At 44.7% G+C, this 62,541-nt stretch overlaps 2 protein-coding genes across 2 annotated transcripts in view; both read right to left on the bottom strand.

Moving 5' to 3' along the window:
- Positions 1–2,045: 2,045 nt before the first annotated feature.
- On the bottom strand, positions 2,046–31,670 carry LOC125462637 (synaptophysin-like protein 2). The gene is made up of 6 exons (XM_048552864.2): positions 31,306–31,670; positions 31,121–31,192; positions 13,261–13,379; positions 10,188–10,389; positions 5,735–5,926; positions 2,046–3,844 (listed from the first exon to the last, which is right to left on the bottom strand). Exons 1-6 carry the CDS (start codon positions 31,324–31,326, stop codon positions 3,719–3,721), a joined length of 732 nt encoding a protein of 243 aa, XP_048408821.1. The 5' UTR covers positions 31,327–31,670; the 3' UTR covers positions 2,046–3,718.
- A 17,819-nt stretch (positions 31,671–49,489) lies between these two features.
- Positions 49,490–62,541, bottom strand: part of LOC125462644 (serine/threonine-protein kinase TBK1-like) — a 35,065-nt gene continuing 22,013 nt past the window's right edge. The window contains exons 12-18 of the mRNA XM_059653299.1: positions 59,377–59,453; positions 58,438–58,477; positions 56,585–56,686; positions 55,453–55,549; positions 53,533–53,639; positions 52,379–52,450; positions 49,490–50,057 (exon numbers count right to left, since the gene is read on the bottom strand). Coding sequence (XP_059509282.1) covers positions 50,027–50,057; positions 52,379–52,450; positions 53,533–53,639; positions 55,453–55,549; positions 56,585–56,686; positions 58,438–58,477; positions 59,377–59,453 — 526 coding nt within the window. The 3' untranslated portion in view covers positions 49,490–50,026. The remainder of the gene's footprint in view (positions 50,058–52,378; positions 52,451–53,532; positions 53,640–55,452; positions 55,550–56,584; positions 56,687–58,437; positions 58,478–59,376; positions 59,454–62,541) is intronic.

The raw sequence follows: 62,541 nt of genomic DNA, 5'->3' as shown, positions 1-62,541 counted from the left end.
GAAAATGATGGGCTGGACACTCTCCCTACTTTAAGTCTTCAACGCTGACATTACTGCAAGGGGCTTGGCACCCAATTTAAAAACAAACCTGAAAGGTCACAGATAATAAAATGTGAGGCTGGATGAACACAGCAGGCCAAGCAGCATCTCAGGAGCACCTGCTTGGCCTGCTGTGTTCATCCAGCCTCACATTTTATTATCTTGGAATCTCCAGCATCTGCAGTTCCCATTATCTCTGAAAGGTCACAGACTCTGGATTATTACCTGGGCTAGGTGCAAGGGGACACAGTGTGAATCAGCTACAAGTGATGAATACGGCTCAAAGGCTGGTGGTGGGTCCAGCTCATGGCCCACCGGTATCAGTCCTGAGAAACATGGGATCTATACCATGGGCACACGCTACATCTGAACTGTGCCAGCACCTGTTCTTATGAGCCACATAACTACAGAAAATGGTTTTAAACTGTAAAATGAAGGCGTGTGATAAATGTGGAAATACGTTGTCAAAGTATACAGACAAGGTAAGAGAGGAAAACTGGGGCCAGAGAATGGGAGGAAGGGGAAAATACTCAGGAATATGACTTTGAAGAAAAAGGGGTAGCACTGTTAATCAAAGATGAGAATCGTGCAATTGTGAGGGGATGCCCCTTGTTCAGATGATCAAGATGTGGAAGCGGTTGGTGGGGGGGGGTCTGAAGATAAGGAAGAGAAAAAAGTCACTAATGGGAATGGTCTACAGAACCCCTTCTAGTAACCATACCAGGGGACCAAAGATACAAGAAATATGGAATACTCGTTATAATGTGAATTTGAGGGCTATAGCCATTAACTTGTACAATAGCAATAGGAGGCTTGAGGCGTTGATCGGCCAATTCCTATTCCTTGTTTGGACACATAGAGGAGTCCACAAACTTGGTGACAGATAGGACATGCGTCAGCAGAGGGGACGGGGTTGGGCCGGAGTTTGAACAGTTGCAAGAGGATGGGGTGGAGGAGTTGGTGCCAAGTGGAGAGTTTTTGAGAACGAAACTGAAATAAAGACAGTGGCTCCAGTTTTTTCCAAAATAAATCCAGAGAAAATTCTTGCTTATCTGACACTAGAAATATCTACTCCTGCTGAAACTGTTCTTTGGGATGGAACTTTAAATTAGTTTGAGACATGTTTTGGAGCAATTTGCTCTCACCTTAGCTCTATACTTAGGCCATGACAGCATTCAGGCTCCTTATATCTTTCTTATAAAAAGTGACATCCAGCTCCGGAAAACTTGCTGGGCCATGGCGGGGAGGCAGAATCTGCCCCTCAGCTGGTGACTGGCTTGTCCCAACTGATTGAAAGTTGCTTCAAACTTCATCCACATGCCTCACTCTCCCTGTGCTGGCTCAGACAATATAGGAGCAAGTTACAGCAGATGCTGGAATCTGCACTGAAAATGAAGGAAGAAGTGCTAGAGACGACAGCAGGTCAGGCAGCATCCACAGAGAAAAAGCTAATACCAAGACGAGAGGACTCTTCAGGCAATGGATACAGACATTATATGGCTTTATTTCACTCAAAAAATTTCAAGCCACCGCAGGGTTACATCTCTATATGTTTAAGGTCACAGTCTATCAAAACTGCAGGAAGTTCTTTACTGATATTTAACTACTGATGTCAAGCTCAACACTTATTGCAAAGTGTGTGCGGGCCTCTCCCTCCCCCTTCCTGCTCACAGCTTGGATTCATGTTTTATTTAAAAAAAACACAAGTGTTTTGTAAACCAGCTCAATGTCCAAAATAGGAAACATTTATAGATTCCAAAGCCAGTGTCTGGAGTGAAGCAGCAAGCAGCTAACTGGCTCTTGAGAGAGTGCAAATAAACCTTTTAATTCAAGTGTACCCTCACCCAGTGGGTGCTACACCCTGCCAAAATAGCCCCATTTCCTCACCCTCAGGGCAGACGGTAACAGTGTACCTGAACTCAGGACACAATTGCACCCAGGCAGGTGCTCATGGTCCACACGTGGAACTCCACCCTCCCTCCCACCACCCCCCCCCCCCCCCCCTCCAAGCTTACAATGTTTCAAGGCTCCCGGGTTTAAATGAGGCTGTGTGCTCAGAGCTGTTGTCTGAGCTCTCCCCACTCAGTAGCAATTACTGGAGACAGAGTTCGAGGTTTACACAATTGGACAAAGTGAAGGCTGGATGCTAACAGGTCATTGTAAAATGGAGCACCTCACAGAGCCCAGCCCCCGAACCCGTGCATCCATAAGCTTCGCCTTCCAAAAGGATTTTTCTGCATTGGATAAACCAAAAATCTTCCCTTAGACATCAAAAAAGTAGCACCAGTTGAATCTATCCAGGAACCAGTTTGGAGTGAGGAGGGGGAGGGTTTTACTACATGGAAAGAACCCCTCGCACTTTCACCACTTTTTACTGAGCAAAAGGCATTGTTCAGAGGAAGCTGGTGCCGTGTTTGTCCGGAAATATGGGCAAAAGCCATTCACAGTTCAACTGCATATTGGCAGGAAGCAAATAAGAAAGGCAGGGTTCAGAATCGGAAATGTCTTAACACACGTGAGAGGCTGACAGAAGAACGCACTCGAATGCAAGGCTTCCCAAAGTGACAGGGCCCCACTGGGGCCAGAAACTGAAATCTGAGGCAGTGGCTGGGGAGGGAGACCCCCCCCCCCAAGGGAGCCCCTGTAGAGTTAAGACTGAGTTATGAGAGCTACAGTCTGGGAGAGGGAGGGAGAGACCCCTGCTACCACACTGTACAAGTCTCCCTCCCCTCCCACCAACTCTCAGATCATACCAATGAACTGTGACAATGTCCACACTGCGAACGGCGGGTTTGGTGGGGGTTGGGCGGGGGCAGTGTGAAAGTGACCATGTCACTCAGCACAGCTTTCCCAGGGTGTGCAATGGGCCACAAAGTCTCTGTGAGGTCTGGAAGGCCTCCCTTTCCAGTGTTTACCTGAGCCCCAATCACCCAGAACGTGTAACCAGTGACAAAGTATAGAAGGCTCCCCTCAATAGCCACCATTGTTGTTCTGACCTTACCACAAGTTAAAGCTTATCACAGGATGCAAGCTCACCGTGGGCACAAAATGAACATTAAAAGAAGCAAATAAATCATGTGTGTCAGTGCTGGGTGGGGGGGGGGAGCAGAGAAAGGAGGAGGAGGCTGCTCAAAATCTAAGTACCATTTGTCAGCATTGAGTTTGTGTTCATTCATGGTCACTGACCCATGGGAACCCCCTCCCACTTCCACCCCCTGCAGCTATGTAGTGATTTCCACAGGCACCCCCCAATCTCTGCACGGCCCTAATGGGCACGTTCGACTCGGGGACAATCCAAGCATCAGACTGGATTGTGGATTGGAAGTGTCCAAGTCATTTAGGTCTATCAAGTTAGGCCATCGGAGGGACAGTGTTCTCCCCGGATCTATCCCAGGGCATCAGCAATTGATCAAGATCAACAGGAACAGAATCTGGGGTGGGGGGGTGGGGGAAGATAATCATCAACAGGAATTGGTTGGGGGTGGGGTTTGGAGTTCACAACAGTGATGTGGAACAGTAGGATTAAAAAAAATGTGGCAGAAAGAGAAAGAAAGAGAGAGAGAGAGAGAGAGAGAGAGAGAGAGAGAGAGAGAGAGAGAGAGAGAGAGAGAGAGAGAGAGAGAGAGAGAGAGAGAGAGGGAGTGGGTTGGGGTGAATAGGGAGAGTCAGGCAGATAACTCTAGCGTTCCACATTGGTGCCCTGCTCAGCTACATCCTGTGGGTTGGTGGCTTTGTGCCAAGAAGTTTCCTTAAACGCAAACCAGCTGTTACCCGACCACAAGATGAAGTTCATGAAACCAAATATCTGCAAAAAAAAAAGCAAGAAAATTAACTGGCCATTTTCAAACAAACACTGTGGTCAGTGTAAGCCTCATTTATAACCAGTGCTATCTAGATAACATGGATTATTTACTTCAACAGAAGCAGAATTTGTCAGCAAGGTGTCAAGCTGTCACAATAAAGGGTGAGATTGTAGAGCTGCTGGGGTCTGATGTCCAGAATGACCTACACATGAATTCATCTCTTTAGCAAGGTAACAGTGTATGAGTATAGTCTGTGCGTCATCAAGGGCAGGACCTCCTGCTAGCAGAGATGAAAAGGAGGGAAGGAAGGAGCTCTCATGAAGGTTCAGGAAGTATCAGGAAACTTGGGGTATACAGTAGACAGATGATGGATAACATTAAAATTTGATTTGTATCTATATTGTGTGCGTTAAGAAGGACACAGTTTCAGTTTAGATTAATTCAGAGAATACCAGGTCATCTGGAAATCATGTGCATCAATGAGAACTCAAGGTGAATGGCTCAGTGCTGAGAGAGTACAGCACTATCAGAGGAAGCAGGCTTTCAATGGGATTTTGAAATGGAGGCTCCATTCACCCTCTCCAGTCAGGATAAAAGACCCAATAGAAACATTTAAAGATACTCGAGTGCTCTAGCTAAAATTTATCCCTCAAATCAATATTGTCAAATATTTGTTTCATTACATTTTATGGGACTTTGCTCTGAACAAATTGACTGCCACAGTTTCTACAACTCTGATGAGCCTTCAGGGGAAAAAAACAAGTTCTTCATTTGCTGTAATTCACTTATTGATAACCTGAGGTCACAAGAAGTGTAACCAAAAAAGCAAGTTCCTTTTTTTAACCTAACTGTTTGGAGTTACTAGTTGAGTGAGGCAGTTGGCATTCACTGATGTTAACATTAGCTTATCATGGAATGGCAGCATTGATGGGTCAGATCTAAACAAACACTTACAGAAACAGTTATTAACAGATGGCACAAAATTCTTGAAAAACACAGAGATGAGGGCACTTTTAATGGGTGACAGGACTTCCTGGGAAGTGGTGGATGTGAGTACAATTACAATAGTTAAAAAGACACTGACATACGTACATGCATAGGAAAGGTTCAGAGAGATATGGGCCAGGAGCAGGTGGGGGAGACTAGTTCAGTTTGGGATTATGTTCAGCATGGATTGGCTGAACCAAAGGGTCGGTTTCTGCGCTGGATGATGATAAGTCAGAGTTTCAATTTTGTGAAGAAAGAGGACTCCACAAACATTGATTTCTGTCAGTGAAACATAAACAAAGATTAATCATCTTTCAGCAAGTCAAGTGATTTACCAGTCTGCATTGTTTATTTTGGTTTGATGTAATTATTTCATTTGTAAATATCTCTAAAGCATCCAATTTATCTTGAATGTCATATTCTGACCATGTACAGCATCAGGATAGGCAGAAGAAGGTTGCTTGAAATTCAGCTCATGAAGGTGTAACGAGTGCTCCTGATTAAGGAACAGTGAACGTGCCCAATGGGACCCTCCTGCTGATGTTGTGTCTGTCCACCCAATAGGACCATGTCACTGCCAGTACAAACAGGTACCAGATGAAAACTGGATTGTAACAACCAGTTCAGCAGGTTCCAGAGATTTAATTGGACATTCTGGGCTGATATTTCAGAGCAGTATTGAGGGAGTGCTGCACTGTCAGAATCGCTGCTCTATTGGATGAGATGTTAAACCTAGGCCCCACGTCTATGCTCTTCAACAGCCACAAGTAATTAAAAACACAATAGAGAATGTCCAGAGGACCAGCCAGGGGCGGGGGGTGTAAGACGAGCTTGGTTGTAAAAATATAATTTAGTACCAAGGTCAGACTATTCTCAGGGCCTCAATTCCATAACCCTATACTTACCACTGATGCATTGAGACGTCCCATGGGTGGCACAGCACCTGGTGTACACACAACAGTTTTCCCCTGGCATGCACTGATAGGGTGGATGATAGCAGTTGGCTTTGTTGCATTTTTGACATCAGACAGACCTTGTGCCCAAGCGGAGGACGAGACCAGCCACAGGAAAGCAAAAAGTGCAGTCACTACAAAATCCTGAGAGAGAAGGAGAAATGTCAGTACAAGGAACAAATTCTGATCAAATTGAATCTGCAGATTCCCCAAGTGTTCCCATTCATCCACTGACCCTCAGCCATATTTGATCAGCAGGTATTCAGTTTGACTACAGAGAACACAAATCTCAGATTGGGTAAGTAAGGAGAAATGGTTTCCAATGACAGCAAGATTGGTAAGCAGGGCGGTACAGACTTAAACAGTAACTGGCAGAGGAAGTAAAGTGGAGATTGGTGCATTTTAGAAGTCACTGCCCAAAATAAAAGGAAACAGGTCCCCTTGTGTTATACACTGGAGAACTCAGCACAGCGCCTGCCTGCCCCTCCACATTATCATTACAAAAAGCAGTAACCTGCTTCCCTTTCCATCTCTCAGGAAGTCAGAAGTCACACGACTCAAACAGCAAGGACAAGATGCTGGAAGCCTGAATCAATAAACATGGGTCTGGCCAAACACAGCAGGCCAGGCAGCATCAGAAAACCTGGCAAAGGGTTTCAGCCCAAAACGTTGACTTTCCTGTCCCTCAGATGCTGTCTCACTTGCTGTGTTTATCCACCTCCATGTTTATTAGCACCAACTATAGTCTGACAGGTTTATTTAAAATCACAAGCTTTTAAAGCACTGCTTCCTGGTCAGATGAAGTCACTTTGTATGACTTCTGATTTTGGCCACCCGAGTCCAACATTGGCATCCCCACATCATATCTCAGTAATTCATACATATCCTAACAATAACACCCCTGGATGTGAGTTTGCTCGCTGAGCTGGAAGGTTAGTTTCCAGATGTTTCGTCACCATTCTAGGTAACATCATCAGTGAGCCTCCGACGAAGCTTTGTCGGAGGCTCACTGATGATGTTACCTAGAATGGTGATGAAACGTCTGAAAACTAACCTTCTAGCTCAGTGAGCAAACTCACATCCAGAACCTCAACCTGAGCTACAAATCTTCTCAAAACTCGCTAATAACACCCCGCTCCTGCATGTCGAGTCACTTTGTTTTTAAACATCATGGGGGATCCACCCTCAGAACTAGCTCAATGTCACTGGGCCCTAAACTTGGAGGCTAAGATTCCTCTGTGTCGAATAATCTCAGGATAGTGAGAAAGTTTTGAACAGAGTTTCTTAAGTATAGAGACAACATGGAACACGATGGGGGTGGAGTGCCACCTCACCTCGTGGCCAATATTATTTCTTTCAGACAGTAGTCACCTATTTCTAAATTGTTACAGTTTATGCAACTTGTTCTGTCATTACAATCGTAATGACGTAAATAAAGATTTTAAACAGACTTGTCAACTAAAAAAAACTCAACTTCAAGCCTCTTGCAAACTCCTCATGCCATCCCAGTGATTCTATATTGTACCTATCCACTGCTTCAGTGGTCTTCTGATAGCAGTTTAGCCAAAATGGCACCTTATTTAAAAATTTCAGTTGCAACCGGAGTGAGTTAAACACATTCAGCATTACCTTTCTGAAGAAGGGTCCCGACCTGAAACGTCAGCTTTCCTGCTCCTCCGATGCTGCTCGGCCTGCTGTGTTCACCCGGCTTCTCACTGTGTTATCTCAGCATTACCTCCTTGCTTTTCTTATCTCTGCCTTCTTAAAACCAATACCAAGCCTTCATGCTGACTCATTTTATATGCTCATCCATTAAAATGTTCCATGTGTCTAAACAGCACATTCTCTAGTTTCTACTCCACACTGTTTCAGTTTACTGGGCTTTTCCCTTCCTTCTTGTTGCTTCTGAAATCAACTACTTTACACATCAATGCAGTAAACTATATCTGCCACTGGTGAGCCCATCCATGTGGTTTTCCATTTTCTCCAAACCTCATGACAATTTCTCACAGGCCCTCTACCCCTAATTCCCTACCCCAAGTACAGAGTCATCAGTAAATGGGAGCAGTCATGGGGAGAACGAGGATGATTGTGAAACACTGGACCATTCCAGCCCATTTTAAGCTCAGCTCAAACAAAACAACGCTAATAGTTTTCCATCGTGGGCACCACGCAACATGAATGTCAAACAGGGCTGAACAAAACCATGACCAATAGATCAAATCAGAGATGAAGGGTCTAGGCCCGAAACGTCAGCCTTTGTGCTCCTGAGATGCTGCTTGGCCTGCTGTGTTCATCCAGCCTCTCATTTTATTATCTTGGATTCTCCAGCATCTGCAGTTCCCATTATCTCTGATAGAACAGTGGTACAATTTCACAGACTCTGGTTTAACAAACTCTCGTAACAACCAGGTTAGACAAAATCGTGCAAGGCCAGAATGCACATGATCTTCCCACTAGTCTGTGTGTCTCAGCAACATTGATATGGTAATAAAACAGGTCAAGTATGAGCTGTCTGAGCACTGTTTCCAAAAGCTGTATTGGTCCATTTGATACAATTAAAGACCTACAGATAGAGTTCTGATTCCTACAACCATTCATCCCCAGACATTTCAATTTTCTAACAGGTATTCAAGCTCTGGTTTAGGATTTATCCAATGATGAGGCTTCGAGAAATGCAAATAAAAATCTCTTTCCTGAAAAGTCCAGGGCCACTAGATTAAAACAAGGCAAATGATCCAAATAGGAAAGGGAAATATGACATGGGAACAGGTTCCTGGGCTGCTGGGGCTGGATGGATAGACATCCCGATCCATATGTAGGCCAGGAGTTATAGTTTGCTGTTTCTGATGTCAAATAGTCTCTTAACGAATTAACAGGATCAATAATATTCAATATTTTAACCACAACTCTTAAAACATTACTGACAACAAAACCTTCCAACCCCACCATCCAAGACATTTTTCCATCCCCATCCTTGTCTGCCTTCCGGAGAGACCCCTCTCTCCATGACTCCCTTGTCCGCTCCACACTCCCCTCCAACCCCACCACACCCGGCACCTTCCCCTGCAACCGCAGGAAGTGCTACACTTGCCCCCGACACCTCCTCCCTCACCGCCATCCCAGGCCCCAAGATGACTTTCCATATTAAGCAGAGGTTCACCTGCACATCTGCCAATGTGGTATACTGCATCCACTGTACTCAGTGTGGCTTCCTCTACATTGGGGAAACCAAGCGGAGGATTGGGGACCGCTTTGCAGAACACCTCCGCTCTGTTCGCAATGAACAACTGCACCTCCCAGTTGCAAACCATTTTAAGTTCCCCTTCTATTCCTTAAATGACATGTCTATCCTGGGCCTCCTGCAGTGCCACAATGATGCCACCTGAAGGTTGCAGGAACAGCAACTCATATTCCGCTTGGAAACCCTGCAGCCCAATGGTATCAATGTGGACTTCACAAGCTTCAAAATCTCCCCTCCCCCCACCGCATCCCAGAACCAGCCCAGCTCGTCCCCTCCCCCCCACTGCATCCCAAAACCCACCCAGCTCATCTCCGCCTCCCTAACCTGTTCTTCCTCTCACCTATCCCCTCCTCCCACCTCAAGCCACACCTCCATTTCCCACCTACCAACCTCATCCCGCCTCCTTGACCTGTCCATCCTCCCCGGACTGACCTATCCCCTCTTCTCTCCATCTTCGGTCCGCCCTCCCCTCTCACCCTATTTATTTCAGAACCCTCTCCCCATCCCCCTCTCTGATGAAGGGTCTAGGCCCAAAACGTCAGCTTTTGTGCTCCTGAGATGCAGCTTGGCCTGCTGTGTTCGTCCAGCCTCACACTGTTAACTCTGACAACAAAACCTTATGGGTTTATCCTAAGGATTCTATTTTACCCTTTTTAAAAAATGATTAATAGTTTGAGACTTTTCTTCTCTGCAAATATTCAACGCATACAAGAATCTAATGGAATAATTCCTCATTAATAAATTTTGGCAGGTTGTTTATCTGTCAACTCCCCCTCAAACTCTTCTCCACCTGCTACAAATTATTACTATTTTGTCAATTGAAAGCTGCAGTCTGCACCATTCTGTACCAATGCCCGATTCTAAATCAACTTTTCTTCATTTACACCTGAAGTCTTTAACAATGGATTCAGCTTTTTGTAGCCAAGACCAATGGAATGTTTTTGAATTGATTAAGCTAACCAAGGTTTTCAGGTAAGTTTCAATTCATTAATTCCATCCAAACCTGATTCATAATTCCTTAATGCTCAGAAGCTAAAGGTTCCTGTTTTTACAATACAAGGAGAAATTAGCGGCAATGTAACAATTGCAAACTTTGGGACAGCTTGATTAACCATCTCCTTCCACCAGTTCACATGGACAGCATCAAGTCAAGCCACTTACAGCTATTGGCAGATACTTGTTCTGCTGATAGAGACTCTGATATCCCACATAGATGACCAGAGCGGCTGTACAGTATAGGAACGTAAACACTCCAATTGTAACAAAGAATTCCGGTGGTGAGGAAAAATCTCCAAGGAGATTCAGGGTCTCATAACTAGTATCATTCTTGCAGGTCAGTGCTTTGTAAGTAATCTGGTTTAACCTAGAAGACAAGATCGCAGTGATGTTAGAACAGTGAGGCTAGCATCAGAACTGACTGACTCTCCCTATTGAGAAAAGTAAACAAGTTAAGGCTCTTTTTCTCTAGAGAGAGTGAGGGGAGACTTCATAAATATCATGAAAATGAAGAAAACAGGAGACCAAAATTCAGGGCCAGAAATGGGAGAGAGTCACCAAAATACTCAAACTATTGTTGGGGCACAGAGAGTTGTGAGGACATGTAAAACAATGCCACAGGGAGCAGGTTAAGGTGAAAATATAAGGGAAAGAGGAATAGAATGATATGTTGGAAAAAGAGAGTTGATGGTTACCCAGGTGGAGCCAAATGGCCTCTTGGCACGAATCAATTTTGTGTCATTCGAGATAAAATGCAGATCTGGTGAACAGATAACAGTACCTACCGCCCCCGGTCCTTGCAGGTAAAGTCACCATAGTCCTACTGAACCAGAGGGCTGCTGTCTCATTCGAGAGCAAGAGCAAGACAATGGTTCATGGTTTAACTGGAGGGTTCTCTCACCTCTGGTGAGGGGAGAGGTTGAGGAGGAGTGTCCTTCATGATAATGGAACTGAACCCACTGCTATTAAGAACCAGCTGTTAGTGGAACTAATTGACCCCAGGTCACGAGGTAACTACAAATAAATTCCATAATCACTATAACATGTAACACTAATTCCAAACCATACCAGCTTGGCTCCGTGACAACAATCCCACATAAATTCAAGTCCCACTCCATAGACTTGAGCACAAAGTCCAGGCCGACATTCTTGCAGTGCAGAACTGAGGGAGTGCTGCAGTCTTGGGTCCCATCCATCAAACAACATAATGAACCACTTAGGGTTCTGGATGAGAGTTCTCTCGCTGAGCTGGATGGTTCGTTTTCAGACGTTTCGTTAGATAACATCATCAGTGAGCCTCCGACGAAGCGCCGGTGTTATGTCCCGCTTTCTATTTATCTGGTTAGGTATCCTTGGGTTGGTGATGTCATTTCCTGTTCTTTTTCTCAGGGGATGGTAGATTGATTTGGAGCCAATGTGTTTGTTGATGGAGTTCCGGTTGGAATGCCATGCTTCTAGGAATTCTCGTGCGTGTCTCTGTTTGGCTTGTCCTAGGATGGATGCGTTGTCCCAATGTATGTATGTACGGATACGAGTGATAGTAGGTCATGTCGACATGACCCACTATCACTCGTATCCTTACATACAGATGAGGAAGGACACCACTTTGATTGGGACAACGCATCCATCCTAGGACAAGCCAAACAGAGACACGCACGAGAATTCCTAGAAGCATGGCATTCCAACCGGAACTCCATCAACAAACACATTGGCTCCAAATCAATCTACCATCCCCTGAGAAAAAGAACAGGAAATGACATCACCAACTCAAGGATACCTAACCAGATAAATAGAAAGCAGGACATAACACCGGCGCTTCGTCGGAGGCTCACTGATGATGTTACCTAACGAAACGTCTGAAAACGAACCATCCAGCTCAGTGAGAAAACTCACATCCAGAACCTCAACCTGAGCTACAAATCTTCTCAAAACTCGCTAACCACTTAGGGTGTGTAGTTTTTTCCTCTCATATCCAAACATGCTCTTACATAAGTGAATGCTTCTTTTTCTACCACTACCAAATCACCAGCAAACCACCCATGTTCTCCAGTTGATTAATTTACATGCAAAGCCTATTAAGGGCAAAATGTGTGTTTTATTGATAATACTGGTCGCTCACACATCCCCTCTTCTCCCTCATCCACCATTGCCAACTGGACCTTGAGCTGATTAGACCCAAGCCCCTGGGATTCCCTTGGGAACACTGTATAGGTGATAATCCCTGCAAAAAGAGACTGCCGATGTAGCAAGGCAGGGCAGGAGTGAGATGTTGCATCATAGGATGTGCAGAGACTGGGGATTCTATCACCGAAAGTACAAAGATGTGGGAAAGGCAGGGAATGGCCCAGCGAAAGATGATAGAATGGGGAGGTATGCTGGCTCAGTGGTTAGCACTGCTGCCTCACAGGACCAGGGACCTGGGTTCGATACACACCAGTGCCCAACACTGGAAGAGTTTGCACATTCTCCCCAGGTCTATGTGGGTTTCCTCCAGGTGTTCTGGTTTCCTCCAACAGTCCGAAGATATGCAGGCTAAGTGGATTGTCCATGTTAAATTGCTCATGGTGTCTAGGGATGTGTAGAGTAGGTGGATTAGCCATGGGAAATATGGGGTTACAGGGTTAGGGTAGAAAGGCGATTCTGGGTGGGATGCACTTTGGAGGGCTGCCGTGGACTTGTTGGGCCAAACGTCCTGTTTCCACACTGTGGGGAGTCTATGAGGTTGTTCACTTGCTCACTAAACTGGCTTGTTTTCGTTCAGATGTTTCGCGGCCCTGCTAGGTAACGTCATCAGCAAGGCCTCCGATGAAGTGATGTTATTCTACTCCACTCGGAATTTATACTGTCCAGTCCGTTACAGTGGGTGGTGTCATTTCTGGGTTTGATCTGTATGGCTTTGTATATGGGGTCCAATTCTATACGTTTACTGATGGCATTACGGGTTGAGAACCATGTGTCTAGGAATTCCCGTGCATGTACGTTTGGCTTGGGCTACCACGGTTATATTGCATGGTGATGAAACGTCTGAACGAAAACAAGCCAGCTCAGCAAGCAAGTCAGTAACAAGCAAGTCAACTCACAAACTGGGCTACAGATCTTTGCTCAAAATTAAAAAAAAAAATGAATCTACGACTGTTCGGAGAAAGACAACATGAGGTGAAGGGAGGGATTATGAAGATAGCAATGCAGCAAACTTCAAAGAGATTTGGTTGAACTGCACTGGTCCAGTAGCACTTACCTGAAAGGATAACCAAAATGGACAGAGATCAGATCTTTCTGGCCATCTTGACACTTAACAGAAGCCACACTAGTCCCTGCGTAACCTCCACAGGTGGCAAAGGCAAATATAGCAAAAACCTGCAGACACACAACAAACCGAATAAGGACAGGAATGGCTTAGAATTTACAGAAACATTCAGCCCAGCTACTCTATGCTCCACACGAGAGTCCCCCCTTTTCACAACTTTCTATTCCTAGTGTTTATCCACTTTCACCTTAAAATACATCGACATAAACCGCAACAAGTTCCACATTCTCAATTCTCTGGGTAAAGAGATTCTCCTGAACTTCCCATTGGATTCCACTATTTTTTTGGAAGTGGTCCCTAGTACGGATGTCCCAACAAGTGGAAACATTCTCTAAGGTGACGCCACTAAATGTTTTTTTTAATTTTAAAGGCTTGTATCAGGTTACCCACTTAGAATTCATTTCCTTTCCGTACATCTCTAGGACCTGTCGGTCCAATCCATCCATGCCAACCAGATATCCTATACAAATAGAACACAGAACATTACAGCGCAGTACAGGACCTTCAGCCCTCGATTTTGCGCCGACCTGTGAAACCAATCTGAAGCCCATCTAACCTACACTATTCCATTATTATCCATATGTTTATCCAATGACCATTTAATTGCCCTTAAAGTTGGCAAGTCTACTACTGTTGCAGGCAGGGCATTCCATGCCCTGACTACTCTCTGAGTAAAGAGCCTACCTCTGACATCTGTCCTATATCTATCACCCCTCAATTTAAAGCTACGTCCCATCGTATTAGCCATCACCATCGGAGGAAAAAGACTCTCACTGTTCACCCTGTCTAATCCTCTGATCATCTAGTATGTCTCTATTAGGTCATCTCTTAACCCTCTCTCTAACAAAAACAGCCTCAAGTCCCTCAGCCTTTCCTCGTAAGACCTTCCCCTCCATACCAGGGAACATCCTAGTAAATCTCCTCTGCACCCTTTCCAATGCTTCCACATCCTTCCTGTAATGCAGCGACAAGGACTGTACGCAATACTCCAAGTGTGGCCACACCAGAGTTTTGTGGAGCTGCAACATGACCTCATGGCTCCAGTCCCATTTTCCAGCATTTGGCCCATATCCCTCTAAACCCTTCCTATTTATCTACACATCTAGACGCTGTTTACATGCTGTAATTGTACGAAGCTCCACCATTGCCTCTGGTAGCTCATTCCACACACGCACCATCCTCTGTGTGAAAACTTTACCCCTTTAGGGCCCTATTATATCTTTCCCCTCTCACATGAAACCTATGCCTTCTAGATTAGGACTCCCCTACCCTGGGTTGTCTATTTGCCCTATCAATGCCCCTCATGATTTTATAAACCTCTATAAGTTCACCCCTCAGCCTCCAACGCTCCAGGGAAAATAGCCCCAGACTATTCAGCTTCTCCCTGTAGCTCAAACCCTTCAACCCTGGCAACATCCTTGTAAATCTTTTCTGAACCCTTTCAAGTTTCACAACATCCTTCCTATAGCAGGGAGACCAGAATTGCGTGCAATACCCCAAAAGTGGCCTAACCAATGTCCTGTACAACCCCAACATGACTTCTCACCTCCGATATTCAGTGCACTGACCAAGGCAGGCAAGCGTACCAAACAACATCTTCACTATCCTATCCACCTGCGACTCCACTTTCAAGGAACCATGAAGCTGCACTCAAGGTCCCTTTGTTCAGGAACATTTCCCAGGACCTTACCATTAAGCAGATCAGGGCAGGACTGAAATGTCTTTTCAAAACGCAGCACCTTACATTTATCTAAAATTAAACTCCATTTGCTACTCCTTGGCCCATTGGCCCCTTCTGATCAAGATCCTATTGTACTCTGGGCAGTAACCTTCTTCACTGTCCACTACACCCCCAATTTTAGTGTAATCTGCAAACTTACTAACTTTACCTTCTATATTCACATCCAAATTATCTATATAAAATGACAAAAAGTGGTGGACCCAGCACTGATTCTTACAGCCGGCCACAGGCCTCCAGTCTGAAAAGCAACCCTCCAGCATTGCCCTCTGTCTCTACCTTTGAGACAGTTCTGTATCCAAATGGCTAGTTCTCCCCGTGATCAAACCTTGCTAACCAGTCTACCATGAGGAACCTTGTGGACCATCACCATCCCTTTAAACTGAACAGAGGTCTAGGCTGGTCATTCTTTCCTGAAAGGCTGAGTTTCTAAATTCCTGTCTCATTTTGAAAATGTTTTCTTCAGGACTTTACATTTGTACAATGGGAACCAGATCTATGCACAGTGCTCCAAGCATGGTTGCGGGAGAGCAAAAAAAAGGAGAGGGAGAAAGCGAATTTTAAGTACTTTCCCTGTACACACAGTGCTTACAGTCAATAACACACATTTGAAGGGTAGCTAATGTTGTAACACAGGAAGTACAGCCGCTCGTTTGTGCACAGCAAACTCCCGCAAACAGTAATCCAATAACCAGATATTTTCTTTGGGTGATGCCGATTGAGGAATCAGTGTTGGCTTGTACATCAGAAAGAACACCCTCACTCTTTATCACAATTGTGCCTTGGGGTCTTTTACATTCGCTGACAGAGGCAGGCATTGGGCCTTAGTTTAACCACTCGTCTTAAAAGGAGGGCACCTCCACAATGAAATGCTCCCTCAACATCTCACTGGAGCGTCAGCCTTGAAGTTTTATACTCCAGCTCAGGAGTGGGACTTGAACTTGGTGACTCAGTGTTACCAACTGATCCACCGACTCCCCATAACCAGGATGCATGGAGACGAGAACTGAACAATGATCTTGTCACTTGGAAAATAGATGGCAAATCCACCCCTTTATCAGTGCAGTACACGTTGTGGTCATGTTCACAAGAATATCTGTGATGCCCTTAGGTAGATTCACTGCCACAAAATCTTTCCTACGTGTAATCAGAGATAATGAAACCAAGTGGGAAAGGATGTGTGCACAAAGTGTTCAGCAGAAGAGAGGCGCTCAAACTGGATAAACGGTGAGGACTTATCGTGTAGTATTTAATAGCCATTTACATAACGTCCAAAATATATGATTAGTCTCAAGAAACTATCGGCTCAACTGAAGAGTACATTTATTTGTTAGGTAACAATTTTGTTAATGATGATCCATTTAAGGATGAACAAGCACATGCTCCAGAAATATAGAGCAGCTAATTCTCCCTGGATCAAATGTTTGTGAACCTAAAAACAAGGAGCAGGAGGAGGCCAGTCAACCCCTCAAGTCTTGTCTGCCATTTGATAGGGTTGTGGCTGATCACACCTCTGCCTCAATGCCACTTTCCTGCCCATTTTCCAAAACCCTTCAACTCATTACTAACTAAAACATCTGACTGACTATCTTCTCCTGAAATTTACTCAATGTCCCGGCATCCACCGCTCTTTGAGGGAAGTGAATTCTGCCTCAACTCTGTTTTAAATCCACTATCCCAATCCTAAACTTATGACCTCTTGCTCTAGATTGACCCACAAGGAGAAACATCTCTCTACATTTACCTTGTCGATCCCCTTTAGCATCTTATATTCCTCAATTATATCTCCTCCCGTATTGGCCTAAGCTGCTCCATCTCTAAGACAAAGTCCTCATTGCCAGAATCAGTCTGAAACTACATCCCTCAAATAAAAAGGGGACCAAAACCAAACGCAGTGCTCCAGGTGCAGTCTCACTCGTGCCTTGTACTGTTACAGCAACACTTCCCTAATTTTACGCTTTGTTCCTTTAGCAATAAATACCAAAAATTCCATTTAAAGGGCTGGTTTTCCCCCCAAATGGAAGGTGGGTATAAAGGACAGGCAGCAGACTGGAGCTTGTATTGATCTTAGAAACGCAAGTAAATAAATAATAATTGTTGAAGGTAGACAGATTCCTGGTTTAGTAACTGGACAGTCAGTAATCTAACATCAGGTACATTGATCTGAGCACTTGCAACTGAAAGCCGTTCCTTGGAGACTGGTACTGAAATGGTTAATTCCTCCCCAGAACAGTCCCTGATATCCTGATGGGGAAAGTTCATCCTGTGAGGTCAGTTAACTCTTTCGCATGCTGACTGAAACACTGAATTACAAAGCAATAGGGTCAGTGGGCAGTAAGCAGATGTAGTACAGACCAGGTTATTACTCTGATTCAGTGCCGGCCAGCAAATCTTCCCACAACAAGCAGAGTCACTTTTAAAACGGATAATAACTGTAAAATCATTTACTGGGAAGTGTTTACATGACAACACAACTGGCTCACAGTGCAGACCAGAACCTAAAACGGTGTGTGTGTGTGTCGGAGGAAACAGAGGCAGAGAGAGGTCAAGACAGACCCAGAAGTGTAACAGTCAGACTAACGGAGATCTGTATTTTAAACAAAGTTAAGCTGAAAGAATTCAGTGAGTTTGTTCTTACCCAGGATGAGGAGGGTTAATCCATAGACAAAATAACACTGATTAATGCTTTTCACAGCCCCCTCACGCAGCAAATAAGAAAACACTACAGTGGTGTCTCTCACACAGACTCCAATTTACACAAACCTTTCACACCAGAAAAAACAATGATTCTGGAAAGCCCAAACCATCAACCAGTGACAGCAATTTGTGCGAGAGAACAGTGACAAACATGAGATGATGCATTTTTGTAGGAAGAACGCAGAGAAATACACAGTCTAAAATAAAGGGTACTCTCAAAAGGCTGAGGACAGGCAGAGACCTGGGCATGCAGAAGTCATTAAAGGTGGTAGGTCAGGTGAAGAGAACTGCTAATAAAGCCAACACTATCCTGGGCTTCAGTAATAAAGGCATGATTCCACGGGCAAGGAGGTTACATTGAACCCGGTAAAACACACCAGTTCGATCTCAATTTCAGTATTGCGTACAGTTCTGTATTTTACACCTCAGGAAGGATGTGAACACATTGGACAGAGCACAAAAGACATTTACAAAATTGGAGATAACAAAGTGTGAAGCTGGATGAACACAGCAGGCCAAGCAGCATCAGAGGACCACAAAAGCTGACGTTTCGGGCCTAGACCCTTCATCAAAAAAGGGGGTTGGGGTGAGGGTTCTGAAATAAATAGGGAGAGAGGGGGAGGCTGACCGAACATGGATAGAGAAGATAGGTGGAGAGGAGACAGACAAGTTAAAAGGAGCAGGGATGGAGCCTGAAGAGGTGGTGTAGGTGAGAAGGTAGGGAAGGGATAGGACAGTCCAGGGAGGACGGACAGGTCAAGGGGCGGGATGAGGTTAGAAGGTAGGAAATGGAGGTGCAGCTTGAGGTGGGAGAAGGGGATAGGTGAGAGGAAGAACAGGTTAGGGAGGCGGGGACAAGCTGGACTGGTTTTGGGATGCAGTTGGGGGGGGGGGGGGCGGAGAAAGATGGGGGTGAAGGGGATATTTTGAAGCTTGCGAAATCCACATTGCAGCCCAGTGATATCAGGGTTCCCAAGCGGAATATGAGTTGATGTTCCTGCAACCTTCAGGTGGCATCATTGTGGCACTGCAGAAGGCCCAGAATGGACGTGTCATCGAAGGAATGGGAGGGGGAGTTAAAATGGTTCGTGACTGGGAGGTGCAGTTGTTTATTGTGAACCAAGCGGAGGTGTTCTGCAAAGCAGACCCCAAGCCTCCGCTTGGTTTCCCCCAATGTAGAGGAAGCCACAACAGGTAAGATTGGATCCTGCTAGTAGCCCTCCTTTCCAAAAATAAAGATGTTACATTAGCTATTTTTCAATCTGCTGGGAATCTTCTAGAATCTAAGGAACTGTGGGAGCCTGGGACTAATCGATGCCTCTACTGTCTCTGTAGAAACTTCCTTTAAGGCCCTAGGATTCAGGCTATTTGGTCCTGGGAACCTGGTAATGGAGATTGTTTGATTCATCTCTCCTGTTAGCTCTTGATTTAAGTGTCTTTGGGAAATTTTCTAAGTCTCCAATAGTGAAGTCAGATAAAATACCAGTTTAAGCCTCCGCCATTTCTTCGGTTTTTCATTATCAATTCCCTATCTAGAAAACCAACACTAGCATTAGATAGTAAAATGTGAGGCTGGATAAACACAGCAGGCCAAACAGCATCTCAGGAGCACAAAAGCTGACGTTTCAGGCCTGGAACCTTCATCAGAGAGGGGGATGGGGTGAGGGTTCCGGAATAAATAGGGAGAGAGGGGGAGGCGGACCAAAGATGGAGAGAAAAGAAGATAGGTGGAGAGGAGAGTATAGGTGGGGAGGGGATAGGTCAGTCCAGGGAAGACGGACAGGTCAAGGAGGTGGGATGAGGTTAGTACGTAGGAGATGGAGGTGCAGCTTGGGGTGGGAGGAATGGATGGGTGAGAGGAAGAACAGGTTAGGGAGGCAGAGACAGGCTGGACTGGTTTTCAGATGCAGTGGGTGGAGGGGAAGAGCTGGGCTGGTTGTGTGGTGCAGTGGGGGGAGGGGACGAACTGGGCTGGTTTTGGGATGCGGTGGGGGAAGGGGAGATTTTGAAGCTGGTGAAGTCCACATTGATACCATTGGCTGCAGGGTTCCCAAGCGGAATATGAGTTGCTGTTCCTGCAACCTTCGGGTGGCATCATTGTGGCACTGCAGGAGGCCCATGATGGACATGTCATCTAAAGAACGGGAGGGGGGGGGGGGGGGGGGTTAAAATGGTTCGCGACTGGGAGGTGCAGTTGTTTATTGCGAACCGAGCGGAGGTGTTCTGCAAAGCGGTCCCCAAGCCTCCGCTTGGTTTCCCCAACGTAGAGGAAGCCACACCGGGTACAATGGATACAGTATGCCACATTGGCAGATGTGCAGGTGAACCTCTGCTTAAAATGGAAAGTTATCTTGGGGCCTGGGATGGGGGTGAGGGAGGAGGTGTGGGGGCAAGTGTAGCACTTCCTGCGGTTGCAGGGGAAGGTGCCGGGTGTGGTGAGGTTGGAGGGCAGTGTGGAGCGAACAAGGGAGTCACGGAGAGAGTGGTCTTTTTCCAGGGAAGACAGACAGGTCAAGGAGGTGGGTCCGTCTTCCCTGGAAAAATCCATCTCCTACCTACTAACCTCATCCCACCTCCATGACCTGTCCGTCTTCCCTGGAAAAACTACCTCCCCACCTATCTTCTTTTCTCTCCATCTTTGGTCCGCCTCCCCCTCTCTCCCTATTTGTTCCAGAACCCTCTCCCCATCCCCCTCTCTGATGAAGGGTCTAGGCCCGAAACGTCAGCTTTTGTGCTGCTGAGCCTGCTGTGTTCATCCAGCTCCACACTTTGTTATCTTGGATTCTCCAGCATCTGCAGTTCCCATTATCACTAGGATTAGATAAATCTCTTCCCACTTTGATCGTTGTAGAAACTCTTTCTTGTATTTCCATCTAGCTTTCCCTTATACTCTAATTCCTCCCTTTTGGTCAAAGGAATTTTAACCATTTTTCACTGCTTGATTTTATTGGAAGATACAAGATGCTGAGGAGCCCCCACAGGGTAGATGTTGAAAATGTTTCTATTAGTGGGGCAGTCTCAAACAGGGTAAAAGAGACACTCATTTAACACAGATACAAAAAGGGATTTCTTCTCCCAGAGATGAGTCAATACCTGAATTCTGTACCCCAGGGTGTTGTGGAACCCAAATCATTGAAAGCATTTAAAGAGACGGCAAATAGAATGTTGAAATATCAGGGAGTTGAGGCCAGGAGGAGCTGGCATGAAAGGAGAGGAGGACTGGAGCAGAGCAGCGTGATCTTATTGAATGGTGGGGAAGACTCAAGAGACTGAGTAATCTACTCCCGCCCCTATTATCTTTAAGCTGCCAGTAAACACAGCAGATTAATACCATGATAATAAAACGTGAAGCTGGATGAACACAGCGAACGAAGCAGCATCTCAGGAGCACAAAAGCTGACATCTCGGGCCTAGACCCTTCATATTAATACCATAGCAATTTGTTCCTGCCCTAAATTCCCTACTTAGCCACAGATGGTGTACCCTTCCTAAATTCAATCTTCTGAATTGAATAAATCTTTGCTGAGAATTATTAAATACCTCCTTAAAAAGGTTTGTCACTAACTCTATCGCCCTACTTTACTTCCCCGTAAACTTTAGTTTAGCTCTACCTTACAATTGCCTTTATTCAACTTTAAAGCAGTAGATGTTGACCGACATTTCTCTCCAAGCCAAATATGAAATGAGACCATGCCAAGATTCCTTACCATGTGGTTAGGAATGTGTTTCATCCTATTTTACATAACCAGGATCTAGAAAAGACAAATACATTAGTCAAACACGATTTCTATTTCACAAGGCCAGGTTCATTGTTTGATTACATTGTGGTTTTCTAACCTCTTTAATAATGGCTCTAGAATGTACTGCTCCAGGAAATTGTCCCAATACATTGTGTGAATTAATTTTCCAGCAATCAGGTTTACCCAATCTGTGTGTAGATTAAAATTATTATTGCAGTACCTTTCTCACCCACCCATTTACTCCTTCCTGTAAACACGGATGCTACAGTGTCAGTGTTGTTAGAGACTTGTAAACTGGTCCCACAAGCGACTGCTTACTGTTTCTTACTTCTACCCAAAGTGATTCTGTAACTTCCTCTTTAAACTAAGGTCACCTCTGTACTAACGACACCCTTCATTAACAGAAGCAGGCCCACCTTTTCTTAGTTTCCTCTCTTTTTGAAATATCAGATGCCCTTTAATATTTGGGTTACCCCACACACAGGGAAATTGCTAAACTTTATTTTTATGGAGGTTATAGCAGAGTCACCATAGCTGTGTAAAAAGGAAATGGTGTTTGACTATGATTAGAATTTGAGGAAGTAAAAATCAAAAAGATGAATAAAGAAGAATCTGTAGATATGCTCGGATTTCCAAACAGCATTTATTAAGATGCCATACCAAAGTTACTGCACAAGATGAGAAGGCATTGCATGAAGGTATCATGACAATGTGGATAAAGTCAGAAGTCACACCACACCGGGTGATAGTCCAACAGGTTTATTTGGAATCACAAACTTTCGGAGTACTGCTCCTTCATCAGGCGAAGTGACTGAGAGACTATAACGTGTAGTCGTGTGGCTTCTGACTTTATCCTCCCCAGTTCAACACCAGCATGTCCACATCATGGCAACCTGGATAAAGATTTTGGCAGTTAACAGGAAGCACAGAGTAAGAATGGAAGTATCTTCTGCGAAGTGGAAAGCTGTAACCAGCAGAGTGCCAAAGGATCAGTGCTGGAGCCTCGACTAACTACAACCTATAACTTAGAGGACAGGACCAAATACATGGGAGCTAAATTTGCTGATGAAACAAAAGGTAGGTAAGTAGTAAGTTGTCAAGAGGAGATGCAATGCCTGTAAGGGTATACAGGCAGGTTCAAAGCACAGACAAACATTTGGCAGCTGGACTATAACATGAGAAACTATGAACCTATCCACTTTGGCAGGTAGAACAGAAAAGCAGCATTGTATTTAAATAGGTTCAAAGATAGTAGGAACTGCAGATTTTTATGAAAAGGGTCTAGGCCTGAAACGTCAGCTTTCCTGATCCTCTCATGGTGCTTGGCCTGATGTGTTCATCCAGCTCCACACCTTGTTATCTTGTATTTAAATGGAGCGTGTTTGCAAAGTTCTGGAATGCAGAGCGATCTGGGTGTTCTTGTATGTGAATCACAAAATATTAGCATTCAGGGATAGCAAGTAATTAGGAAGTCAAATGGAATGTTGCCATTTACTGCAACCAGACTGAAAAATAAAAAAGTTTGCAAGTTTTAGTACAGCTGCACAGGGAACTGGTGAGAACAGTTCTGGAAACTGTGTACGGCTTTTCCCTCCTTATTTGAAAGAAGTCTACACAATTTCTTTAGCAGCAGTTCAGGGAACATTCACTTGACTCATTCCTGCAATGAAGGGCCTATCGAACAAGGTAAGACCATAAGGAGTAGGAACAGGAACGGTCAATTAGTTCCTCGTATTTACTCCAACATTCAATACAATCACAGCCAGTCCAACATTCCTTACGTCTACTTATCTGTGTTTTTCCCTGTAACAATTCCCCAACTGATCAGGAAACTGTCTATCTCAGTTTAAATATACATGAGGACTGCCTCCACAGCCCTCGGTGGCAAGGAGTTCCAAAGACTTAACCCTCAGAAGAGCATAGAACAATACAGCGCAGAACAGGCCCTTCGGCCCTCGATGTTGCACCGAGCTGTGAACTAATCTAAGCCCCTCCCCCTACACTATCCCTCCGAGTCTCTGTCTTACTTGGAGACTATGTGTTTTGATCCTCGGCTGTGCCGCTCTCAACCTCTCAGCATTTACCTTGTCAAATCCCTTAAGAATCTTTTATGTTTCAAAGAGATCAACTCTCATTCTAAGCTGCAGTGAATAGAGCCCTAACCCAGTTACCCTTTGTACATAAAACAATCCCTCCATACTGGGGATCATCCTCGTGAACCTTCTCTGAACTGCCTTTAATGTAGTGATATCATTCCTTAAATAACAGAACCAAAACTGCTCACAGTAGTCCAGATATGGTCTCAGCAGTATTTTGTACACTGGCAGTGAGACTTCCCTACTCTTATACTCTCACCCCCTTGATATAAACATCAATATTTGATGAGCTTTCCTGATTAGCTGCCATACCTGTATGATAGCTTCTTGTGTTTTGCACACAAATTCCCCCACGTCCCTTTGTGTTGCAGCTTTCTGCACTTTTTCCTTCCGTTTAAATAATATTATGTTCTTTTGTTCTCCCTTCCAAAATGAACAACTTAACATTTTTCCACATTATACTCCATTTTCCAACCCTTTGTCCACGTTACCTATCAGTATTTCTCTGTAAACAGTTTGTTTCCTTCTCACAACCTGCCTTTCCACCTATTTTTGTATTGTCTGAAAATCTGAGGGAAGATTGAGCAGTTTGCACTTCTGCCAAATTGGAGTTTAGAAGAATGAGGGCTGATTTTATATGATCCGGAGGAGAGTTGATAGGGTGCATACCATGGTGATGTTTCCTCGAGGGGTGAGAGACTCTAACTAGGGAACACAGTTGAAGAATAAAGAGGTCTTCCCTTTAAGATGCAGATAACAGGGTTATTAGTCTGTGGAATTCTGTTCCCCAGAGACTGAGTCAATAGTTCATTGAAGGCTAAGTTGCATAGATTTTTGGTAGGCAAGGGAGTCAAGACAGGAAATTAAATCCGAGACCATAACCAATATTTAAAAAGGCATCTGGATGGATATTTTTCTTTATTCATTCATGGGGCGAGGGCATCATTGGCCAGGCAGCGTTTATTGCCCATCCCTAATTGTTCAGAGTCAACCGCATTACTGTGGGTCTGGAGTCACATGTAGGACAGCAGTTTCCTTCTTCTCTAAAAAGGACAGGAGTGAACCAGTTAGTTTTTTCCCGACAATCAACAATGGATTCTTAATTCTAGATTTTTTTTATTGAATTCAAATTCCACCATCTGCTGTGTCTCTGGATCAACAGTCCAGCAATAATACCACTAGGCCATTGCCTAGGAAGGATTTAAGAGGGATATAGGCGAAATGCTGGCAAGTGGGACTAGATTGAGAATATCTAGTCGGCATGGATGAGTTGGACCGAAGAATCTGGTTCTGTGCTGTGCACCGTTGTAACTAAGTTGTGACTTTTTGAAAGTAAACATTTGTATTTATATAGAGACTGAAATTAGAGTAGTAATGAATTTAATTCATAGTTTGTCTTTTAGGGGTTTCAGGGAAGATCCCAGTTGAAGGAAATGACATTTGTGAATGCACAATCATTTGCTGGAAAGAAACTAGTTATGGCTGCACAATTCTGAGCAAGCGATCTTGGTGTAGGAAGCGTGATAACTCTAGAGTTTTGGTCTTTGTGAGGGTAGTTCTCTGATAAAAATCAATAGTGAGAGGTTGAATATTTTCTCTTTGGTGTCTAAAATTAAATATTTTTTGTCTTGTGTAATATAGTTCATCTTTTTCTTGTTTAATAAAAATTGTTCTGTGTTAACAATATTGCCAAACTTGTGAAAATGTTCAGTAACTGACCTCACAGCTTTTAAAAAAAACCATTTGAGGTTTATCAAGCCAAATTTCAACCCAAGATTTTGCTTTCCCAGTGTCAGCATCTGTTGGAATGTTAACTGTATTAAAAATGTGTCTAACTCAGCATTGAAAATATTCAAAGACCCGGCCTCGACTGCACACAGGGGTAAATAATGCCATTTAACAAGCTGAGTAGAAAGTCCTCATCTCTGTCTTACAAAGTTCCCTTGTTCTCCCTCATTCTGGATTCCTCAACTGGAAACATCCTCTTAGCATCCATCCTGTTAACCCCTCATTCAGAACTGTCTTTTTCAATAAGACCACCTCTCATTCTTCTCAACTCCAGTCAGTACAGGCCAACCCACTCAACCGCCTCCCAAACAACCCTTTCATCCCAGGGATCAGCCTCGTGAACCTCCTCTGAACTGTTTCCAATGTAAGCATTTGTTTTTCTTCTATACTAACACCGATATACAAAACCTTTTGAAGCAAAAAAAAACACATTCTTAAATGGCTCAAAAAGGGGAGGAAGCATAAAGAATGGTTTACACTGGCTGATAAGAAAATTTTTTAACCTGCTTTCCAAATTCTTCTGTAACCTTGCACCTCCTAACTCTAACTCTCACTAATTCCACAACCCTCTGAGATATACAACAGTCAAGAAGATACAACAATGCCTTCTCTCCTTCAGGTGGCTCAGGAAATTTGGGACGCCCACAGGGCCCCTCACCAACTTCTACAGATACATCATAGAAAGCAAACTGCCCGGATGCATATCAGCCTGGTACGGCAACTGCTCTGCCCAGGACTGTCAGAAACTACAGAAGGTGGTGGCACAGCCCAGACCATCACAGAACCAACCTCCCATCCACAGACTCCATTTACATGGCTCGCTGCCGCAGAAAGACAGCCAATATCATCAAAGGCCCATCGCACCCCGGTAATGATCTCCTACAGCCTCTTCCATCAGGCGGAAGCTACAGAGGTTTGAATTAACACACGAGCAGGTTCAGGAACAGCTTCTTCCCGGCTGTTATCAGACTGATGAATGGACTCTCTAGCCTCAAGTAACGCTAAACCTAGTGCATACCCTTTGTGCCTCGGTCTAGGTATTTTTAATCTGTACATTCTTTGCTTACTATGATATGCCTGTACTGCTTGTAAACAAAGCTTTTTACTGTACTTTGGTACACATGACAATAAATCAGCTGTCAGCATTCCTCTACTTCTGGACTCTTGACATTCTCAAACATTGTGATTCCATCATTCATAGATATTTTTCAGCTGTCTGATCTCTAAACCTCTCTGCCTCTTATTCTTTCTCAAAGATATCTCCTTATAAACTCACTGTGATTGAACCTAGTTCATTCTCTCCTGACACAGCTTGGTATCAAGTATTGTATTAAGGCACTCTGAGGCATACCTTGGGATGTACTACCATGTTAAGGGTTCTATATAAATCCAAACGGATGTTTTTTGCAGTTCTGCATAGTGAGATAGGGATTACAAGAGTTGACGGGAAGGTGAGTGTCAAATGAGAAATCAGCAGGTTTCACGTTGCAAACTCTCTTGGCTCAGCCCTCTGCCATGAATATCACTCTGTGCCAGTCTCAGCCCACAACCAAAATCTGCACAAACCTACACTCAGTATTGGACTTCACTCTCAGAATGAACAGGGCTGGGAGATGCAGTTCTTAGTCGATGCTTCACTCTTTGCAGCATCTTAAGTTCTCTATTCATTCACAGGATGAGGGTATCACTGACCAGGCAGCATTTATTACCCATCCCTAGTTGTCCAGAGGGCAGTTAGGAGTCAGCCACATTGCTGTGTGTCTGGAGTCACTTGTAGGCCTGACCAGGTAAGAATGGCAATTTCCTTCCCTAAAGGACATTAGTGAACCAGATGGGTTTCCCAGTTGAATTCGGAGGAAGGGGCATTGGACCTGAAATGTTACCTCTGATTTTTTTTTTCTTCACAGATGCTGCCAGACCTGCTGAGTTTTCCCCGCAACTTCTGTTTTTGTTCCAGGTTTTTCCAATAATCGATAATAGATTCATGGTCGTCACTAGAATCTTAATGCCAGACTTTTTAAAAAAGGTTTAATTCAAATTCCATCATCTGCCGTGGCAGGATTCAAACCCAGTTCCCCAGAACATTGCTTGGGTCTCTGGATTAAAAGTCCTGCTATAACACCACTAAGCTAAACACCTCTATTCTGACTGTCTCAATGTCCTTTTTGCCTTCCTCATCTGCCTGTATAGCACACAAAACAAAAAACTTTTCACTGTATCTCAGTACACGTGACAACAATAAATCAATCATTGGTTATAGTTTGCAGACCAAGAATGTTTTGTAGTACATGGGATTGGGTGGGGGTGTGGAAAACAGATATAGACTCATGTGGGCATTACCAATGCTTGCTTGCCCAGGCACTAAGGTTCATCAGTGATTTTTGGATCCTGGTCATATTGTTCTCTCAATAAACTGAGTGCTTTCCCACCAAGAAGAGTAAATGCAAAAATAAGTTAATCCTCATTTCACATCAGGTTCTTTGCCTATCAATGTAAATTCACTTCTGGTTCCCAATCCTTCTATCAAAAGGTAAAAACTTACCTTTGTTCAAACACATCATGTTTTCAAGTACCTTACCCAAATCTTTACTTACGAAATTCGAATAACTCCATCTCCAAATTACACACCTTACTGAACTCACTCATCCTTAAAATCATTCTCAAGCTTTTCTGATGTCTTCACACCCTCTCTGAAATGTGACATTCAGTACTGGACCTGCGAACATATAAACTGGCCTACTCTCACTCCTCTTCAGCCCCTTGGGACTGCTCTACCATTTGATGAGATCACAGTCGATCTGCCTCATTTTTCCGTCTGCCCCTAACTCCCCTGTCAATCGAAAATCTAAAGTGTTAAAGATATTCAATCACCACCATTCCTCTCAGGAAGATGACCTTCTGGGAAAAACAGTTCCCACCTGCCTCTTGAATGGAAGACTCAAAAGGGAAACATCATCTCAGCATCCAACCTGTCAAGAACCCTTGGGATCTTATATGTTTGAATAAGATCATACAGTCAAAGTTATACAGCACAGAAACAGACCCTTTGGTCCACCTCATCCATACCGACTTGATAGCCTAGATTAATCTAGGCCTATTTTCCAGCATTTGGTCCATATCCCTCCTAAATTCCTCCTACTTATAAACCCATCCAGATGCCTTTTAAATGTTGTAACTGTATCAGCCTCCAACACTTCCTCTGGCAGCTCATTCCATACATGCACCTCCCTGGGTGTGGAAGAAGTTTCTCCCCCATTACCTTAACACAATGCCCCTCTAGTTTCGGACTCTCCCACTGCAGGGAAAAAAACAAGACATTGCCTATTCACTCTATCCAGGCCCCTCAAGACTTTATAAACCTCTGTAAGATCACCCCTCTCCAACACTCAAAGAAAACACAGCCCCAGCTTATTGATCTCAACTTTTTCAACTCTAATTAGATACAAACCCAGTCTGCCCATACTTTCAAAACAAAGAACGAAGAAAATTACAGCACAGGAATAGGCCCTTTGGCCCTCCAAACCTAGGCCGACATGCTGCCCGTGACAACTAAAACCCCCTACCCTTCCAGGGAGCGTATCCCTCTATCCCCATCCTATTCATGTATTTGTCAAGACACCCTTTAAAAGTCACTATAGTATCTGCTTCCAGTACCTCCCCCAGCAGCGAGTTCCAGGAACCCACCACCCTCTATGCAAAAAAAAACTTTCCTCATAAGATAACCCCTCGTCCTGGCATTCAGTCAAGTGAACTGCTCCTAATATGACTACATCCTTTCTTAACAATACTTAAGTCTGAATTGTTGATTTAGAAAGGATTCATCATTGCTTTGTCAATTTTGTATCTGATATACTTCTAAAGCCCAGATTCCATTTCCCCTTTTAATCACTCTCAACCTTTTCAGCTTCAATGATTTGTGATCATACATACACAGGTCACCTTGTTCTGCTCCTTCTTTAGAATAATACTGAAAGGTGAGACAAACTCAGGGAAATAATAGGATCCTGGTGTGAATTTAGACTCCATCAGGTCTGTGGCAGTTCTTACGCTGGAGTACGTTGTGACAATTGCATTTCTTACTCCTTCGTTTTCTTTCACATTATTCTTGCTGAATAATTATCTGGTTGACTTTAAATGATAACTTGCTCTCTGTACAATTCATTGCTCTATCAATCATCAGCACAAAACTAAATGTCCCCATCAGTTTTCCAGTACACAGGCATCTAACCCCATGCTATCCCTGTCCTGTGGGTGTTTAAAAGAGTAGAGAGCTTTTCTCTATATCTAACCCTGTGCTGTACCTTCACTTGATGAATAAGCTGGTGTCCTGTGATTTCTGACTTTGTGCTGTCCCTGTGCTGGGAGTGTTTGTTGGTAAAGTGTAGAGTGAGCTTTACACTTTATCCAACCCCATGCTGTGCCTGTACTGGCAGTGTTTGATGGAGATAGTGTAGAGGCAGTTTCATTTTACTTTTAAAAAGAGCAGGGGGGCTTTGTTGCTAAATCTCTGTTGTCCCTCTTCTGATGGGAAGTTATGGGTGTCATTTCTCAGCTTTTCTTTGGGAGGGGTGGGGAAAGATTACATGATGTGAAGATATTATTGGCTTTAAGAAGTATACTTTATTATATTTCTAAATGAACAAAGGTTGAGACAGCAGGTGGGGTGGGGGTGTACTGGAGTAGTCTGTTCCAAAGCCAAAGCAAAACAACTTGTAAGGCCTTTTTTGTAAAATAAAACTGGAACAATACAAGCAGCGTGAATGGGTGGGGTCAAGCTCCCACAGAACCAGGGCTTTATTGTTCAGTAGCAGTAGCTATTTTTCCTCTCTCCATTACAGAGAGAAGTTGAGGTTCTCTTCCTGCTGCTAAAATTGCACGCAAGGTAATCTATTTTAATGAATTTGCCTTTGCCTACGGTGTGTTTCAGATCAGGGTGTCACTGGCTCGGCCAACGTTTACTGCCCATCCCCCAATTACCAGACCGTTGTTGCCGGTCTGGAGTCACATGTGACCAAATAAGGTAAAAATGGCAGTTTCCTTCCCTGAAAATCATATGTGAACCAAATGGGTTACACCCAATAACGGTCAGCACTAGACTCTCAGTTTTAGATTTTAATTGAATTCTAAACCCACCATCTGCTATAGCAGGGTTTGAATCTGATAACAATGCAGTGATCATTCCATTTGGCCATTGCCTCTCCCTAACACATTTATGTGATGTTAGCATATTGAAACCAGTACTGTTTAGTAATTAAATCATGTATTATTCTGTTAAAGGTTTCCAATAGGCTTAAGTTATTCCAATTTCTTCTGTTGTCTCTTAACTATAGCATATGAATAAAAGTATGTTTTGCTTCTAGCCTGGCAGTTTGACCAATCAAATTCAGTGTGGAATAAAACATACTTAAATAAGAAAACAAAAAAGAGGTACAGGTTATCTTAATGTTGGGCCATAACAACAGGGTAGACAGTTTTTAACTCTCATGGAGTGTGTTTTGTACCTCTGTACCCAAAGGCATCTTCACATAATTTTTTTTTACAAACTGGAGGACAACACCAAACTACACGCCAGTCCGAGCCTCTGCTGCTACAGTCAAACAACACAACAGTAACAGAGCGCGTTCGGCAGAAACATCAATGGTAGAAGGGACAGGAACTACACAGAAACCCAGGCCTCCCGCTAGCTCCCACCCCACACAACAAACTGACAGCAGCAAAAAGCTCATACCCACCCATTGCAACACTTTGATAAATCCCAGCGGCTCTTTCAGGGGATTGATATTCAGTTTAAATGCACGGAATTTCTGAAATTACAAAGAAAAGCCATTTCATTCAACAAACAAAGAAATTCGCGGTAAAAATAAATTTAGGATTTAAAAGAAACCACGTTAAAAACTTTCTGCAGAACGTGTCAGACCTGAAACGGGATCGCTTCCATTCCGCTTGCAAGGGTTAAAGTGATCTCCTTTCTGCTGAGCACTGGGAAAGTTACAGAGCTTCAGAGATACATTCACGGGCTCGCTTTGAAACGGGGAAATAGTTTCCTAAAACTCAGGCAAACAGCAGCATGTGACCAGGGGCCGGTCAAGTAGTTCTCAGCAACCTCCACTCGCGTTAACAACTCCACACCTCAAAGTCAAGCCGGCTCAAAACCTGCGATATCAAACACTGAAAGTGCACAGCAAATAAAACATTCAAAAAATATAGCTCCACCCAGAAACCCAATCTGCGAACATCATGGACACACCTCCCTTTCGTTTGAAAAAGTACCATCATCCTCCCACTACCTCCTCAAACACTAACGTCATCTCCCAGGGATCCCTTAAACAGTATCTTAGAATCTCCACGGTGGGGAATCAGCCCATTTGGCCCATCAAGTTCACACCAACCCTCTGAAAACCGCACTAACTAGACCCACTCCCATTTCTGAAGTCCTGCATCTCCTATGGCTAACCCACCCTAGCCTACCCATCCCAGCACACTACGGATAATTTAGCACAGTCAATCCACCTAACCTGCACATCTTTGGATTGTGGGAGGAAACCGGAGCACTGGAAGAAACCCACACAGGTGCAGGGAGAATGTGCAAACTCCACACAAACAGGTCTCCCAGGAGAAGAATTGAACCCAGGTCCCTGGTGTTGTAAAACTGCAGTGCTAGCCACTGTGGTGCCCATCGACCGTCTATGCACTAACATCATTCTCTTAGGAACTCCTTGTACACACCAACATCGTTCTCTCAGGGACCCTCTGTACTCACCGACATCGTTCTCTCAGGGACCCCCTGTACTCACCGACATCGTTCTCTCAGGGACCCCCTGTACCCACCGACATCGTTCTCTCAGGGACCCCCTGTACACACTGACATCGTTCTGTCAGGGACCCCCTGTACCCACCGACATCGTTCTCTCAGGGACCCCCTGTACACACTGACATCGTTCTCTCAGGGACCCCCTGTACACACTGACATCGTTCTCTCAGGGACCCCCTGTACTCACCGACATCGTTCTCTCAGGGACCCCCTGTACTCACCGACATCGTTCTCTCAGGGACCCCCTGTACACACCGACATCGTTCTGTCAGGGACCCCCTGTACACACCGACATCGTTCTGTCAGGGACCCCCTGTACCCACCGACATCGTTCTCTCAGGGACCCCCTGTACACACCGACATCGTTCTCTCAGGGACCCCCTGTACACACTGACATCGTTCTCTCAGGGACCCCCTGTACCCACCGACATCGTTCTCTCAGGGACCCCCTGTACACACCGACATCGTTCTCTCAGGGACCCCCTGTACACACTGACATAGTTCTCTCAGGGACCCCTGTACACACCGACATCGTGCTCTCAGGGACCCCCTGTACACACTGACATCGTTCTCTCAGGGACCCCCTGTACACACCGACATCGTTCTCTCAGGGACCCCTGTACACACTGACATCGTTCTCTCAGGGACCCCCTGTACCCACTGACATAGTTCTCTCAGGGACCCCTGTACACATCAACACCATTCTAAATTTCCATTCTGCATGGTAAATTGGGACTTTAATTTTTCAATCTCAGCCTGGCTTTTGAAATGCTCTGCAACGTGGGTTCTGTTTTCTCGGCCTGCCAGCTGCTGCAGTGTAAGCACAACCTGAGGGGTTTTGTATTTCTCCATCAGCATGCCCACCAGAGGAAGGTTTTCAGCCTGGTGTCCTCATCACTGACTGCGCTGGGCTCCTCCTGGTATACCCTATCACACTGGATCTGAAACTGTTCCAAATATGCCACATTCACCTGGTCCCTCTGCTCCTGTTCTGCTGCTTTGACTCTCACTTTCTCCAGCTCCATTCCCAGTTTCACCTTCTCCCCATTCTCTCCCTGTCTGCTGATCCTTGCAGCTGCCTATTACTGAGGTTTAAAGTGTAGAACATAGAACATAGAACATAGAAAAGTACAGCACAGTACAGGCCCTTTGGCCCACGATGTTGTGCCGTGGAATAATCCTAATCCAAAAATAAAATAACCTAACCTACATGCCCCTTAATTCACTGCTGTCCATGTGCATGTCCAGCAGTCGCTTAAATGTCACTAATGACTCTGCTTCCACGACTACCACTGGCAAACTATTCCATGCGTTCACAACTCTCTGGGTGAAGAACCTCCCTCTGACGTCTCCTCTATACTTTGCTCTTAACACCTTAAAACTATGACCCCTCGTGGCAGTCAATCCTGCCCTGGGGAAAAGTCTCTGGCTATCGAATCCTGCCCCGGGGAAAAGTCTCTGGCTATCGAATCCTGCCCCGGGGAAAAGTCTCTGGCTATCGAATCCTGCCCCGGGGAAAAGTCTCTGGCTATCGAATCCTGCCCCGGGGAAAAGTCTCTGGCTATCGAATCCTGCCCCGGGGAAAAGTCTCTGGCTATCGAATCCTGCCCTGGGGAAAAGTCTCTGGCTATCGAATCCTGCCCTGGGGAAAAGTCTCTGGCTATCGACAGGCCCCTACCATTTCTGTCCTGTTGATCCCAGACCTGATATTTACTCACTGCAATGGTTGACCCACCTGGGCCGCTATCTATTGAGGTACATTCCTATACCTCCTTCCATTTTGAGCACTATACCACTTCCCCCATTGCTTGCTTGTAATTTAGTCCTCTCTCTGCCTCTCTCTCTCTCCCACTCTCTGCACCCCCCCCCCCCCACCAAAACCCCCCAGCTCCCCTGCTGTCCGTTGGTATCCCTGGCCCTATATTAGCTGCTTTTCACTCCTTTAAGACTCTGAGTCCGTGACCCTTTTCACTATCCCTTACCTTGTGGGTCCCTGACCCTAATCCAGCTTCTCTGTATCCTCATGGGTCCCTGGTTTCTGACTACCTATTGTGTCCTCTGACCCTGTATTTTGCTTCCTTGCCTCTGATTTCTACAGGGCCTGACCCTGTACTGATCTGGCTGTTTGTCCTCCTCATGATACAAGCACTTTGTTTATGGCCAAATCATTGATGAGAAACCTTCACCTGCTTTCACCCACTGCAATCCTGGCAGTCCCATGGGTCAGCTGGTGTCTTAAACCAGGCTCAGGCTGAATGCCCCAGAGTTCAAGCTTAGTGCCCAGAGGGCAATTACAAGTCAACCACATTGCTGAGGGTCTGGAGTCACACGTAGGTCAGACCAGGTAAGAATGGCAGTTTCCTTCCCTAAAGGGCATTAGCAACCCAGATGGGTTTACCCCGACAATTAACAACGGTTTTATGGCCACCATTAGACTCTTTAATTCCAGGTTTTTATTGAAATCAAATTCCCCCATCTGCCATGGCAGGATTCAAACCTGGGTTCCCAGAACATTCCCAGGGTCTCTGGATTAACAGTTCAGCGATAATGTCACTAGGCTGTTGCCTTCCCAAGCTGGATGCTTGAACAGTTTCCGAATTAAAACCACTTTATTTCAGTGTTCTTGTTATTGGGGGGGGGGGGGGGGGGGGGGGCGGGCGAAGGGGCACAGAATTCAGTTTATGGTACAACTCAATTTTATTAACAAAATATTCCTTACTAAAAGTACCAGATGGGCATTTCTCAAACTCCTACAATATTTCCTCATGATCTACCTCTATCCTTCTGATAAAGGATATTACCCGTAGCAATCTGTGTGTTGGGCTGTTGGAATCTCCTTCCTCTCCAACATAAGGCTGGCTCTCTTCCACAAAGACACAAAATTGGGTCTTACAGGCCAGGGTGGATCTTCTCTCTCTATCTATGTCTCTCTGTGTCTCTCTCTCTATCTCTCTCTCTGTGTGTCTCTCTCTCTCTCTCCAGGTAATCAGAATTCCTGGGCCAGCTCAAGTCGTCACTGAGGGCATGGCATCCAGGTGTGTTTTCTTATCCCCTTTCACATTGGACCTTTCAGAATGTTCTGTAGCCTTTACCCAATGAGGCCATGAGCAGAGTTAAAACCATCCTACAGGGCTGTGCCAACCTGCCTCACTTTTTGCCCTGCTGCGAGGTGTAATGTCAAGGTGCCAATAGCTGCTGCCTGCTGTTTACTTTAAGTTGGCCAATTTTCCATCAGGCCTGATTTCTCCAGCTGTGATCAATTTAGAATGTCCAATATTGGGCCCATGGCTCCTTGACCACGCTAATGTCAGCTACCAGACACTCCGATAAACACAAACATCTCTCCCCAGGGACTCCCCCTGTAATCACTAACATTATCAACCAGGGACCCCCCCCTGTAAACACTAACATTATCCCTCAGAGACCCCCTGTAAACACTAACATTATCAACCAGGGACCCCCCTGTAAACACTAATATTATCAATCACGGACCCCCTGTAAACACTAACATTATCCTAGGGAACCCCTGTAAACACTAACATTATCAACCACGGACCCCTGCAAACACTAACATTATTCCAGGGACCCCCTGTAAACACTAACATTATCCCAGGGAACCCCTGTAAACACTAACATTATCAACCACGGACCCCCTACAAACACTAACATTATCCCAGGGACCCCCTGTAAACACTAACATTATCCCAGGGACCCTCCTGTAACACTAACATTATCTGCAGGGCCCCTGCTACACCTACAGAATATTTGTAGCTATCTGTCGCAAATATTGTTACAAGTTGTGAAACCATTTTAAGAATTGTTTTTTATCGACATTAGCAGATTCAAAATGATCCATGGATACACTGATCCACCCCCTGGGACCCTAGTAAATGTGCGCACATTTGTGGAGCCCTTTCAAAAGATTATAATCTGGAAGAGCCCACTATCTGTTACTTTGCAAGGGGTCAGTTAGTTAGTTTTAGAAAGACAGTATCACACAGTCTGCGTGCATAAAATGTTTCCTCCTTGTAGAAAGTGTCTATTATAAATATTGGGGGTCATTGTAAGATGCAGTTTGCAGCCATCACAATCTGCTCCCTAGGCGTATCAGCCCAGTCCTTTCTATGTTTATATTTCCCTCACTGGTTCATCCTGTTTGACTTCTGCAAAGTCTGGAGGGTTGGTCAAAATGCTGTTACCTCATTGGTGAATGAGTCAAAACTTTGAGGTTTACCTGTGTCACTGAACTGGAGTAAAAACAGAGAGAGGCAGTTTCCACATATGAACAACCTCAGTGAATGACAAAATCAGGACACTGTAGAGCCCAGGACATAGTTAGACCCTCAGACTATGCAATATCTCGCAGGTATAAGGCACGTTGAATGTAGTATGACATTTCTATTTACCTCACAGGAAGTGATGAGTGGACTCCCTGTGAGGGTCTGGGCTGGAGCCTCTTCTTTTCACAATTTACATTAATGCCTTAGAGAAGGCACGGTGGTTACATTTGCAGATCAAAGTATATTGTGAGAAAGTCATGAGGAGGTTGCAGATGGATACAGGTAGAGTGATTGACTGTACAGCACGGAGACAGGCCCTTCGGTCCAACTTGTCCATGCTGACTAGATATCCTATATTATTCTAGTCACATTTGCCAGCGTTTGATCCAAACCCCTTTAAACCCTTCTGACTTATGTATCTACCCAGATGCCTTTTACATGTTATAATTATACCAGCCTTCACCACTTCCTCTGGCAGTTCATTCCATACACGCACTATCCCTGAAAAATGTACCCTTTAGGTCCTTTTTAAATCTTTCTACTCTTACCTTAAGCCTATACCCACTAGTTTTGGATTCCCCCACCCTGGCAAAAAAGACCTTGGCTATTTACTCTATTCATGCCCCTCATGATTTCATAATCCTCCATTAGGTCACCCCTCAGCCCCCAATGCTCCAGGGAAAATAGCCCCAGCCTAATGACCTTCTCCCTATAGCTCAGACTCCCAACTCTAGCAAAATCCTTGTAAATCTTTTCTGAACCCTTTCAAGTTTCACAACATCCTTCCTATAGCAGGGAGACCAGAATTGAACACAGTATTGAGGGAGCGGACAAAAATATGAAAGAAGGAGAATAATGTAGGAAAGTGTGAATTTAGGATAAAGGATGTAAAAGCAGAGAATGACTTAAATGGAAATCTCCCGCAGAATTCCGAGGTATAGGGGGTTTTAGCTGTTTTGAGAGCATGAGTCCCAAAACATTGGTATGCAACTACATTAAGTAATGAATGGGATGCTATCTTTTATCGTAATGAGAGTAATTAAAGATAGTTATACTGGACATTGGTGAGTCTACATCTTGAACAGTGTGTGGAGTTTTTGGTTTCCTTACTTAAGGAAGGGTGTAAATATTTTGGAGAGTGTTACAGGAGACTTATTGGATTGATTTCTGAACTGAGTGAGTTGTTTGATGAGGAAAGGTTAGCCAGATTGGCTTGTGTCTATGGGAGCGTAGAGCAGTGACTGACTGAAGTGTGTAAGATCCTGTATGGTCTCGACAGGGTGGATGTGGGAAGGATGTTTCCTCTTGTGGGTTAGTCTAGAACCAGGCGACAATTTTTTTTCGGTCTCCCTTTCAGGACAGAGATGATGAAAAAAAAATTCTCAGAGGATTGTGCAACTTTGGAGCTCATTGCCTCAGAAGGCAGCGGAGGTGGGTCATTGGATATTTTTAAGGCAAATGTAGAAGATTCCAGCTGGACAAGATAATGAAAGGCTATCAGGGACAGATGTGAATGTGGAAGTTAGAACACACACAGATCGTAACCACGATCTTATTCCATGGTAGAGCAGGACACAGGGGCTCTGGCCAAGACCTCCTACCTATTAGACATGGACACTGGCTGAGGCATGTCCAGAGCTATACTCCTGACCCCCATACCTGCCACACTCACAGTAACAACATCTTGCTCCTGATCACTGACCAAACCCAATGTAGTTCATCTCAGGGTGTGACTGCCTCCTGAAACACAGTGTCCAGATAACTCTCCCCATTCCTGATGTGTCACAGTGTTTGCAGCTCACAAGTCCAGCTCATTGGCTCGGAGCTGAAGTTCTGAGAGCAACAAGCACTTGCTGCACATGCGGTTATCATGGATCACCCCAATATCCAACAGCTCCCACATACTACAGCTGCAACCCAGCCAAATCTATTCTAATTAATTCATTAATTTAGATATTAAATATTTTAAAAATGAATTTCCTAAATGCCTCTTCAGCTATAATAGGATTTCCTGATTCAAACCATTTGGTCCATCAAAAGAGATACAGAAGGATGTCAAATGCTCTCTGGCCACAAGGGAGGTGCCAGACAACTGGAGGGCAGATAATGTGCTCCCACTTTTTAAGAAGGGTGGTGGAGACGAGCCAGGAAATTACAGTGCGGCAATGCTCATGTCAGTGCTAGGGAAAATATTGGAGAACTATTGAACAAACAAACCCAAGGGATTTCTTACTTGTACAAGGCTATATTACATATCTTTGAGGCACCGGGAGGGTCCGATAACTGATCAGACCCCCAGTGTACTTTTCGCCTCAAGATCTTAGAAGGTCTTCCCCATTCTTTAGTGCATCCCTAAGCACACAGTCCTGAACCTTACAATGTGCCAGTCTGCAACGCTCAGTCAGGGTCAACTCCTTGTTCTGGAAGACCAACAAGTTTTGGGCAGACCAAAGAGCGTCTTTCACTAATGTGATGGTCCTCCAGGTGCAGCTGATGTTTGTCTCAGTGTGCATCCCAGGGAACAGACTTTGCAGCACAGAGCCCCACATTACGGAGCTGCTCAGGATGAGCCTTAACACAAACCACTGCATCTCTCTCCAGACTTCCTTTTCAAAGACACGTTCCAGAAGGAGATGTGTGACAATCTCTATACCTCACCCCCTCCCAGCAGCTGCTTTGAGGGCAGCGTGTGGTAGTGCAGACAGTCCGGGCGCACATGAAGGATCTGAAGGGCAGTGCACTTTTCACCACCTGCTCAAGCGCTGTCTTGGTGCTTGTTGGAAAGTTCTGGTGATGAGGCATTCTGCCCAATGGCTTTGACAGCCTGGTCAGGGATACACCCCACAAGAACAACCCTGTCCTTTTCCTGAACCATATTCCCAGAACCGTCAGGTAATCTGTCCTGATGGTGAAGGGGTTAAAGGATCAGTCGGCCCAGTTCCCAAAGAACATGGCCTCGGTCTCACCTTGATTTAGCTTGGCTCCCGAGGCCAGTTTGAACTGGTTGCAGATGTTCATGGGTCTGTGCACTGACAGCAGATCCAAGCAAAAAATAGTGACATCGTCCATGTACAGAGAGGCGACGACCTGCAGACCTCCACTGCCTGGAATAGTCACCTCTGTCAGGCTCACATCCTTCCTGATGGACTCAGAAAAGGGCTCTATACAACACACAAACAAGGCAGGAGAAAGTGGGTAGCCCTCCTTGACTCCGAATCTGATCAAGAAGCTTTCTCGTTCCCACCCATTGATTGAGACTGCACTAACGATTTTGGTGTAGAGCGGTCCGATCCAATTGTGGATTCCTTCCCCAAAGCCCAGTTTGGAGAGAACATCCCACATGTAGGTGTGCGATATCCTGTCAAAGGCCTTCTCCTGCTCTGATGGGCGCACCCCCTAGTCCCCAAAAACAGTTAAGTAGCTTCAGGAGAGGAAGAAGAGGGCAGGCAGCACAAATCCTGCCGTCTTTGTGAGATTAGTGTTAATAACACGAGGTACAATTAATGCAAACAGTCGCGGTACTTCCAAAATACATATTGGAGTATAGAAGGACTCTGCGGGATTAATCCCTGACCCTCAATTTAACTGATCCCATGAAATCAAAGTCTGCTCCTGACATTCTGAATGCAGTATTGAGGGTGTGCTGAGCTTTTCAGATATGCTGTCTGTGAAGTTCTACGTTAAATTGTTGGTGTCCCTGATGTATGTAAAATATCTCATGGCTACTATTTACATGGCCAGCAGGGGAATTCTCCCCAGTTCCCTGGTCAAATGTTCATCATTTAACCAGGCCAACCAAACTATTCTTTCTAAGATAATGAAATGTGAGGCTGGATGAACACAGCAGGCCCAGCAGCATCTCAGGAGCACAAAAGCTGACATTTCGGGCCTAGACCCTTCATCAGAGAGGGGGATGGGGAGAGGGTTCCGGAATAAATAGGGAGAGAGGGGGACGCTGGCCGAAGATGGAGAGAAAAGAAGATAGGTGGAGAGGAGAGTATAGGTGGGGAGGTAGGGAGGGGATAGGTCAGTCCAGGGAAGACGGACAGGTCAAGGAGGTGGGATGAGGTTAGTAGGTAGGAGATGGAGGTGCGGCTTGGGGTGGGAGGAAGGGATGGGTGAGAGGAAGAACAGGTTAGGGAGGCAGAGACAGGTTGGGCTGGTTTTGGGATGCAGTGGGTGGAGGGGAAGAGCTGGGCTGGTTGTGTGGTGCAGTGGGGGGAAGGGACGAACTGGGCTGGTTTTGGGATGCGGTGGGGGAAGGGGAGATTTTGAAGCTGGTGAAGTCCACATTGATACCATTGGGCTGCAGGGTTCCCAAGCGGAATATGAGTTGCTGTTCCTGCAACCTTCGGGTGGCATCATTGTGGCACTGCAGGAGGCCCATGATGGACATGTCATCTAAAGAATGGGAGGGGGAGTGGAAATGGTTTGCGACTGGGAGGTGTAGTTGTTTATTGTGAACCGAGCGGAGGTGTTCTGCAAAGCGGTCCCTAAGCCTTCGCTTGATTTCCCCAATGTCGAGGAAGCCGCACCGGGTACAGTGGATGCAGTATACCACATTGGCAGATGTGCAGGTGAACCTCTGCTTAATATGGAAAGTCATCTTGGGGCCTGGGATAGGGGTGAGGGAGGAGGTGTGGGGGCAAGTGTAGCATTTCCTGCGGTTGCAGGTGAAGGTGCCGGGTGTGGTGGGGTTGGAGGGCAGTGTGGAGCGAACAAGGGAGTTACGGAGAGAGTGGTCTCTCCGGAAAGCAGACAGGGGTGGGGATGGAAAAATGTCTTGGGTGGTGGGGTCGGATTGTAGATGGCGGAAGTGTCGGAGGATAATGCGTTGTATCCGGAGGTTGGTGGGGTGGTGTGTGAGAATGAGGGGGATCCTCTTTGGGCGGTTGTGGCGGGGGCGGGGTGTGAGGGATGTGTTGTGGGAAATGCGGGAGACGCAGTCAAGGGCATTCTCAACCACTGTGGCGGGAAAGTTGCGGTCCTTGAAGAACTTGGACATCTGGGATGTGCGGGAGTGGAATCCCTCATCGTGGGAGCAGATGCGGCAGATGCAGAGGAATTGGGAATAGGGGATGGAATTTTCGCAGGAGGGTGGGTGGGAGTAGGTGTATTCTAGGTAGCTGTGGGAGTCGGTGGGCTTGAAATGGACAACAGTTACAAGCTGGTTGCCTGAGATGGAGACTGAGAGGTCCAGGAAGGTGAGGGATGTGTTGGAGATGGCCCAGGTGAACTGAAGGTTGGGGTGGAAGGTGTTGGTGAAGTGGATGAACTGTTCGAGCTCCTCTGGAGAGCAATAGGCGGCACCGATACAGTCATCAATGTAACGGAGGAGGGACTGCTCCACGTAACCTACAAAGAGGCAGGTATAGCTTGGGCCCATGCGGGTGCCCATGGCCACCCCCTTTGTCTGTAGGAAGTGGGAGGAATCGAAAGAGAAGTTGTTGAGGGTGAGAACGAGTTCGGCTAGGCGGATGAGGGTTTCGATGGAGGGGGACTGGTCGGGCCTGCGGGACAGGAAGAAGTGAGGGCCTTGAGGCCATCTGCATGCGGAATACAGGTGTATAGGGACTGGACGTCCATGGTGAAAATGAGGTGTTGGGGGCCAGGGAATTGGAAGTCCTGGAGGAGGTGGTGGGCTTGGGTGGTGTCACGGACGTAGGTAGGGAGTTCCTGGACCAAAGGGGAGAAAATGGAGTCCAGATAGGTGGAGATGAGTTCGGTGGGGCAGGAACAGGCTGAGACAATGGGTCGACCAGGGCAGGCAGGTTTGTGGATTTTGGGAAGGAGATAGAAATGGGCTGTGCGGGGTTGGGGAACAATGAGGTTGGAGGCTGTGGGTGGGAGGTCCCCTGAGGTGTTGAAGTCATGAATGGTGTTGGAGATGATGGTTTGGTGCTCGGGTGTGGGGTCATGATCGAGGGGGCGGTAGGAGGTGGTGTAGGAGAGTTGGCGTTTGGCCTCGGCGATGTAGAGGTCAGTGCGCCATACTACCATTGCGCCACCCTTGTCTGCGGGTTTTATGGTGAGGTTGGGGTTGGAGCGGAGGGCTGCCCGTTCTGCGGGGGAGAGGTTGGAGTGGGTGAGAGGGGTGGAGAGGTTGAGGCGGTTAATGTCTCGACGGCAGTTGGAGATGAAGAGGTCGAGGGAAGGTAGGAGGCCTGAGGGCCGCATCCCAAAACCAGCCCAGTTTGTTCCCTCCCCCCACTGCACCTCACAACCAGCCCAGCTCCTCCCCTCCACCCACTGCATCCCAAAACCAGTCCAACCTGTCTCTGCCTCCCTAACCTGTTATTCCTCTCACCCATCCCTTCCTCCCACCCCAAGCCGCACCTCCATCTCCTACCTACTAACCTCATCCCACCTCCTTGACCTGTCCGTCTTCCCTGGGCTGACCTATCCCCTCCCTACCTCCCCACCTATACTCTCTTCTCCACCTATCTTCTTTTCTCTCCATCTTTGGTCCGTCTCCCCCTCTCTCCCTATTTATTCCAGGACCCTCACCCCATGCCCCTCTCTGATGAAGGGTCCAGGCCTGAAACGTCAGCTTTTGTGCTCCTAAGATGCTGCTGGGCCTGCTGTGTTCATCCAGCCTCACATTTTATCTTGGATTCTCCAGCATCTGCAGTTCCCACTGAAACTATTCTTTCTAGTCATTTATATCAGTTATATTTGCAATGTTGTGTATAATATTGTGTTGGGAGCCTGTTGTATACAAACTGGCCACTATAATTTGGTTTGCAAATAGGAGGCAAAGGGTGATGGTGGAGTGTTGTATTTGTGAATGAGTTGATGACTCGTGGTGTACCACAGGGATAAGTGCTGGGACCCTTACTGTTTGTTATGTACATTCACGACTTGGATGTTTTATTTTAGAAGGTGTAATTAGTAAGTTTGCAGAGGACACGAAAATTGGGGGTGATGTTGATAGTGAGGATAGTTTCAGGCTTCAGTCAGATATAGATCACCTGGTAAATTGGGCAGAGCAATGGCAGAAGGAATTTAATCCTGATAAGGGTGAGGTGGTGCATTTTGGCAAGTTTATTAGGGGAGGGGTTTACACCATGAATGGTATGACCCTGGGGAGTACTGAGGAACAAAGGGACCTTGGTGTACACGTCCATAGCTCCCTGAAGGTGTCAGCACAGGTAGGCAGCGTGGTGAAGAAGGCACACAGGAAGCTTGTCTTCATTAACCAGGCCACAGAATACCGGAGAGAGGAAGTCTGGATACAACTTCATAAAATATTGATTAGGCCACAGGTAGAATAATGCAGTTCTGGTCACCACACTTTCAGAGGGAGCAGAGGAGATTCACCAGGAGGTTGCCTGGAATGGAAAGTCTCAGTTATGAGTGGAGACTGGATAAGCTGGGTTTGATTTTCCTGGTCCAGAGGAGGCTGAGGGGGGATCTGATTGAGGTATGCAAAATTATGGGAGACATAGACAAGGTAGGTCATGAAAATCTCTTCCCCATGCCAGATATGTCTCAGACTAGATGGCATAAATTTAAGGTGAAGAGCAAATGGTTTAGAGGAGACATGAGAAAAGATTTTTCACCCAGAGAAATATGGAAGGTCCTGCCTGAGAGGGTGGTGGAGGCAGGTACTGTGGCAACATTTAGCAAGCGTCTGGATGAGCACTTACAATGCCAGGGCATAGTAGGCTATGGACCGAGTGCAGGTAAATGGGATTAGTGTGGTTTGGAGTTTGTCAATCATTATAGACATGGTGGGCTGAAGGGCCTGTTTCTATGCTGCATGGCTCTACATTACAGCAGTGACTACACTTCAAAAGATTGTTGATTGGAAATCATTTTGACAAATTCAAAATCCTGAGCTAAAGAAACAAAAGGTGAAGTCACTATCATCCTACCATGTCATGAGGGAGAGAAATGACTGGTGGTAGTTTAAGCTGAGGGTTACCATGCTTCAGGTGAGGGAAGAGGTTGAGGTGGTCGCCATGGCTGGTGCAGGAACTGAACCCATGCTGTTGGTGTCACTCTGCACTGCAAACCAGTCTACCGAGCTAACTGACCGCCTTGCATTCCTGAAAGGAGCTATTCAAATGCAAATCTTTCCTTAAAAATGATGAATCAGGTCGATGTCCAAAAATGGATTTCTCACTTGAGGATACATCAAACACCAATAATTCAGATAAGGAATTTAAGAGAAACCTCTTCACCCGTAGAATAGTGAGGATATGGAACTCACTCTCATGTAGAATACTTGAGGTGTTGCTGCATTTGAAGGGAACCTTTGGTAGTGAGCGTATATTGATTAGAGGATGAAGAATGACAGGAACAATGTCAGCAAAACACTGACATTAACCAAAAGGGGAAGGAGGGAAGAAAGTATTGACATAGAAAATCAGCTGCAATTTCATCAAACACTTCAAAAGATAAAGTGGCCAGCTTTTTTTTCTGATCTTTTGGGTGGAATAAGTGGAAGACAATGCTTAGCAACATTTCTGACCTAGGAATGTGGCAGTGTTCCAACTGAGCCTAAATAGAACTGGAGAAACAATACCTCATTTTCCAACTGGTCACAGTACAGCCTCAGGACTCAATCATGAGTTCAACAACTTCAGAATATGCAGTGTCCTCCAATCTGATTACAACTTTCACCCACCCACATCCCTCCAACCCTTCCTTCCCACCTTGTTTCGATGACATGGGTTTTCTCTCAGTAGAACTGACCTATTCTTCATACCTATCATTTGCACCTAGGTTGCATCCATTACCATTAGTATTCTGTTTGTCCTTTGCTCTGGAGACTGTCATCTATTTCAGTGGCTCTTCCTCCCCACCTCCCGATGTCAACAACCTAAAAGCCATTTTCCAGTCCCTTTCAATTCTGAGGAAGGCATATTAGACTTGAAATATTAACTCTGGTGTCTTTCACTTTCCACTGATGCTGTTAAGTTGCTCCAGCACATTTCTGTGTTAATTTCAGATCCTCAGCATCTGCAATTTTTGGTTTTTACTTACATGACAACATCTGCCAGCTCTTGCTCAACTATCTTACTGTTAAGTTCCAGGAGTTGGTAATAAAATGACTTGATCCATTTCCTTGTCCTAAACCAATTTGCTTTTCCTTCACTCCTTTGGTTTGGGATATTCCTTGGATAAGAGAGGAGGCCTTGACTAGCTCCTCATGCAAGCATCGATGCATCAAATTCACAGTATTGTGCTTTAGAATGGGAAGTGGTTGGCTGTGATTCAGTGCTAACAAAGTGTGAGGCTGGATGAACACAGCAGGCCGAGCAGCATCTTAGTAGCACAAAAGCTGCCGTTTCGGGCCTAGGCCCTTCATCAGAAAAGCTGTGAAAGACTGTGGTTCAGTAACAGAATGAAGGTAGCAGAGGAAGCAGTGATCTCGATGGTTTTTTAAGGCAGTTATTGAGGTAGGCGTTAAGGTTCAGTAATCAGACCAGCCTGATAGAATCACTGAATCATACAATTTTATGGTACAGGAGGAGGCCATTCTACCCATCATATTTGTACCAGTTCTCAAAGCAGCTACTCAGCTATTCTCAATCTCCAGTCCTATCTCCATAGCCCTCTAAACTCATCACTTTCATATATATATACAGCTCTCTTTTGAAACCTTCAATGAATCCACCTCCACCACTCTCCCAGGCAGTACATTCCACATCCTATAGCTCTCTGAATAAAGATGTTTCTCCTCATCTCTTGCTTACAGTCTTGACATCCCTAGTTACTGACATGCCAAACAGTGGAAACAGAATATCCTTCTTTACCCTGTCAAAATTGTTCATAATTTTAAACACCTCAATAACGTCACCATTCAATCTTCTCGGTTCCAAGGAGAATGAGCCCAATCTCTCTAATCTTTCCTGGTATCTAACGTCCCCTGTCTTATTGAATGATGAAGCGGGTTGAGGGGGCTGAATGGCCTACTTTTTTTTGTTAGTTCATTCACAGGATAGGGGCATTGCTGGCTAGGCAGTGTTTATTGCCCATCCCTAATTGCCCAGAGGACAATTGCTCAGACTCAGCCACATTGCTGTGGGCCTGGAGTCACATGTAGGCCAGACCAGGTAAAGATGGCAGTTTCCTTCCCTAAAGGACATTAGTGAACCAAATGGGTTTTTCCAAACAATCAACAATGGATTCACAGTCATCATTAGACTCTTAATTCCAGATATTTATTGAATTCAAATTCAACTATCTGTTGGGGAGGCATTCAAACCCAGGTCTTTGGATTAACAGTCCGGTGATAATACCCCTAGGCCACCACCTCCAGCTCCTAATTCAGATGGTTGTAGATAAGGTTTCCAGAGACTCAAGTACAAGATCCAGATGGAGAGTTTGACATTAGGACTGAGAGAGAGAGTCCAGCTTTTTGGTGATATTTTTGACTAAGGTCACTGCTCAGTGGATGTAAATCATTCTTTGAAGAAGAACTGGGAAATTCTCTCCAGTGTCCTGGACCAAGAGATATCCCTCAACTAATAGAGGGAACTATCTCAACAAATAAGAAGTCTTGTGATGAGAACTTGGAGCACCAAAGCACACAAGGCTTTAGGCCAAGTACCGGGAGACGATCTGGGCCAGCACAATGATAAACAGCAAGCAGAGTTTTAAATGTGTACACTTTGGCAGGATGTACCCCAGCCTGAGCTTTTCTGACGAGACTATTGACATAAAATGACCCAAGCCACAGCCAGTAACAGACTGCTAACTGGAGATGGTGAAAGATATTTTGCCCTGGTTCAGACACAGCAATACCTTTTCCTCTGCGTAAGGTTATAGTGTCCAACCCCCATTCTGGGAATGACTGTATGATCTCATTGACACTTCAGCATCCCAATGTTGGATATTGTGCATTTAATGAGATATTAAACAGAGGTCTCTCCTGTCCCCTGATGATGTAAAGGACCCCACTGCACATTTACCTAACCACCAGCACCACTTCAGATAATTGGCAAAGGAAACAACAGTTTCTTTCCATCAGAGATAATGGGAACTGCAGATGCTGGAGATTCCAAGATAATAAAATGTGAGGCTGGATGAACACAGCAGGCCAAGCAGCATCTCAGGAGCACAAAAGCTGACGTTTCGGGCCTAGACCCTTCATCAGAGAGGGGGATGGGGGGAGGGAACTGGAATAAATAGGGAGAGAGGGGGTAAGGAACAGGGTGAAGAAGTGAACCTAATACAACGAAAGCAGTTAGCACAGGATTGATTGGTTATCCTGTGCTTCCTGATTTATTTCATCAGTCATATATGTCATTGCTGATTGTGGAATCTTACTGCGCATCTCTGGTTGCCAGCTTTCCCCACATTTGAATCATGGTTACACTTCAATAATACTTTGCTGGTTGCAAAGCACTTTAGTTTAGAAGTTGCAAAAGGTGCTACGTGAATGCAGTTTCTTCTTTTAAACTCTCAAGACCAAAGAGATGTGTTTCAATCCTGTATGTTTCAATGTGAAAACTGTAGTTTGTCCCAATGGATCTGTGGGTGAATGTATCGCCAGATTGGAATTCAGCCCCACCCCAGAGAAGATCTGAACACAAGTTACATAGGGTCCAATAACGAGTGAGGTGAAGGTCCTCACAACTGGCGTGTCTGCCTCAGGAGGAGGGAATAGGAATTAACTAGGAAGGGCAGTCAATTACTGAAAGCTATCCATTACTGGCTTTCTGCAGCCAGTGCTGCACACTCTTGTTTACAAATAATCCTTGGAGGCACAGAACGTGGTGGGGTGGGGTGGGGGAAAGACTGTTATGCAGGATCATTGACAAACAAAATGAGTGGGCAAAACTGTGGCAGATGCAGTTTAATGTCAGGAAATGGGAGTTCATCCAGCTTGCGTCAGAAAATGACCAAAGCATTCTTTTATGGTGGAAGACTGGGAATGGTGAAGGGAACCTTGGTATTCACGTGCAGAAATCACTAACAGACCAGCCTGAAAACAATAGTCAACAAAGGTAATTGAACAATGCAGAGACTTAGCAGGTCTGACAGCATCTGTGGAGAGAAACAGAGTTTATGTTTCAAGGAGCAGCACTTGACATTTCTTCATATCAGACCTGCTGTGTTTGTATACCAATATTTGTTTTGATTTCAGATTGCCAGCATCTTCAGTACTTTGTTTTTAATTGAATAGTCTTTATTTCAAAATTGCTTCATTCGTACAGAGCCTTGGTCAGACCCTATTTGGAGGACAACCTTTCAATTTCTGGATAAGAATCATACCTTGTGAGTAGGCTCAGTGCAATAGGAGCTGGTTAATGCTGAGGTGTCAGTTGTGCGGACAGCACGGGCACCCCATGTGTTTGGGTGATTCAGTTGCATGTGGTGGGGGGGATCCAAAGCAAGGCGCACAACCTCGACATCAGAGCCAGGCCATAAAGAACTGAAAACAGCAGTCTTCTAAAGCAAATGGAAAATTGGACCCACCTCCAAAAGACTAAGTGCTGGGTGTCAGCTGGAGCTTTCAAGATTGCGACAGAGAGATTTTGTTGGATAAAAACATCAAGGGATATGGAATAAAAGCAGGAAAACAGGACTGAAGCATAGGTCAGCCAGGATCTGATAGGATAGAAGGGTAGGGGCTGATTGGCCTCCTCCTGTTTCACAGTGAATTTCTTGGTAAAGTTGAAGGACAAGGATTAGGCAGATCCCAGGATCGATTCCTGGTGTCAGTTATCTGAACAAAACCAAGAATGCAGTTGAACAGTTACAACTAGGTTATCCGGTGCAGCTCTGTGTCTTCCAAATGTGAGTTGACAGCAGGAGAGGATTGTTGTAACTCCAATAGTGAAGAACTGCTCTCCACCGCTCGCTGTCTACACCGAAGCAGAATGACGTGAACCTGGGGTGGGGACAAGAGCCAGTGTCTGTGGATCTGGAGCCCAACAAGATTCAGTGGATATAGGAACAGGTGACACTTCTCTTGTACGGTGGCTGATTCATTACCAAAAACGGAGAAGGGCAGATTGATAACTTTGTGTTGATAGCATAGAGTCATTTGAAGGTTATTCCTGATATGAACAAACTTGATTTAATTTCCAATATCATTAATTTCCCTGAGTATTGCATGATGAGCCTAAACTTCACAATTACCAATTCTGAAGGAAGGATGTTGGAGTACAAACTAAGTCATATACACACACACAAACATCGATTTACATGAGGTTTAGCTGTAAGCATTTCCGATGTGATTACTCATGCAACGTAGTAGATTTGTTCCTTTCTTCAATTGTTTACATGAACGGTAGAGAGCCAAGAGTCAGTTCGACATTTTTTCCTGATTTATCTTTCCACTAAGCTGCTGAAGTTAAAGAGGGGAAAGATGTAAAATCAGTTGCTGACTTGCAGTTGCCTATTTTACACAACCCAGGAAGGGGGTGGGTGCAGTTTGACTATTATTTTGCTCTTTAATAAGTAGGTCCAGCCAGTTTTTGGTACTAGTTCACCCAGACCATGATCCTTCAAATGTCATGCAGTGAAATATAAAGTTACAGCACCGAAGATGTCACACCCTCATCATGTCCATCTTCAATGTGTGGGTGTCAGACACCATGTGGCTTCTGGATACTGAGCCTAGTAGCAAAAACATATCCATTACTTCACAGCATTAACCAGTAACGCATTGTATTCTCAAATATACATGAATGTTACACCCAGTAACATGTGGTATAGAAAGTACACAGTGTAATACCAACTACCAACCTCCCAATGACATTAGAGATGGGAAATGAATGTTAGCCTAGCCAGTAACGCCTACCATGTTAGCCTAGCCAGTAACGCCTACCATGTCCCATGAGTAAATAAACAAAATTAGCTGGGTCAAGTATTTATTGCCAGTCCCTAGTTGCCCCTTGAGAAGGTGGTGATGACCTGTGTTTTTCACCCACTGCAGGTGGGGGCAGGTGGACCCACGATACTGTTAGGGAGGGAATTCTAGGATTTTGATGTGGCGAACCTTATGGAATAGTGACATAGCTTTCCAAGTCGGGATGGTGAGTGGCTTGGGGATGGGTGGATGGGGGGGATCTTGTGGCTGATGATGTATCTATACGCTGGATGTCCATGAGCTTGTATGTGGTAGAAGGCACAGATTTGGAAGATAATGTGTGACAGATCCTTGGAGAGATGTTGCACTACATCTTACAGATGGTACACACTGCTGCCATTCTGTGGTGGGGGGATGGAAGGAGTGAATGCTGAATATTGCACGTGTGGTACCAATTGAGCAGGCTGCTTGGTCCAGGATGCAGAGAAGCATCTTGAGTGTTGTTGGAGTTTCACTCATCCAGGCAAGTGGGGTGTATTCCACTACATTTCTGAGTTGTGCCTTTTAGATGACGAACAGAATCTGAGAAGTCAGGACATTCACTACAGAATTCCCAGCCCCAGACCTGCTCTTGTAGCCACTGTACTTATACACCTAGTCCAGTTTATTGTCTGGTCTATAGTAATCCTCATGATATTGATAATGGGAAATTTAGCAATGGTAATGCTATTGAATATGAAGAAGAGGTGCCAATGTGACAGTGTTATATCCAGTAACATATGGTGTTATATATAACATGCACAATGATCTATTTGGAAACACAGTGATGTTATATAATACAAACACTAGCTCTGTAGCCATCAATTTATGTCACTCCTTTAGGTAAAAGAATGTCCCAGACTGTTCTATAGGTTTTTAAGAATTCTTTTATGGAATGTATGCATCCATTGTTACTGAACTGAGTGGTTGCTATGCAATGGTCAGTTAAGAGTAAACCTCATTGCTATGAGTTTGGCGAAATAAGCAGGCCAGGCCAGACCAGATAAGGATGGCAGATTTCCCTCCCTAATGGGCATCAGTGAACCAGATGGGTTTTTAAACAAAAAGTAGTAGTTGCTTTGGTTACCATTACCAAAACTAGCTGTGTATCTCTGCCTTAGTCACGAAATTCAAATCCCACCGGATGCTATGGGATTTGAACCTACATCCCAGAGAATTAGCCTGGGCATCTGGTTAAACTTATGCAGTGACATTACCACTGCATCACCACCTCCCATATACGCAAAGAGAAAATTACTGACATTGAACCAAAACAATGAGTGACCAAAAGATTGGCCAACATGAGTAATTTTAAGGAGGGTGGTTAAACAGGAGGGTGGGGGCAATTCCAAAGAAAGGTGCGATGGGTCGCTGACGTGAGGGTCATCAATGTGAGACAAGAGAGGTTGGGATGCGTAATGGCTAAGCAGCAGAGGAACAGACACAGGGGAGAGCTTGTTGGACTGGTGAACATCAAAGACACCAAGTGGCAAGGTAAGAAAGGCATTAAACAGAAGGGTGAGAATATTCAATCGAAGGCATTGGAGGCTGCCTGATAGCCTTCAAAAGGGAAGTATTTTATCGAAAATCTATCCTTACAGAGCGACAGGATAAGGGAAAAGGCACAGAAGTGATGTTACAGATTAAATAGCTTCTTCTGTGTTGTGTTATTCAACCATTTTATTCCACAAGGTAGATTCAAGGCTAACCAAACAATTAGTCTATTTCTGGCTGAGAAGGACTTGGTGCAGGATACTATTCAGGCTGCATGGTTTTGAATGTACTCCAGTTCACAGATTGTGGAATCTAAGATCCAAGACTTTGGATGGATTGAGTTTGGAGATAACAACAGTATAGAAATGAAGCTCTGCAGCAGTTGAGCGGAGGCAGAGGTGAAGTCAAGTGATTATAAAGAGGTAGAAACAGACAGAACCTCAGCTCAAGATCACCTAGGACACTGAGGCTGGAAACAACAAGTTCAAACTGAGACAGTGGTCAGGGTTGGAGTGAGAGTTTGAGAGTGAAGCTAAAAACCAAAGCTTTAATCTTCTTCCCAACCTTTACTATATTGAAGGACGATCATGTTTACCTTTCAATGATCAAGTTGTTCTGCTCAAGTTCCCACAATACACCTTCCATTTCCTGTTTGAGCTGCTTCATCCTGTTAGCACACAGATAAGTTCAAAGTTTCTCATCTTTGCTGCCCAAAAATTGCATCTTCAATGAGTTGGGACAAAAATGACTCAGCCTTCTGTACAATCCCCATTGAAAGCTCAATGATAATATTTTGAGATGATATAAAACAAAACTAAGTTCCATTTAAGTAATAAAAACAAAGTTGCTGGAATAGCTCAGCAGATCTGGCAGCATCTGTGGAGGAAAAATCAGAGTTAATGTTTCAGGTCCGGTGACCCTTCCTCAGAACTGCGTTACCATTCAAACCCATGTCCCAGAACATTAAGCCTGGACCTGTGGTTTACAGGTCCAGTGACAATGCCACTAAGTCCAAATCCCACTCCCTTAGTGACATTGCCACAACTGGTGTTGGACCCTTCAGTGGGACGTTATTCAAACTGTGTTCTGAGGAAGGGTCAACGGACTCAAAACGTTAACTTGGTTTTCTCCTTCACAGATGCTGCCAGACCTGCTGAGCTTTTCCAGCAACTTTGTTTTTGTTCTCGATTTACAGCATCTGCAGTTCTTTTGGTTTTTATTCAATATTGACCTCACCAGCTTCAAAATCGCTCCTCCCCCAACCTTATTCCATATCCCACCCTCCCCTCCTCCCTGACCTGACCTAACCTGTCCTTCTTCCTACTCACCTATGTGCTCCACTATTCCTGCCGACCAATCACAATAAACCCCCACCTGCATTACCTATCATCATCCCAGTTGCCCTTCCCCCAGCACTCCCCTCATTTACTTCTAGGTTCCCCTCACACTCCCCAGTCCTGCAAAAAGTTTCAGCCCGAAACATTGACTTTCCTGCTCCTCAGATGCTGTCTGACCTGTTGTACTCTTCCAGCCTGTGATCCAGGTGGATCCTGGCCCTGCTGCTCATTATCCCACTGCATGGAAGTGGGCATGTGTATCATTTGGTGAGTCAATGAAGTTTGGAATCAAGTCTTTCAGATTGACGATGATGTACAGATTCCCAGAAGGGACAACATAACAGAATAATTCCAATTTTGCATCAAATTGGGAAATACAATGCACTCTCAATTCGGGGACCTCACTACCCACCTGATTGTCAAATCCATGCATTTCTGTTCAGAGTTGTCTCGAGAAGCTGGTATTTTGGTCACAGATTGTTGTTCTTCCTGAAGCCTCGGCAGCCCCTGCTCTAATACCTGCAATTCACAAAGAAAGCGGAGATTGTCATTTTCAATTCCTGGAGACACACAGAGATTTGGCGACTTCAGGTTTAGACTACCAGTTCTTTGACGTTCTTCTGTTGATACTAAGAAGCGACTGTTGCATTCACTCTCTAACCTGGGCAGACAGTAATTTTGAAATCAGGTAAAACACTATAGCAGCTCAGCCTTCCAGATGCATTCGTTCTCGCACTGTTCTAGTTGATGGGGTTATAGTAACAGGACTCGATTTGTGAATTTCCTGACAGAGAATAAGAACATTCATGGGGAAGCACTCTTGTCATTCTTTCTTTTAAGGAAAAATACTTCAACTAAGCCCTGTTCAGTACACAGTGCTAAATAAAAACACACAGGTCTGCAGAAAGACTTAATTTACTGTTTACTTATTGGCTTTATTCTCAGCAGAGTGGACTTTTGTTTTACTTTTCACCCCTATCATTAACCCCTACTTTACATCTCAGTCACTCCTTTATTACCATTAGCACTCCCTTTGTCTCTTACTCTGGGCCTCCTCACCATTTGTTCCACCGGCTCTTCCTCCTCCCTCTGTCCAGCTCCTTTCAGTTTGGGTGCTAATGTTAGGACCTAAACCTTCCTATGTCCTATCCTCCAATCCCATATTCCAGGCCTTGTTGTACTATATTCCTAGCTGCCATCAGTTCTGAGGAAGGGTCACTGGACCCGAAATGTTAACTCTGTTTTCTCCTTCACAGATGCTGCCAGACCTGCTGAGTTTTTCCAGCAACTTCTGTTTTCATTCCTGATTGACAGCATCTGCAGTTCTTTTGGTTTTTACTTGTTATATTATAGTCTGCCATTACACACTATCTATTGTTAGCCACCAACAGTCTCCAGCTATTCGCCAGATCATTACTGACTTTTTTGTCTGTCCAACTGCTGTCCTCTCTCTTTGGGTTCTATCCCCATCTATCGTTTACTCCTTACCCCCTCCTCCCACCTCCCTATTTTCTGCAGATAAACTGACATTTTCCCAGCTACCATCAGTCCTGAGGAAGGATCACCAGATCAGAAGCATTAACTTGGATTTCTCTTCACCGATGCTGCCAGACCTGCTGAGTTTCTCCAGCATTTTCTGATTTTGTTTTTGATTAATCTGTTATGTGGGAACTATGGCTTTTTCTAAATTGATATTGAGCAGATCACTGTTTGAATGCAGTTTTAATTTTCACTAGATGACAAATGTGTAATTAAGCCAAAGATAATTCTAGTTTTGCTGTGAAATTCCAATAGTTTCAAACTACTTTCCATTCCATTTAATTACTACAACCTGGAATGTTCAATCAGATATAATGTTGGGTTTTCTGATGATCCACTTCCTTCACCTTCAAACCATCATAGAAACTGACAACTTTCCCAATGTTTTATCAAATATTTATCTGCTGAGCTTTCCTTCCTCATTGGTGTGAAGCTTCAGATGCCTAGTTCTACCTCTGAGCATGCTGTGCAGAAATTAAAGCATTTCCCCACTATTTCTCAATTCCCTCATTAAATCCCAGGTTCACAACATAACTCTTCACTCACTCAGTCTTTCCTTCACCCCATCTTCTGCCAGTGCCAAATTGTGATCTTACCAGATATTTCAACCAGATATTTGGGAATCAGAATCACATATTATTACAACATTGGATCGCTCCTCATTTGAGCAGCAAACATTTTTTTTAAATTCATGCAATTTAATTTCTGTCAGAACAGGTCTGCCTATAAACACAATGGGCTTTTAAAGCATCCTTTATTATTGAGTGAGTTTTATGAAGGTCGGAGAATGTACCTTGTTCAAATGAGCTTGGTGTTTGTCCAGCTCCTGAATGAAGTTCACACTCTGATTTTTGAAGGTTGTCAGTTGCTTTCGGGTCTCACAGCATATCCTGCAAAATGTGTTGTGGTTACAAGTCCAACTCATACCTTCACCCACAACCCCTTATTTCCATCTCATTATTCATTCACACCCATGTGTGATGCTATTTACAGTTCCTGAAATCCCTATGAACACCAGGATCTTCATTCCTGGGATTTGTATCACTGGTAAGGCCGACATTTACAGTTGCAAACCAGGATTGTTGTGAATTTTAAATCTGAAATAGATATATTCCGAGGAAGGGTCACTGGATCTGAAACATTAACTGCTTTCTCTCCACAGATGCTGCCAGACCTGCTGAGCTCTTCCAGAAACTTCTGTCGGTGTTTCTAATGATTTACAAAATCCGTGATTCGTTCAGTTTTTATACAGCTAAATTCTTGTTAAGCTGAAGTAGTAAGGGATATGGGCCAAAGTCAGGTCGAGGAGTTAGGCCACAGATCGGCCATGATCTCATTGAACAGGCTCAAGAAGCTAAATGGCCCACCCTTATTGCTCATTCCTTGGTTGGTAGAGCAGGTTTCCTTCTTTTTTTTTTCCATCTTCTCTGCTCATGACTGCTCAATATGTGTTTCTCTGAAAGTTCAACATCGTCTTAGTCCCTTTTATAAACATATTTGTGGATTATGAAAACAAAATTTGAATTCACTGCGTATCGTGTTGGGCAGAATCCAAAATCAGTGAAGATCTTGTCTCCTGAACTCAACCTGAGTGCAATGGGGAGCCAATGCTCTTAAAAATAACTACTCAACAATAATCTGCAACAGTTGGTTGCTCATCCAAACCAGGTTCAAATTTTCACCCTAATAACCATCCAACTGCCCATCAGATTTCAACCAGCTCTCAGGTAGTAATCCTCAAAACACCACCCAGACTCTAGCCTCCAGTTGTTCTCCATTACTTTGAGTCACTTACACCAGTCCTTGGGGTAACTAGCATCATGCCAACCTTTAGACATTTGACCAATGTGGGTATCGAGCTATTATTTCCATTGGTAATCCATGCCAACCAGCCCTCAGTCACATGTGGAGCCTTAGTCACATACCTCATCCATTCTTTGGTAGAAGCCAACAGCTTTTGGTATTTCTGTACACAATCCTCTCTGACTAACATCTGCACCTTCTTTGCATGCAGTCCCATTTTGATCCTGCAACATCAAAGAAATACTAAGAATGCAAGATGTCCTTAGGGTGAACAATATAACTGCAAGGGAAAGTGCAAAGTCCAGAGTTCAGGACACCAACAAAATTGTTAAAATATACACAACAGGTTTGACAGTGGGATTGTATTATTGTCTAAATCCAAATCACTCCATTTAGTTTTTCAGATACCCACCAGATAAAACAACAATGGAAAATCTTCTATAAATTACTGGCAAGGTCCCAGATAGAACATTGTGTTGAATTCTGGGCCCCACACCTTAGGGAAGGTGTCAAGATATTGCAAGAGATTTGCCAAAGTGGTACCAGGGATGAGGAACTTCAGTGAATGTAGAGAGACTTGAAGCTGGGATTGTTCTGCTTAAGAGGGGGTCAGCAGAGTTTTAACAGAGATGTTGAAAATGAAGAAGGATTTTTACTGTTTTGCTTGATCCACTGGATTTCCACTGGCACAAGAATGGATTATCAGAAGGCTCAGATTTAAGGTTTTGGAAAATGTCTACTGGATGAGAAATGAGAATTGTTTTTATAATATATACAAACACAACAAGTTGAGATCTGAATGTTCTGTCTGGTAGGGTGTTAAACAGAGATTTTATTACAACTTTCAAAAGAGAATTAGATAAATATTTGGAATGGGAAATATCGCAGGGCAATGTTCAAGAACAGTGGTGTGTGGTGGGTCTTTTATGGAAGTACAGCTACAATGGCAATCTGTACTTTCTATGAAATGTGCCATACTGCCACCAGCTCTGAATTGGTAATGTCACTGGGAGTCAAATGGATTCTGAAAGGCAGGAGTTTGAATTTATACAACATTCCTCTGTAGTAACACCTTATGGAGGTAATTTAAAGATGAAATCCATCTATTTCTCAGTAGTTGTTTGGTACAACAGAACTTGAGCATTTCTGAAAACAAGATGCATTTTGTTCAAACTTTGGGACTTGCACTCCATCAGGACATTTTGCAATAACATCAATTTTAATGAAAAATCTAATATTTGTACTGCAACAGAGGGTAGTGCTATCTGTTTGGAAGTGGTCTCCGATTGATAGAGTTCCTGCCATGGAAAATGCAGCAATTAATTTCTTAATTCTTTCTTTATCCATTAACAGGATGAAGGCCTCGCTGGCTAGGCAGCATTTATTGCCCATCCGTAAGTGCCCAGAGATCAGTTCAGAGTCAACCACATTGTTGTGGGTGTGGTTAATAGGTAGCAGCCAGGCTTTGTTTAAATTTTACATCAGGCGGATTGACTGTGATTGGTCAAAGCATTGTCCTGAGAAATGTACCAGCGAATAGCTGTCTGGAGTTGAAACAAGTACACTGTGTACACATGTTCCCTCTCCCTAAAAGGAACAGGGCCTCGTGTTTAATGTATGTGGCTTCCAATGTATGCAAGCTTATCACATTAAGAGTCTGACTGACAGGATTATTCGGCAACTTCTGTCCAATTGCAGAACTACATCTAATGTTGGATAAGCGGAAACACAGTTATTTAATTGTTCCATGAGATCTTTGCTATATAACTGAATCACAAAACAACATCTGTTTGGCATCTCTTCAGAAATATGGTGCCCAAGGCAATGCAGCACTCCAAAACTACATGCAAAAAAAATAAAATTGCTGGAGCGGGACTTGAACTCACAATCTTCAGAGTCAGAGGCAGGGTTGTTATTCACAGAGTTAAACTGGCACTTTTAAACTGAAGCAAGAAAAGTTATAAAAACAACTTACTTCTCAAATTTATGGATTTGCTCATCATTGTATTGAAGTTCTGAAAAGGAAGAAGTATTGGATAATGAGGGTCATTGTGATTTTCAGTATTTGATTCATAGTAAAGTCTGTTTCTAATATGTAGGCATCATTAAACTGGGCCCCCACTGGAATCATTCACTGGTTTCCAGTTGACGACTGGGGGCATGTGCTGGGCATTGACTGAAAGACAGGTTTGGCCTCACGCCCTGCTCTCTTTACTGTACCCTGGCTCTGTGCTGTCAAATAGCCGTCAGCGTGTCTTCCAAGTAAAGCTGGAACAATGAGAAGAGCAGCCAGTAGCCGAGGAAACGTATTCCATAATGAGCTGTAAGGGTCGATGTGGGAATTGAGCTGGGCTTCGGGGGTGAAATGGTTTACTCTTCCTCAAAGCTAAAAGAGAAATGATTGTTGAAAGAACTGCATTCATATAGCACCTTTGACAACCTTTGGATTGTCCAGGCAATAATGTCATTTTGACGTGCAGTCACTATAAGGTAGGGCACAGACCAATTCACACACAGCAAGATCCCACAAACAACAATGGAATAAAAATATTCAGCTAGTTTGCCTTTGTTGATCTTCAGTGAAGGATAAATGTTTATAAAAACTGTTAAGTCTTCTGCTTTATGAGGAACACAGGAACTTTTATGTCAAGGAAGAAGGTGGCAAAGAGCCTTGTTAACTTTTCATCTGAAAAATGGCACTGGTGCACGTGCAGTGCTCTCCCTACCCCGTTCCCCCGGGGTTTGTGCCAAATCTTTGCTGTGGGACAGCTTCACAACCTCCCGAGTTGGAGGAGAGATTGAGGAGTACAGAAACCAGCTGCTTCATGCTCAGTTACAGCCGTTGAACCATATTTGACACTTTGACATGGCTGCAATGTTAGGGATGCAAAGTAGTAATGAATTGGCTCCTTACTCATTTTCACTCTGTCGTTTCTGAGCTGGCTGTGGATGGAAGAAACTTTATCCAATAAAACCTCCACTTTTCCAACTCTACAAAATAATTAAACAACAGAAATATTAATTATTCTTCATTTTCAATTGCTGTAACCATCTTTAATTCTAATTGCACTATTTTACTTCCTGGGTTGCCATAACCTCACTCATTCTCTGTGAGCCTGTTTAGATAGGGAGTGCTGGTTGAGTTATTCACAACCAATGTGACCCTGTAGTCACCTACCATCAAAAGAGGGACACAGCTTCACGTAACATAGTGAGAGACCATCAAATGAAGAACTCGCACTTACATTGCCCCTTCCATGAGATCAAGCTGCCCGAGAACACCTTACTGCCAATGTACCATTTCTGAAACACAGTCACTATCGTAATGTAGCAAATGCAGCTACCAATTTTTAAGAGATAGTAGGAACTGCAGATGCTGGAGAATCTGAGATAACAAGGTGTGGAGCTGGATGAACACAGCAGGCCAAGCAGCATCAGAGAAGCAGGAAGGCTGACGGTTCAGGCCTAGACCCTTCTTCAGAAACATCAGCTTTCCTGCTCCTATGATGCTGCTTGGCCTGCTGTGTTCATCCAGCTCTGCACCTTGTTATTCCACTTTTTAATCTTTTTTTGTTCACTTGTGGGACATGGATATTGTTAACTGGTCCAGCACTTATTTCCTCTCCGTGGTTACCCTTGAAATGGCGGTGGTGAGCTGCACAGCAAGATCGCACAACAGTAACATGAGAATGGTCTATTTCTCTGAATGATGTTGATTGAGCTTAAATACTACCCCAAAATAGTGTTGTGGGCTTTTTTACATCTACCTCTAAGAGGTGACTGAGCTAACAGCAGTCTAATATTCCATCTAAAAAGACAGCACTTTGACAGTACACTATTCCCTCAGTACCGCTGCAGGAGTATCAGTGCTATTTACGTGCTTAAAACACCACAGTAGGATTTGAACCCAGAACTTTCTAGCTCTAAGGCAGAAGTACTATTGGTTGAGCCGCTATCAGGAGCTGGAAACCTGACTTATTCTTCCCTTCCCAAATCCTCAGGCTCAAAGCAATTAAAACAGAAATTTCTGCTCATTAGAGCCCAACCAGTTACAGAGGTGTGAATTTTGATAAATTGATAGGTTTGTGCTTTTAAAGGCACTTAAAAAAAGAGTAATGTTCTGTTTGAGTGAGTGATAATGGGAACTGCAGATGCTGGAGAATCCAGGATAACAAAGTGTGGAGCTGGATGAACACAGCAGGCCCAGCAGCATCTCAGGAGCACAAAAGCTGACGTTTTGGGCCTAGACCCTTCATCAGACAGCCTCTCTGATGAAGGGTCTAGGCCCGAAACATCAGCTTTTGTGCTCCTGAGATGCTGCTTGGCCTGCTGTGTTCATCCAGCTCCACACTTTGTTATTTCTAATGTTCTGTTTGAAATGGAACGAAGTGACCGTGCATTAGTCATATTGTTAAGAAATTCACTTTAATCTATACTTGGGATGTTTTTGGTTTTCAATTGCTGATAATTACTGATTGAGAGAACTTTGTGGGTAATTTCAAGCAAGGACAATACTGGCTGTGCCTTTCCGTCTACACCCAACCTGATACAGTTAAGGTCAATCAGAGGAAACAAGGTGAATTCAGGAGTGGCATATATTACATATTCCGATTTGATACAGGCTTATTGAAAGAGAGCAGGGTCGTGGGTTTAATATGGGATTGGTAGAGGTCAACAGTGGAGACATGAATGGACAGTAGCTTAGGACTATTTCAGGGTGGTCAGCAGGAAGCAGGATTAGTTTAGGATTGATCCTAGGCTACAGAAGGATTGTGAGAAAATTAGGTTAGAACTTAAAAACATTGGAAATAGGAACAGTAGACCATTCAGCCCAAAGACTCTGCTCCAGCATTCAATCTCACCATGACTAATCTTGCCTTTCAATTCCACTTTCCCACCAAATCCCTCCTACCCCACCACACCCGGCACCTTCCCCTGCAACCGCAGGAAATGCTACACTTGCCCCCACACCTCCTCCCTCACCCCTATCCCAGGCCCCAAGATGACGTTCCATATTAAGCAGAGGTTCACCTGCACATCTGCCAATGTGGTATACTGCATCCATTGTACCCGGTGTGGCTTCCTCTACATTGGGAAAACCAAGCGGAGGCTTGGGGACCGCTTTGCAGAACACCTCCGCTCGGTTCGCAATAAACAACTGCACCTCCCAGTCGCAAACAATTTCCACTCCCCTTCCCATTCTTTAGATGACACGTCCATCATGGGCCTCCTGCAGTGCCACAATGATGCCACACGAAGGTTGCAGGAACAGCAACTCATATTCCGCTTGGGAACCCTGAAGCCCAATGGTATCAATGTGGACTTCACCAGTTTCAAAATCTCCCCTTCCCCCACCGCATCCCAAAACCAGCCCAGTTCGTCCCCTCCCCCCACTGCACCACACAACCAGCCCAGCTCTTCCTCTCCACCCACTGCATCCCAAAACCAGTCCAACCTGTCTCTGCCTCCCTAACCTGTTCTTCCTCTCACCCATCCCTTCCTCCCACCCCAAACCGCACCTCCATCTCCTACCTACTAGCCTCATCCCACCTCCTTGACCTGTCCGTCTTCCCTGGACTGACCTATCCCCTCCCTACCTATCTTCTTTTCTCTCCATCTTCGGTCCGCCTCCCCCTCTCTCCCTATTTATTCCAGAACCCTCACCCCATCCCCCTCTCTGATGAAGGGTCTAGGCCCGAAACGTCAGCTTTTGTGCTCCTGAGATGCTGCTGGGCCTGCTATGTTCATCCAGCCTCACATTTTATTATCTTGGATTCTCCAGCATCTGCAGTTCCCATTATCACCCATATTCCTCAATTTCCTGAAAGGACAACATTGTGGGCTGAAGGGCCTGTTCTGTGCTGTACTGTTCTATGTTCTATGTTCTATGTTCTATCCACCTCCACATTAAATATATTCAATGGTAACACATCCCAGCTCCCTGGGTTAGAAAATTCAAAAGGTTCACAACCTTTTCAGTGGAAAAAATACTCTTTGTCTCCTTCCTAAATGATTTACCCCTGAGTCTGGAAAGCGCCCCATGTTCTCAATAATCCAGCCTGGGGGCAAACAGTCTGAG

The sequence above is a fragment of the Stegostoma tigrinum genome, chromosome 21, assembly GCF_030684315.1.
Source record: "Stegostoma tigrinum isolate sSteTig4 chromosome 21, sSteTig4.hap1, whole genome shotgun sequence".
Lineage (NCBI taxonomy): Eukaryota > Metazoa > Chordata > Chondrichthyes > Orectolobiformes > Stegostomatidae > Stegostoma > Stegostoma tigrinum.
The sequence above is the reverse complement of the archived record's forward strand: the minus strand, read 5'-3'. Positions and strand labels throughout refer to the sequence as shown.

What these genes read in the sequence shown, in the direction of transcription:
- LOC125462637 (XM_048552864.2), bottom strand. Translation starts at nt 31,326, where the DNA reads ATGGAAGCGATCCCGTTTCAG. An exon ending in TGGAAGCGATCCCGTTTCAG is followed by an intron (nt 31,193 to 31,305) that starts GTCTGACACGTT and finishes TTGTAATTTCAG; the next exon opens with AAATTCCGTGCATTTAAACT. An exon ending in ACAAGTATCTGCCAATAGCT is followed by an intron (nt 5,927 to 10,187) that starts GTAAGTGGCTTG and finishes CTTCTCTCTCAG; the next exon opens with GATTTTGTAGTGACTGCACT.